The sequence below is a fragment of the Strongylocentrotus purpuratus genome, unplaced genomic scaffold, assembly GCF_000002235.5.
Source record: "Strongylocentrotus purpuratus isolate Spur 01 unplaced genomic scaffold, Spur_5.0 spur5_scaffold_17, whole genome shotgun sequence".
Classification (NCBI taxonomy): domain Eukaryota; kingdom Metazoa; phylum Echinodermata; class Echinoidea; order Camarodonta; family Strongylocentrotidae; genus Strongylocentrotus; species Strongylocentrotus purpuratus.
The window spans coordinates 21,917,340-21,989,428 of NW_022145602.1; the positions used below are offsets into that span (position 1 = coordinate 21,917,340).

The following is a 72,089-nucleotide window of genomic DNA, read 5'->3' on the forward strand; positions in this document are numbered from 1 at the left end:
ATCCCATATAAAAACCCACTTATAGCCCATATCGGGCCCATATAGAACCCACTTGACCCATATATAGAATGTGGTAGGTCCCACATAAAACCCACATATGGCCCATCTGGTGCCCAATAGGTAACCCTTGTGTATATTGATGGGCCAATTGTGGGGTACATCTGGGTTTCACGTGGGCCCATCTGGGCCAAGTGGGTACAATCTGGGCCGCCCATCTGGGGCCCTTCTATAACCCGGGTGCAGATTGCTGGGCCCCACATGGGGCCTATCTGGGACCCATCTGGGCCAAATGGGCCAAGTGGGCAAGAGATGGGCCAGCCCAGTTGTAACCAGATAAAACCCAGATGGGCCCCACAACATTTTGCTATCTGGGGAAGTATTATAATAAAGTCAGGGAAGATACTAAGTCAGGGCAGATATTACGATAGCAAAACAAAACAACGAAAAAACAACACGAAAGTATAACAAAAGTCTATATCAAATAACATGATTCGATGAAAACGCAGGTTATTATGCTAAACTTTGGTTTGCCTTAAAAAAAAAATCTGTACAAAATGGTTGTCTAGTCCAATTACCTTATTGACTTACATGTACATCTTTATCGCGATATAAGATTGAAGGACATATCGTTCCTATATATAAAATCTAGAGAATGCTTTATTAAAACGCATTGCTGTATAATAAAGGCCTATAGATAGTTTGGAAATTAAGTGAACTTATGATGAATATAGCTACTTCTACAAAAGAAGGTGATTGATAGACGGAAAGTATTGAGTGAAAAAGAACAAACATATACAAAATCAAACCAAAATAAACCACACCACCACCACGTACCCCCCCCCCCCCCAAAAAAAATGGAGAAAAAACAACAACAATAAAAAGGAAGAAAAAATCCTACCCCCAAAATGTAATGGAAATGCCAGAGAAATATCGCACACAAAATGGTCCATTTAAATTTGATTTCGTGGTGGGTAATGTTTATCATACTTGACCTCGCAATAACCCACGTACTTTGGCCAGTCATATTTGACGCGTTGGCAATATCCGAGCAGAAGTAGTTGAAAGTAGGCAACAAGTACTTTTGACAATTTACGACTACAATGTCATTGCTCATTGTAATATTTTTTTTTGCAATGTAATTGTTTAATAGATCTAATTTGATTTAATATTTATTTATAAATATCTCAGTTTGTACTTTTTTTGTTATAAATTTGTAAGATTAATGAATTTAAATCTTTTTTCTTCCACATATACTACAAGGATTTTTTTTCATTTTACACATTCTAATTTTGCGTTTAAATTGGCAATGCTATTGTTGTACACTACAGAAGTTTTTTTTTTTTATCTATCTTCTTCATCCAAGAACTGGCTAATGTACGCTTCGCAATACGGACGGAATTATGGACTTAAAATGCGGATTTTCATTATTCCAATGAAATAATTTTTTACTGTGGCAATAGAAATGTTACACTTCGAAATTAAATAGAATTGTGTTAGAAATTTACGTTCTAAAGATGGCGTGGTTCGGTGGAAATCTGAAGAATTTGACTGAGAATCTGACCGGCCAGTTATCGAATGTAGCCACATCAGCAGCATCATTCACACGGGATGTTATCGCGGAGGGCACCGAAGAAGTGGCCGGTGAGTTTGTTCTCTCTTCTCAGTGACAGTGAGTGATTTCAAGTACGATGTTCGGTGTTGGTGTTGGTGTTGAGAGCTTGGAAAGGCTGCTGAACCGAGCTCCAACACCGACGGTCAGTTTAGAAGGACGATACCGATCACGCGTGCGCGTTTTCGATGGCCCAACACCAGCTTTCAACACCGAACTTGAAATCACTCAGTGTAACTGCACTGCACTTCTGTCAGTTGTTCAGTGGTTTACTTTGGATGCGTCCAATCTAGTCTTGGGATAACCATATATATATAAAAGCTAACAGTTAATTAAGTGTAATATTATTATTATTAATAATAATAATTGGTAGCAATATACTTCTTTATTGCTTGCAATAAAGAAGTATTGGCTATTGCAAGCCTTGTTGGATAGTCCACATTTTCGTGGACGATTCTTAATCTTATTTCCGATCGTTGGCAATGCTAAAAACGGATTCCGCAATGATTTTCTTGATGCATTTCACATTGACTTTGTACAGAGACTTTGTACGGATGACCCGTAAAAGTAGACAGTGAACTGGGGGTATTTTATTACGCTGAATCCGTTTTTCGCATTGCCAGCTCGCGGATCGGGAAACCGAAACCCGCAGAGCACCGAAGAAAAAAAAACGTCTGCGTCAATTACGACTGGCCAAAGTGTGTAAGTTATTGCAAGGTCAAGTAAAGATAAACCCTTAATAAAATAAACTGTAAAAGACTTGCCTCTCTCTCTCATATGTAAATATTTTTACAGTTCAACATTTATGCCGAGATGAAAACATAATAAAACCATGGTTTGCATTGGACATGTATGTGAAAAAAGCTTACAAGTGATTTTTATTGTAATTTTCCCTTTTTTTAAATTATAGATCAGAGCACAGAGCTTCAGATCTCAGAAGACAAAGTGAGACGTTGTGAAACAGCCATCGTTGCACTGAGAGCTGAGGTAAATAATATTGAAGGGCAATGGCATTAATTGGCATTGCAACCTTTGTAATTACATGTACCTGTAGCTCATTCGTATGAAAGCAGACTAATCAGAGAAATAGAATGGTGAAAGTTTAGAATGACATGGACCAATAATATATAAGAGAGTTACGAATGTTTGAATTATGAGATCTCTAAATTGGCAGTATTGTCAGTGGATTGTGACGTACATGTACATGTATTCATGGACAACTCTCTTGTTGTTTACAAAAATTGGAATGATTTGTGTTTGCGTGAAGTTAGGAGAGACTTCTGTGCAAGCACCAATATTAACTGTAAGTGTTAATTTCACACATTTTATGACAGTTAACTTCATTTTCCCTAATTTAAAAGAGAAGTTTTCAGAATATGACCCTTGTTTCCCAAGTCTATGACTGCTTACTATATATAATCTGATTTTTTTTTGTTTTTTTTTGTTTTACAAACATATGTAGAATGAGAGGCTTGGGAGTATTAATGCAGAGCTGGAAGAGAAAGCCGAGGCCTCCGAGCTTCAGATCAACAGCATCTCATCACAGTATCGATCTGTCTTGGTGGAAAAAGAGGTAGGGGGCAAGACAGCAAAAGTGTCGTACCAGCATTCTTTTTCTTTTTGCAACAAGCTGCCAAGTGCCATTTGAAACGTTCAATGCTGAGAAACCTTTCAATTGTCGCAGGAGGAAGTGTCGTACAACCATTTTTTTCCTTTCTTTTGAACAGGACCAGGTGAATTCTTTGATCCAGAAGCAGAATGATCTGCAGACCCTTCACCACAGCATGTTATCCACCGCCGGGGACGGTGGGGGCATGACTGCGGCAACGTCCACATCGTCTCTGTCGGGTTCAGCCATCATGGCAGACAGTCACGACTTTGATGATGTGATCTGGTCTCAGCAGGAGATCAACCGTCTCTCCAATGAGGTGGGAAGGTTGAGAGCAGAGTGCAGTCATTGGAAAGAGATGGCTGCTGGCAAACAGAATGGAGAGAAGGTTTGATTTGATTTGATTTGATTTATTGGTTTCTGCATCTTTTTTTTCTTTTGTTCATGAACATAATATGGTTTGATACAATATTTTATTTTTGTATATAATGAGGTGGGAAGGTTGAGGGCAGAGTGCAGTCATTGGAAAGAGATGGCTGCTGGCAAACAGAATGGAGAGATCAGAGAAGGTATGGGTGTGGTTGTCGACAAAACCGTCACAAGTACAAGTTTGCCTACAGCCTATTGAAATAGTGGGTTGTCGGCGAACTTGTACTTATGACAGTTTTGTGAAACACTGCTGGTCTGGAGACATATTGAGACATTGTGCATTGGATTGCCTAAAATAATAGTGTGGGAAATTTTGAGTGTAGATGAGTGGCAAATATATTGCTGTGCATAGACATGAATAGATCATGAAATGAGTAATAAACAGTATTCCTAGAGTGCCATTTATATTATGTCATTTTGCTATATACCTGTACATTTACATTATACAGGCAATATCAAAGCCCCGTAACACAAAGCTAATACCAATTGATCTTAAGGATATTTGTTGGCGACTGATCGCACATTTCAATGGTATCAATCGCAAAAATCAATTGTATGATCATTTGCGTAGCTTTGAGTTACAGGTTGCAGGTTCCCAGTTCAAACAGATACCCTGGAGCTCACCTATTTTACACCAATACACATAAACCAAAATGTAAGCAGAGGCCTTGGATCTCTCTATTCCCCAAAATACCTTGCTCTGGACCAAAATATTATGGAACTCTTTTTATGACCCGTTTGTTTATTATGTAGATGAAGACAATAAACTTTCTAAACTTTTTTCTCTCTCGATTTCAGCCTGTGTTCCAGATTGGTGATGATTCTTCACAAGGGGAGATGGCAGAACTGAAAGCTAGGATAAAGGTACATTACATGATAACCCACTGTCATTAGGCCTAAAAAAAAAAATGTTGTGGCACCCTGTGCGACTGACCCCAAAATCTTGAAATCTATGGTCGGCTTTTTAATTAATTTATTTTTTACAGTTTTTTAGGAAAAAAATGTTTTAAGAATAAAAAAATATGTTTTAATGCATTCAAAACTGAGAAATATCAGCCCAAAGAGGGAGAGAATTAAAAAAATAAATAAAACAAGCTAAGAGAGTGTATTTATTGCTTTGAATATCATGATGTGAATTTTAGTGTAATGATTTGATTCTATATCGTTATACTTATCTATGCAATTTTAATTGTAAAAGAAGTGCCCTGAACAGTTCAATTATTTGTATTTTGTGCATAATATGTTAAGTTTTTAAAATCTGTATAGTCCTAACAATTACAATATTGATTGTCTTTTTAGCCTGTAATGGTATTTTTAATGATTATTTTTCATCATGATCAGAGCTTAGAAGAAAAGCTAAGACATAAAGAAGACGAGTCTCAGCACGAGTTATCGGCCATTCAAGACTCGCACTCTCACAAGCTCAAGACTTTGACCAAGAAACACAAGACTGATGTTGAGGATTATGAGAGGAAGATTGAAAGTCTGGAGAAGATGGTCGGGTACAGGCAGAGCTCTTCTGACGGTGTTACGGATGATGGCAATGATCTACAGAAGAGAGTCTTGGAACTAGAAGAGGTAAACAAAATATGTTTTTATTTATAAATATAATAATAATACATGTATATAGTGCAGAAACTATCCAACATTAAGTATATATTCTAGTGCGCTACAAGAGCTCCTGATATGCTTAGATTAACAGTTAATTGAAAAGATGTGCTTTCAGTTTTGATTTAAAGATATTCACAGATGGTCATTTCCTTCTGCTTTTGCAGGGAATGATTTCCGCTCATAGCAATGTATATATACTGTAATACTGGTAAACAATTGTCTAGCAAACTGTGTCTCACCAATTTAGAGAATGTCCTAAAATCATGAAAGTGTCATACTGCAAAATGATTGAAATAGGATTAGCTATAGATTTGTGCTGCTTTAATGGCCCATGTTAACACTTTGTGAAAGTACATAGTTTGAGAGTATATCGTCTAATTCTGTGTAAAATGATATTAGTTAAGGCCCTTCTGGCTAAAAACTGACTATATGTTTTCCAGATCGAGGACATGATTGTTACAGATATACAAACATAGAGGTTTGATTTGTTTTTTTATTAAATTGAATAGGTTTATTAAAAAATCAACATGAACTGCAGCTCAAGGCCAGTATTGTATGTTTTACCAAGTAATCAGAAATTTTTAATAAGACAATGTCAAAATATATAAGCAATACAACAAAATACCAATGGCAAATTCATAAAAGATTTAGAAAAATACATCAAAGATGTAGATAAGTAGTCACCAAAACAATCAATGCAATTTCATTAAATTTTAAGAACAAATTAAATTGAGCATATACATGTACATGTATGTTCAGGAACATAAGGCTTATTGCACGAAAATGTCAGTTAAGACAAACAATTTTAGTTCAGTATTAGAGAGGGGAATACATACACAGGTGTAGCACATAAATGTGGAGAACCATCGACAATGGATAATGAAATAAAATGACTTTCTGTTATAAACATCTTGTAAAATATGTTAGTCTTGTCACAAATATTTTGGCTATGATTGTTTTTCTTGATGTACGCTATCAGCTTCTGCATGAGACCCGTCAGCAGGTTGGACAGCTGGAAGAGTCCAACTACCAGCTAGAAAAGGAGAACACCCGCTTGACCGAATCAGATCGGGATAATACCAGGCTTGTCCAAACACTCAGACGTAAGGTGGACATCCTAGACAAAGACAGGTCAAGGCTTGAGAGAGAGGTCAAAGGGCACACGGGGTCGGCCGCTGGTGATGGGGACGTTGTTGCCAATTTGAAGAAAGATAATGAAGAGCTGAAGCTTGAAGTGGAGCACCTCATGAAAGTTGTAAACAGTGAGTCACAAAGACGATTGAAACATTCTATGAATTGATATGGTTTAACCTCCATTTATAAGACAATTGAAACTTTCTATGAATCAATATTGTTTAACTTCAATTTGTAAGACGATTGAAACTTTCTATGAATCAATATTGTTTGACTTCAATTTGTAAGATATTTAAACTTTCTATGAATAAATATTGCTTGACTCCAATTTGTAAAAAGATTGAAACTTTCTGTGAATCAATATGGTTTAACTTCAATTTGTGAGACGATTGAAACTTTCTATGAACCGATATTGTTTAATTTATATATGCAATTACTTCAAGCATTTATAACCTCATTTTGGCCTGAGATTCATACATTCTGAAGGCTCGGTCATGCATGATGTGATGATTTATCGAAGCTAGATTGAAACCAACAGTGGTGATAATGGTGATAACGATAATACTATGTATTATTGATACTTAATGTTCTGACATTTGTACATTAATGTTCTTTGCACATCATATTTTTCTTTATTCATTACATGTCTACCTTTTTGAGCAAAGCATGCTACTTGAAATTAATTCTTTGTAAGAATGTACATGTATCTTTGCTTCAGTATGGAACTATACAATTACAATTTCTATTGTCTTTATGACCAATAAAGGGGAACCTTATTGTTTGTTTGTTTTACCTGACTGCTAAGAAAGCATAATATGCTTGTAAGTAAATAACCAGGGGACTGACAGCTTCAAGTCCTCTTTGAGGGACTTGGTAATGAGGATTAATCCCTTACCAAAGGGGGCACAAGTGCATTGACTTAAAAGTTTTGAACCCGGAACCTCTCGGTTACAAGACCACTACTCTACCACTGAGCCACCGTGCCTCCTTAACATTTATAAAGCCTACATAATGTCCTTTTTTCAAGATATTAATCTACATTTGCCATACTCCACCCAGGTGAGGTAAATGGGTACCCAGTAGGAAGAAATTCCTTGAATGCTTGAGCACCATTTCTTGGTAGCTCGGTTAAAGCCGGGGTAATGATATGATTGCAGGGCCCTCAGGGAGAACAGTATGCATACTGATGAGGCTACCGTGGGTAAACAAGACATATTATTATTAACATTTCCTTCTTTTTTTCTCTGTTTGCAGGACAAGAGACGGAGCTGGAGGTCCTTCTAGGGTCGCACGAACAGGTCAGGGAAGATCTTTATGCCACTAAACAAAGACTGCTCACGGAACTGAATGCCTCTCATGTACATATCACCGTTCATTTATAATCCTAATCCTAATCCCTTATCCCTCCCCCTCTCTCAACTACTAATAAACGAACAAGCTTGCCTGCTCTCACCATCTATCTCATTTTATCTGTAAAGTTACATTCCAGTGAATTTTTGATAGAAAAGGAATTATGAAACAATAAACTGTACTACACAGTTGTTTTTCTGACAATATATTTTTTAGTTGATCTGAAATGAAAAAAGTATGATGTAGAGAATAGTTTTGAAAAATCATACTGACTGAAAAACAAAATGAAAAACAAAAAGAATGGAATGAAAACAAAACGAACACAGAAAAATCAAAAGCCTTTGCCTTGATGAAAGAAACAAGTTCAATATTATAAAACTACATGCAATTTCTGCTATCCTTGAGCTTATGTTGTTTAACTGTAGCATAAAGCTAATTTATAACAATCAAAATGATGGCCTAGTGGTTTCTTAAACACACAGTGTAAAATAATACATCGCATCCTGTGTTTGGTAGTTTATTTGTTTAATGGGCCTTGTAACTGCAGAATACATTTTTTAAAGAAATGCAGGCTGTAGATGCAGAAAATTAATTATATTTCGTCAGTGTTTGTGCATTAGGTAGACAAACCAAAATTTGTCTTCCAGCCTTTAGTTTGTATCAATTTTACAAGCTGAATAAAGTTTGCTAACACTAGAGGGCAGGCAGGCTTGAACATTTTTGTATTATTTCAAAAATTAAAAAATAAAGCTTAATGAATGCATGACCAAAGAGCTTCCTATGCATACTTATCAAAATGATTTAATAAATAATACTAAATACTGAAATAATGTGTCACTGCTATAAAACTGATTATTAATACAACCCCAACCCCGTAACGAAGCTCTAAGAGCCCTTTTATTCTTTCTCTTGCATGTTTATTCAAGCAATGGGCTATTATTGATATATTGTGATTTAACAGTGTTGAACTAATGTCTCCTTGAGATAGGGATCATATAAAAATGAACAAAAGGCTTTCATATCTGAATCTCAGAGTTAATTTGCTACAGGTTACAATGTGATGTCGGTGAACTTGTATGTATGACGATTTCGTGAGACAGGTCCCATGGTTTTAGATATCTCCACACGAATACTGACATGTTCCTCTCCACTGCATGTATCACATGGGACATGTCACTGAATAACTTGCATGCGTTCCTGTGTTTAAGGTATTCCAGATTGTTTTTCCAATATCCATGTACGTACCTGGTGTATGACTTTACTACAATCTATTTCTCACTTTGTTATGGGTTTGTTTTGGTATGTATCTTTTTTTACACCAGACAACTTTATGTTGGTTCTTTTGTATCTATGTATACACTGCTTAACCCCCCCTTTACCTACATATATCTTCAAATATCGAACAATACTCCTTATACTGCTCCTGATATTGAAATCCCCCTTGAAAATGTATTCAATTGTTATTATTGGGCAGTAACTGTATATGATTCAATACAATCCATTAACACTTCTTATACTGCTATGGATCTTTTTATGGCTTCCCAGATTTTTCTGTCGCCAAATCCTGTAAATAATTTTCTCTATCCTTATCATCAATGAAGATACCTGTCTATATTATGTACATGTAACTAACACATTACCTTTTATTACTGCATACATACCAAGATACAATATCCTATGATCATTACACTCTAAACAAATATAATTATTATCATATTAATTCTTACATGTATATACCCCTATTTGCCCTAAGCTGTACAGGCATATACTTGTCTGCACCATATTTTCTGCCTATCTTTAATCTCTTTGCATAACAATTCTAAAAGAGCTACCGGTAATAGCTGACAGTTTTTTTCATTAAGCACTATATAAATCTAGATTTATTATTATTATTTTTGTCCTTTTTAATGTTATTTTCAAGATGAAGAATAAGTCATATATATTTCAGTCAAAATACAATTCTTTTTTACTCCACAAATAAAAGTAATTTCTATGCTTGGTAATCAATAATAATGATAGTGATAAGAACTGTTCCTACAGCTCATTTTACATGGCTTAGTTTATTACTGTATTCTCTCTTTTCCCCTCTTTTCTGGCAAATTTAAAGAGATAAATATTGAATTTATAATGCAAGATCTATGAACCATTTGCATGACTAGTACACCATAGCATTTATTTTACCTTACTTTTTTTATATACAAAGTAGTATGATTTTATCAAATAATGCTTGGCTTATGGCTTAAACTAATTTAACCTCTTTTCAAAGACTTAATTAATCAGCATGATATTCAAATGATCAGTGCAACTCAAAATATTAAATAGTACATCTCTTTACAAACTGCTAAATTTAATGCACACTTACACCAGCATGTATACATCACCTGCATGAGCACTTGAGAAACATGTACCGGTATGTTGCATTGTGCACTGTAAGTGTTGACTACAACACTGTAGCTACATGTACACAGTGTAAGAATTTATTTTGAAACCATTACCAGCACTGATATGTTTTCTAGCCTTAGTTTGAATTTGGAACAGACTTGGTATGATAAAAAAGTTTCTATCAGACTATATCCTATAATAATACTTGATAAATTTTCTGTACTGTCTTTTTGAAGTACCTTGTATGGTAATAATAATGGTATACCATACTTAAATAGCGCATATCATAGATGTTCCAAAATGTATGCATTGTAATGGAGAGAAAGAAGAAGAAACAAAAAGAATAAAGAATAGCAGGATACACTCGGTATATTTTTGTAAGTCATCAGTTAAAATTGGAAATTTCAATTTCAATTGGAAAATTCAAGTACCTTGTATGGTAGTTGAGTTTAGCTCCACCTGTCTGCTTTTTATTCAGTCAGATTTATGTATCAAAACTCCTTGCCTGACCTTAAAGGTACTATGTCCCATTTGCAGGCCAAAAAAATGAAAAAGTTAAATTCCAACTGCATTTGAAAGATAATACTAATTTAGAACTTCCCTAAAAAAGGTAGGGCTTGAAAATGTCTTCAAGTGGGAAAATAACAACTATTAGTTGTCAAATCGACTTTAGGGCTATAGAGCCCAAAAGTAATAGTCTTGATTTTCAGACAATTGTATGTACCGAATGATCATATGTTTTATGCTGCGCAAAGATTCAATTAGTTTAATCTTGGCCATAACAAGAAGTGGGTTATTGATGTAGACAAATGCTCATGTACCCTTTACAACTCTTTTCATGTATGTTATTACCAAAGAAGAAAAAAGCCAGTCAGTCACTCAATAGTGTCTGACAGTGAAGTCTAGCAAGTAAATGTGTTTCCTTGCATAATTTGAATATGAGGACACTGCTAACTTTTAAATTTCACAGATAGGACATACATGACATATTCATAATTCCTGCAAAGTTCTACACAACTTGAGGTTTGCTGCAAAAGGGACATAGTACCTTTAATACCCATGTACCTGCATGAGAAATTGAAGAATGATAGAAAGCATTGTACCCTTTGATAATGCCTTGACTTTTCATACTCCCAGAATAATCTATCTGCATCAAGTATATCTCAAAACTTAATTGCCACCTTTAGATTGTCTTTAGCAGCCCCACTTAAAGATAGACTTGAGTTCTGGTAACAAAAGAAAATGAATTCTTACAGAATCAAACAAAACTTATACTGAATGTTCAAGATTACAAATAAATGTCATTTGCCAAACAATTTTGGTAGAAATGTATACTGGATGAGTAATGAGCATAGAAAGATTAGGAAATCAAGGTTATATTAGTAGCCCGACACCATGTGTGTAGTCCCATATACATCTTTGATGATGAACAGCATTTGTATAGCGCCATTTATCTGCAAAAGCATTCAAAGGCGCCTGGCTCCCTCAATATGTCACATATTATTCGCGTCTTTCTGTGTACCGTGCTTGTTACTTTACCAAGACTGGGCCAAATTTATCATGATTTTGATGACTCCAGAACTTTGCAGTACACACCAATACTTATATGCTAGATGATCAATATTTTCTGATCCATTCCACACTCTTCTTTCACAATGCAATCGCATGCCCAGAACTCAACTTTATCTTTAATCCCCACACCCAAAATTGATGACCACCCACAACTAAACCTCCAGTGTAAACTCACTTGTGGAGTTTTTAGGAGGACTACAATCCAAGATAAAAGCTTCCGTTTATACCGTCCTATTTATATTTTTGGGCAATTTACCCTGATAAGTGCAAGATGAACAGCTTCATTATCTCTTTGTCGCTTAAAATTAAAATTAAATCTGTGTCTAAACACACCTCAGTGCTCATAGTAGTTAAAATTAAAAAAAAATCTGTGTAGATACTTTAAATCCTGCTTGAAATGAATATGTTCAATGAAGATCTTTGGTTGTAACTCACAGGCAAGTACCAGTGCGATGCTAGGTATCTCTTTGTTACTTGAAATTGAATATTAAATCTGTGTCTGAACACACATCAGTGCTCATAGTCTATATAATGAAGAAAAATCTTTGTAGATACTTGAAATCCTGCTTGAAATGAATATGTTCAATGAAGAACGTTGATTGTAACTCACAGGCAAGCACCAGTGCAATGCTAGATGACATTCATAATGCTGGGAGGAAGTTCTCAACCGAGGAAGCTCTGAGAAGATCCAAGCTACTCAAAGAGAAACAACAGATTGTTGATAAGATGATAACAGCTGGACAAAAGGTAAGATCACATTTTATCCTGGTTTTTGTTCAAGTTCAGACTGCACCATAGATGTACACAGTGTGCCCTTGGCCCTGTCTTATAAAGAGTTGTGATTGATCCATATCACTCACAAGTCCTTCAATCAATCACAAGTTTGCAGTCTCCTATCTCTTATGTACATAGTTGCAATTGATATCAACTCTAAAGTAAAGATCATATCAACAGTAAAGCTGGTGATAACGCTTTCCAGGCCTCTGTACCATGACTGTGGAATGAACTGCCGTGATATGTCCGCCCATCTCACTCATCAGATGTTTTTTTTAAATCTTTGAATGATAGATATGAGTTGTAGTTGTAATTCTTGATATTATTACACTGTACTGTTATTTAAAAGATTCTTCCTTATATGTATACTTATTTATCATTCATCTTGTAGTTCTACACATTTCTATTCATGCCTTGATCTTTCCCTCCCACTCTCTTTTTGTCTCCCCTATTTTATTTTTTACCAGTCTGTTGATTTTCAAGTTCCAAGTTTTAAGTTTATTTTGTTTCACATTTCACAAAAAAGAATTCACATAATTGACAAAATTAGAACATAATATGAAATATACTGATAGTGTCACATATAATTAATTCTTTGAAAAGACATCAACATTAATTGTATTGAACAGAATTTTGTATACATATTGTAATCAAACTCTATATGCAATGTTGTTTAAATGATATAAAGTAATAAAATGCCTTGTATGAGGAAAAGGGGAAAAAAATGTTGTAGTTCTATGTTTTTAATAATTGTTATAATTCTTACCGATAGATGTCCGAGAGTAAGAATACAGTCGCTACCTTAGAAGCAGCCACATTGGATATCAGTGACCAGGCAGCCGAGATCGTATCCGAGATCGGATGCAGCCAACATCAGGAGATCACAGCTGACTTTGTTAGTAGTTTGGAGAAGGAGAATGATCTTCTAAAACATCATGTCTCTAGACTACAGAATGAGGTGTGTTTTATGATATCCGTAGTATTTTAGTTTGGAGATCACAGCAGACTTTGTAAGTAGTCTTGAGAAGGAGAATGATCTTCTAAAACATCACGTCTCTAGACTACAGAATGAGGTGTGTTTTATGATATCCGTGGTATTTTAGTTTGTATAGAATAGTTCAATCGTTGTAATAAGTTCATTGGTATGAAAGCAAAAAACGATTAATAGCAAAATAATGGCAAGGGTATGAAATAAATTGGACCAATGAAATAGAGTTATGAAAGTTCATGATTTATGAAATCACTAAACCTGTGCTAATCTCAAATTGGCAATTTGGTTGGTAGATTGTGATTTAATATGTCACATTGTAGTTTATTTGTTTATGGAGGCTAGGTCTCTTTATCTCTTACGTTCGGTATGAGATTTATGTGCACCGATATGACACTTGCTCTAGGTCTTGTAGCTTTGAATCATGTTTTGATATTCTTCTCCCTAGATTGATGAGTTGAACCAATCCTGTGAGACGCTAGCAGACGACAAACAGACATGTGAGGCTCTCATAACCAATCTCAATCAGAAGGTCAAAGAACTCTCAGGTCAGGACCCCCAGGGGTCGGAGCAACGACCTTCTGACCCCTCTCAGTCTGAATCTGAGCTGACCCTTGTGACTGGTGAAAGTGACCTTGACAGTCTGCCCCAGGGAGGTGCGGAGGATGGAGTTCAGGTCAGGAGACACATCTCGTACCGCAGGCCACAGTCTCCCACGGACTCGAGCGTCGCATCGGACCTGAGTTCATCGGTCAGGGAAGGCTGGACGTCGGAGACGGAGCTGAGCAGCGATGGAGGGTTCTTGACCGAGGGCAAGCAGTCATTGCTGGAGAACTCTGATGCTGTGAGCTTTGATGGGGAATACGATGACTCTATCATGTTTGCTGGTATCAAGGAGAAGTAAGTTTGACATTATACCTTAACTCGTTAAAGAATCCAAAGTCATAGTAGTCCAATGTGAATTCTTCAATACATACCACACCCACTAAAAGTCTCATCAAAGCCTTCTAATTTTTCCTAGTGCAAGTTTATTTGTAATAGTTTCAAGTTGTTTGATCATTTTAGTTTGCTTATTTTTTTATAATGCAAAGTATTGTTTATACAAAATAGTAGTAATTAGAAAAGATTGTGACCATTTAATGAATATACTCTGATTATTTGCAGGGAAGTTCAGCAATTACAGGAGTTCAGATTATAATTACACTCTATTCTCTTGGAATGGTATATTCCCTGAAGCAGTAGATGTTTAATACATACAAAAATGTGCAAAATATGTTGTCAATTTGAGAGACAGAGTAAAATATGAACAGGTTGAGAGGATTTCTGGTTAATGCAGTCCATCACATTTCTAATTGTTGATTCCCTGAAGCAGCTGATGCTATTTTATGATTTGCTATTCATAAATACATACAAAAATGTGCAAAAATATATTGTTGCCAATTTGAGAGAGATTACACTTCATACATGCAGAGAGGATTTCTGGTTAATGAACTCTGTCACGTTTCTACCTGTAGATTCCCTGAAGCAGCAGATGCATTCAAGCAGCAGTTGAACCAGTTTGAGATGGTGAGGGCTGACTGGGAGATGGAGAAACAGGCTCTGGAGGAGGTAGTCATTAGGATGAGAGATCAACTCAAAGAGAAAGATCGCATCCTTCAAGACATGACGGCTGAAAAGGTACAGTGCGTTCCTTGACTGTTATTATACAAATATACACTGTCTTGAGAGGTTCTGGTTAAAACTATACGCAAGAGATGACTCCGATAGTACTATTTTTATTTTTATTTTTTTGTTTTGTTTTGATTTGTTTTTTTCTTGTTTTTGTTGAAAATTTTTATTGAAATTTTAAGAAGTACAGTTTTTATTAAAAAAGAATAAAAAATATTTTGTTGTTATTAAACTAAGATTTAAAAAAACAAAAATCAAATTAAAAAAACAAAAATAAAACAAAACAAATGTCAATTCCCAAATAGTACTTTCTTTAAATAGTTGAAATATTTCTGGTCATGTGACGAGCTCTCAACCAATCAAAAGCCAATACATTTTGATGCAGGATATAAAGGAGATTATAGGACAGGTTCTAGAATATAGACAATCTAATTGGTCAAGTGACATCATGGAAAAAAGTTCCCATAAAAAAGTGATAACCCACAGCTAAAAGTCATAATGAACACCTGAGATGCGCATACAATATGAAAATGACAGACAAAGAAAGCGGACAAAATATACAGTTCCTCAGGTAGACAAAGGAACATCCCTTCACTGCTATTATGTAAAAAGGTGAATATGCATGTGACACCTGTTCTACACATTTTTACATAATAGCATTGAAGGGATGTTCCTTTGTCTACCTGAGGAACTGTATATTTTGTCCGCTTTCTTTGTCAGTCATGGTCATAGTGATAACAGAGCTGCCAACCCTCCTGTATTTGTCGGGAGACTCCCAGAAAATCCACCAATCTCCCAATATCCCGACACACATAACAAATCTTTTGGATTCTTACACTGTATATGCGTATCTCTGGCGCCTGTTAAATTGAAGGTGCAATGAAATGCACATGTTTTGTTTCCAATGGCAAGGACAATTGATATTTACACTGAGACGCGCACTGCACTATTGGGCTGCGTTTATTTACTGTAAAAACCTTACATGATTCCGACATGAGACATTACTTGCTGGATATATTTTTTTTTTTACTTGTTGTTAAATTTGTGATCAATGAGTGATTTGCAAAATTAAAAACCCTGCGAAAATACCTGTTCATAGAGTAAGGTCCAAATTCACAAAGGAGGTTTAACTTATAACCCATGGTTTAAACCCTCATTTACATAACTCATGGTTTAAAATTTAGCGCAAAATAAGCGTACCTTGCCTTGCGTGCTTCTAATATTGGAACTCTGACTGTGTCACGCTTATTTTGCGCCATTTTTAGACCATGGATTATGTAAATGAAGATTTAAACCATGGGCCTACCGGTAAGAGTTTATGTTTGTATGCTTTGTTCACAGGGTCTAATGGTGGTTCATAAAGAACATAGTGAAGACCTGGAAGAGAAGGTAAAAGCTTTGCAAGACAACAATGCTAGTTTACTGAGAGAGAAGGAAACCGGCAAAAGAGCAAATGTAAGCGAGACCATTTTTTGCTAACCCCATGTAACCCAAATTATTTTGACTTGCAGGCAATGTACGATTAAACCAAGAAGGTTTGCTTGGATGAACTTCCATGCTATAACAATTGTAATCACTTTTTGTGGTCCAGAAAGTTTCTTGACACAATTAAGGTCTCTATCAACAATCCCGTAATCTTCTGATTTTGTGGTGTTACGTTTTCTCATGGAGCTATCTGGGGAGTGTTTCACAAAGACTAAGATCGACTTTAAGTTGGACTTAACTATGGCAGGTCATTCATGCCACTGTTTGCTCTCACTATTTACTGGCAATGGTCTCTCAAGGAACGTACAAATCATGGAATTGAGCTTTTTTGATATTTCATTATTGAAGGAAAAAATGTTATCTGAAGACCATAATTGAGAGACCAATGGTGAGAGCAACCAGTAGCATGAATGGCCTGCCATATTTAAGTCGAACTTAAATTCGATCTTAGTCTTTGTGAAACACTTCCCTGTTCGGAATGTTGAGCCTCGCTCTTGCTCTTACTCCGCATTCATAACGTGGTTCACCAGTCTTTTTCAAGACTACACTCACACAAAAATAACCCTCTGACGTTTTTTCTACTTCCCTTCCAACAATATCAAGTAGCCAACCATAGGATGAAACTCAATGAGTTGTTTAATTATCTTGGAGATATCTGAATCAATGGTAGGGTGTTTACTCTAAAGTTCCCTTTATAGTAGAGGTTTTGGAGGTTGTGCTTTCTTTATTGAAGTTGGAACTATTGCACTCGAGGCTCGTTCAGACAATGAAGTGATAGACCACAGCATTTGTTTCACAGTTTGCAAATGAATTGCAACTGAAATATATATATATATTGATGGTCAATATACCATATATTTACCACTATAGATGAGTCAAACAGATACTTCTGTTGTTGAAATGTACATTGTTTTTAATGCCCTTTTTCCCCCTGCACACTTAATAAATGACCTGATTTCATTTTCCATATTGGTAGTCAATTATATTACTTAACATTTTATATTTATCAATTTGTTTTGTTATTGTTTGTTTATATACAGGAGGAGATGGCGGAGAAGCTCAAGAGGATAGAAGGAGAGAAGAACGACCTTGATGCTTCGATATCACAGATAACCAAAGCTAAAGATGGGCTTGAGAACAGACTTCATGAAGTAGAATCCAGATACAGTGCAATAGAAGAAGATATGGAGACTAGCAGAGGGGACATGGAGCAGGAACTTAACAGAACGAGAGAGGAGAAAGAACAGTTGGAGACGGATTTAAATCAGCTAGATGCCCAACACCAAACGGCTCTAGAACAGATTATCTCCTCCAGGGATAAGCTGATCCAGGAGATTAAGGAGAAGGAATCACAGATCATGGATGTGAATGACAAGCTTGCGAAGCAGAGTGCAGAGCTTGAGCAGTCAGCAGCGGATAAAGCAGCTCTCGAGTACGAGATGGAGGAGATGAGAGAGGACTTGAGTGCAAGCAGAGCTGACCTTTTAGACTCGGAGCAGATGAAACAAGAACAAGCCGTCGCCATGACAACTCTGCGGACAAAGCTGCAAGCCATGCAGGATGAGCACAATGAATCGTTGAAGGAGTTTGATGAGTTTAGGCGGGAATCCGAGCTAAACGTCAGCCGACGTGCGGCTTCAAAGCAAGAGGTAGAGAAGCAGAGGCAGGCAGATGAGACTGACCTTCCAAGCAGGGAGGATCTCCAGTCACAAATCTTGGGACTGACGGAAAAACTACAAAGCTTGCAATCAAAGGAACAAAGTGGTGTCTCTCCGACTGAGAGTGTTGCCTACCTCGAGCATGAGCTGTCAAGGACACACCATGAGATAGAGGAGCTGAACAAGAGCATCGATGAGCGCGATGCTAAACTCCAGGAGATGAACTCGAACCACTCTGAGCACTCCAAGCGTCTGGAGCAGAAGGCTGCCGAGGTGACTGCATTGGAGACGGAGAATGAAAGAATCCAGGAGGAGGTCAAGTCACGGGACGAGGTGTTGACCAGGTCACACAGTGAGCTCATGAAGCTTCAGGCTGACCTTGCAGCCATCAAGTCAGGTGCCGAGAGACGCGAGAACGCGCAGGAGCAGGAGAGGACCCAGGCAGAACAGCTCCAGAAGACCTGCGATGACTTGAATGCTGAATTAAACTCCAAGAAGGAACTGTTGGAATCTGTGATAGAGAGCAAGAAAGAGTTGGAAGACTTGATTGAACAGAAAGAAGAAGATGTTAGAGCGCTTGCTGATGAGAATTCTCATTATTTCAGGAATGTGGAAAAATCAAAAGACAAAATTGGAGAACTCACTGCTAAGGTCAAGGAACTGGAGAATGTAGATAGGCAGCTCCAAGAAACAAAGGAAAAGTTTGAAAAGTTGACTGGTGAATTAGAACAAACAAAATCAGAATTGAGCAAAATGTCTTCTTCTGGAGAAGAACATTTAGAAACCACACATACTTTGAAGGAAGAAGTGAATAATCTTAAGAAAAACCTTGCGCAACATCAGGAATCGACAGGAGTAGAGAAAGAAAATCTTCAAACAAAAGAAGATGAACTCACAGAAGAACTAAAGGAAAGCACACAGAAAATAAGTGAATTGAATGAGGAATTACATGCTGCAGAACTAGAGTTGTCTGGTGTCCAAGCAGAATTGGAATCTGTCCAAAAGACAATGGCAGCTCAAGAAACTCAATTGTCAGAATCCAATGAGAGAATAAATGTGAAAGAGGCAGAAATTAGTCAACTGAAAAGCCAGATTGAATCTTTGAGAGACCAGTCGAAGGTCGATGAAAGCAGCGCTGATGCTGTAGACCAGCTTCAGACGGACCTAATTGAGAAGAGTGCAATAATTAATGAACTCCAGAAAGAGTTAGAAGTGAGTCGTGCTGGGTTGGAAAGTCAGCTTCAAACATTCCAGGAAAGCATTCAGAATAAGGACAATGAAATCAGTCGATTAGATTCATCACTGACTCAGCTGAGAAATCAGAAAAAGTCACTTGATGAGTCTCTCGTTGAGTATGAGAGTCAGATCGAGGACTTACAAAGGACCAACCTGCAGAAGGACGAAGATGTAAACAGACTGCGTGAGGAAGTCGGAAACATTACCACGCAGCTTCAACAACCGGCTAAACAACCCCTGCAGAATGGTGAAATGAATATCAGTGTGTCTGAAAGGATAGAAGATGCATTGCCACCTTCAAGCCCTTTCAGTAAATCCCCAACGGGTGTCTTCCAAGGTCAAGATGGCTCCATCAGTGACAACGAAAAGCACTACGAGAAAATCATCCAGGAGAGGGAGAAGGAGATCAGTATGCTACAACATGAACGGCAAAGTCTCCTGACCAGTCTGAGTGAGAAGTCTACCTCAACTATGGGTAACAGTGTCCTTGTGGACCTCCACAAGAACCAGATGAAAGTGAAGACCCTGGAGTCTGAACGACATCAGATGATGACTGTCTTAAACGAGAAGACAAGGGAGGCAAGCAACCTCAAGAATGAAGTCCACAAGCTTGTGAAGGTTATATCAGCTCAGAAGTCTGCCCTGGAGAAAGCACAAGAGGATGTCAAGGAGCTGCACAATGCGTCCAGAGGACCAAGGGACGACATGCAGAAGGAGGCCTTACATAACCTCTCACGCATCATCCAGGATAAGGACCTTGAGATCGAAGCCTTGAAGCAGAAGAACACCTCTTTGCTGGAAGTTCTGCAGTCAGAGGCTCCAAGCAACAGTTCTCAGATCTCAGGTGTGCTCTCTGAGAGTGAAAAACTCCAGAAGGAAAATACCGTCCTGAAGGAGGAGAGAGATCAACTTGTGGTGAGCATTCACCAAAAACACCAAGAAAGCTTGGCTTATTATGAAGAGGTGCAGAGACTTGTGGGTATCGTCAACGGAGAGGTACAAAAACACAGCGACTTAGAGAAACACCATGGTGCCCTCCAAAGTAAAATGGATGAATTGACCGAATCTATGAATCAATCAAAAATGGAATTAAATGAGTCTTCCAGGGTGACGGGATCATTAGAGGAAGAACTAGAGATTCAGAAGCAATTAGTTGAAGAGTTGGAAAATCAGGTTCAGTTGCTGGATGACTCAGGAACAGAAATGACTAAGAGGATGGAGGAGTTGGAAAAACTGGAAGCAAGTAAAACCAATGAACTTGGTGAGAAAGAAAATGAACTAGCACATCTGCAGCATATGCTTGATGAATTGAAGACAAGACGAGCACCTATTATAGAGGAGACTGTTGTGAAGGCAGAGATGGCTCCTGTACAGCTAAGTGCTCCACCAGTGCAATATGAACAGAAGATGCAGGAGAAGGATGCAGAGATTGCCGACCTCCGGTCACGTCTGCAACCACAACAGGTCACTCCTCAGGTCTCTGAAGATATGGTGAGTTTGAAAGAACATGACGGAGAGCTTGCCAGTGTCAAGGACCAACTTGAATCTCAGGGTCATGCGTTACTGGAAATGGACGGACTTGTCAAAGACAGAAGCATGGAGCTGGAGCAGAAGAAACTGGAGATTGCCACACTGAGGCAACAGATTGACCAGCAAGATCAGGCCATCCTAGATCAGAATGCAACCCTTCAGAAGCACACCAGCGATCTGCAGCAATTGCACGTGGACCTGAAGGCGAAGACGGAAGAGGCGAACACGTTGCGCCATCACACCCAGCAGATCTCCATGCGTTTACAGGCCGTGGAGCAGGAACTGGCACGGGCACACCAGGAGATCACCAACCAACAGCACATGGTGCTCAATAAGGACGGTGAGCTCCGACAGCTCCAGGACCTCATGAGCAGGATGAGTGCCGAGGTGAGGGAGAAGGACTTTGAATTAACAGCATTGCGGGACAAATGTAAGACTCTTGCTAAGCTGGTGGATGATAAGGACACAGATGTTCAAGGAGAAGTCCGCAGGTTGCTTGGTGAAGCCGAGGCGATGCAGACACAAGCACAACGTTTCCAGCAGGAGAGGGACCAGGCAATGATGGCTTTAGAGAAATGTCAGAGAGACCTTCTACTACTGCAGGAAGAGGTAAGCTGTGGTGATTTATGTACATGTAAATCAGACACTAAATATTATGCATGGTCTTTCAAAGTATTAGCTAACTTTTCCCGAATGATTAATTTAGAATGTATTTTGAGTGCTGCCTGAAGGGAAAAGGCGTCTACGTGAAAGTTGTCCATAAATGTGTCACAATTGTCTGACCACTGACCAGATTGCTTATTTGATATTTACACAGACTTGATGATCACATATTTTACAACTTAGTATTTGTTGGATTTCTTTCAAAATTCCACCGTCTCGTTTTTCTTATTCTACTTTTACACAAATCCACCTATTGTAAAATTGACTGCACAGTTGCATCCACCACCAAAATCCTGATGGTTCATTTTTGACATTAGTTTCTAAACTTTCACATTTCTTCCTCTCCACCAATCAGTAATATTAATTATCATAATATTCCATTTCTATTTATAAGACCTAATGTTCATCACTGTTTATAATCCTCCACATTGGCATCACTTTTTTGTAGTATAATGCCATTCTGTATTTCTGCTTTTGTTCTTGTTTTTTATGTCATTGATATGTTGAATAATATGTATATTGTGTATATCGTGTATATTGTGTTGTTATTTGTTAATGCAAATGTGGAAATAAATCAATTCAATTGATTCAATAATGAATAATTAATTCTCATAAAAACATTGAGGGGAGATTCCTCCGGGCAAGCCTCAGATGTTGTCTAATTCATCTTTTGAATTCCTTCAATTCTTTGACTTTTGAAGAATGTACATTTATCAATCTTTTGTAAATTCAATTTGTTTCAGCCTCTCGCTGCTATTTGAATGTACGTTTTTAGGGTCAATAAACCATATCAAATCAAATCAAATCAAATCAAATATTTCTAGGAGCAACATATCCTCAGAATCAATTAAAAAAAAAAAACTTCTTGCCCAATGCAGGCTGCGATGCGCGGAGGAAACGAACAGAAGTTAATGCGTGAGCTGGAGAGATTGCGAAATCACTTGATTCAGATGGAAGATACCTACACACAGGAGGCACTTCAAGCAGAAGAGAGAGAGAAAGAGTTGAGAAACAGACTCAGTATGGCAGAAGAACATGCCCATAGCAGCTCCTCAGCTGTGCAGAGTGTTAGGTAAGCTCTCGTCAGTTATGAATAGAGTGGAGCTCGGTTATAACAAACTCAGGAATGACCCCTAGGAAATTAAATTGTTGAAATTTGTATATACGAGGGAAGTGTTTTTCAAACTTTTTCTTTGGTTATAACAAACTCGGGACTGACCCCTAGGAAATTAAATCGTTGAAATCTGTATCTATTAGGGCAGTGTTTTTCAAACTTTTTCTTTGGTTATAACAAACTCAGGATTGAGCCCTAGGAAATTAAATTGTTGAAATCTGTATCTATTAGGGCAGTGTTTTTCAAACTTTTTTTTTGGTTATAACAAACTCAGGATTGACCCCTAGGAAAGTAAATTGTCAAAATCTTTATATATTAGGGCAGTATTTAAAAAAAGATTTCTAAAAGTCATGGCACCTTTTAAAGAAATATACAGTTTTGCCTCATCCCAACTTTGAGGAATCATCCTTAAAGCCCCTCTAAAGTGTTAGGAGCCCCACAAATTTGATGGCAAAATTTCACTTAAATTGTATCACAATTTGAAAGAGGATGTGATTGATGACACTGCAGGGATTTTTAAAACAAATATGTTTAAGGTCGGATATTGATAAAAGAATACAAAACCTGATACAACAGAAACCCTGAATTATGTATTCTTTTATCAATATATGTCTCCAAAACACCATCATTTTAAGGGAAATCTTTGCAGAAGTGTGACTAAAATGACATCCTCTTTTACATAATGATACAATTCAAGTGAAATTTTTGGGGAATTTGGGGCTCCCAACTCGTTATAGAGGGGCGTTAAGATATTTAATAGGAAAATGCTGGGGCAACATTCTGCTACAATATTATTTATTCTAAATATTCATGACATGAAAGTTCCTGATGATGTTAGGGGGCTTTGTTCCTTTATACTGAACCAGTTTGGACATTTATGCTGACAATCTATGTTTACAGTGGTACCAGACACGATTAGCATTAAATGCTATTTTCTGGTCCCATTTATCCTTTCATTGTTAAACTTTCACATTTGATTGTTATATTGATGTACTTTTTGTTTGGATAATAAACTTCAAACTCAAACTCAAACTCAAACTCAAACTCACATAAAGCACATCTTTGTATCATGATATGACAGTAAGGAAGCAAGTGCGCAGATAGACAGTCTTCAGGACCAACTCGGTGCCATGAATGAACAGAAAGACCACGCCTTGATGCAGCTGTCTATGGTCCAGTCGGAATCAGAAGAATACATCCTGTCTCTTGGCAACCTCCAAATGGTTTTGGAACAGTTCCAACAAGGTACACTGACACGATGATGATATTGTAGAAGTGTCGTAGTTGAGTGGTTTAAGCACTTGACTTAAAATTGAAATTTAAAGGTCGTGATTTGATCCCCGATACGGCACTAATGTCCTTTGGCAAGGCGTTAATCTTCATTTGCCACATTCGACCCAGGCGAGGTAAATGGGTTCCTGGCAGGAATTAATTCCTTGAAATGCTGGAGCGCTGTCATGGCAGCTAGGTAAAGCCGGGGTAATAATTAATGTGCCTCAGAAAAGAATTTCTAGAAATGCCTATAATTATTATTATTATTGGTAGCCAGTTACAAGTATCTTGATAATAGTGATGATGGTGATGATGATGATGATGGCGGTGGTGGTAATGATGACGATGTTGAAGATGGTGGTGATGCACGATGATCAAAAGTCAAAAAATATTCCGTATTTTTGTAGGCCTATGTCACATTATATTCGCACACTGTAAATTACTGTAAAACCTTCTCTTTTTGATCATTTGAATCATATCTAAATTTCCTCCTCGTAGAAAAAGAAGCCTCCATAGCAGCCGAAGTAGAGGTATATGAACTAAAGGCCCGAGAGAAGCAACGTATTGCTGCAGATCTACTCAAACAGAATGTTGATCTACAGGTTGGTCATTTCATTTGATATCAAATAATCAGTTTTAAGCCAGAAGGATGTTAACTCATCAAGTCTTACCCATATTTAGCACCCTTTGGACCAGCAACAGACGAGATGACTTGTTTTATTTTGTATAATTAACTGCAGCCATTGGAGCCCAGCCTTTGAAAGGCCAACGGCCTCTGCTGGCTCCTCCATATTCATTGTATTTGTTATATATTTGCTTATATGTATTATGTTTTGTTTAATGTATTTTTTACGAGAATTGGAAATAAATGAAGGAGTGAATGCCTATTGTACCTGCCATATTCACTAGCAAATACATGCTCATATATGTTAATGAACATGTATGGTTGACACTGTCAGTGCTGTTTGCAGATTGAAATGTTCAAAAGAATTTATACTTCAATTTCTGATGGTAATCTCAAAACGGTGTCAAAAATTGAGAAGTTACTTATATAAAGCAATGTTAATGTCGAGATGATTACCGGTAAGTAAAAAAATGTATTAAGATTGGAAGCTTGTCTTGTATTATTTAGGTGATACTTGTATTTGTAACTTGAAAAGCACTGCCAGCAAGAAACTTGCATTACAGATATACGATTATAACTATTTCAGATATTTCAATGATTGTGTAAAGGTAGTTAATTAAGTGATTTCTGTGTTGTCAACATTCTTTAAAGCAGTTACTTAAACAATGCTTTAATACCCAGTGTGTTTTGAATGAAGATCGTTAATATTTTGTAATCATTTATGGAGGTACAATGGCACCTCATTATAAAGAGCTATGATATAACAAGGTATCTAATATAACATGATAATTTTGCTGGTCCCAGCTTTTTATATTCTTTTGTTTTTTTTACCCTGATATAACAATATTCCTAATACAGTCAAACCTGTCTACAGCGACCACCAAAGGGAAACACAAAAAGTGGCCTTTGTAGACAGGTGGTCTTTGTATACAGGTACCTTTAGTACCCCCCCCCCCCCCCGCGATGGCGCTGTTTGATGCTGACGCCTACAACGATTTGTTCCATAATTTTTATCACGTTTTACTACTTTAGCAGTCTAAATAGTTTCAGAAGTCACATTTCATGTTCTTGATTTTTCAATGGACATAATGACGTAAGTTTTTGCTGAGAACTTCGATTAAACTGACAAGTATTTTTAACTTATCGCTATGAGGTTTGTGTGCCTGTTTGTAACTGCTACTTTGTGCGGTGTGGTGAATAACTTTGTCGGGCTAGCAATGGGGAGTCCAGCCACTGAGTACCCTACCCAAATGCAGCCAGAAATCGATTCGGCAGCAGAAGGGTTAACTGCCGTCAAGAGGATATCTTATTCACGGACAGAGCTATTGTCATTACGCAGCCCACCGTTCAAACTATCTGATGAGACCCATTTAACAATACAAGACTGTGGAATTTCGAAGAAAAGAAGAGGCCGGAGAGCTGGTAGGCACATTAAGAGAAAGATTCCGGTTAGAATTATACCACATCGATCAACAGTTCAATGGACTGAGCGCAATCAAAGAACATGTGCAAATGTAAAAATTGAGCTCAACCACCAGAAAGTCACCTTGCCTTCAGTGTACATGACTAATACACAGTCACTAAACAACAAATTTGATGAGTTTACAACTGTTGTTACAGAAGGTGATTTTGACATCATCTCGGTGAGCGAGACTTGGTTCACTGATGAAATACCTAATCAAGTGTATAACATTCCCGGTTACTCTATGTTTTCTAAGAATCGGACTGGAAGGCGTGGAGGGGGCGTGGCACTGTACGTCAGAGATGAAATGCACCCAACACCAATGAGTCTCATTACGGTACCATCACATCATGAGATTGTATGGGTTCAATTGCGCCCTCACCGACTGCCGCGCTCAGTGTCCTCCATCTTCGTAGCAACGCTATACAGTCCCCCCAACAACCCTGACAGTGACTCGCTGATCCAGCACATATCACAGGCCATTGATGATATTCTTGCTAAATTCCAACAAGCAGGAATCATTATTCTTGGTGATGTAAATCGCCTAAATCTAAGTCAACTCACCAACGGACATGGTTTAAAACAAGTGGTTGACAAAGCCACACGAAAAGACGCAATCCTTGATAAGATACTTACTAACATGCAAAGCCTCTATTCCTCTATTGAATTAATGTCTCCAGTGGGCCGCAGCGATCATAGAGGGGTTAAGTGGCTGCCTAAAGTCTATCTGGTGAAACATGCTAACCGTACCACATCAAGAACCATTCAACCGATGAAGGAATCTGGCATAAGACGGTTCGGGAATTGGATTGTTCTTCACGATTGGTCTAGTGTCACAAATGCAGATGATGTCAGTACCAAGTGTGACAACTTCTACAATGACCTCAATTCTGCCATTGAGTTATTCTTCCCATCAAGAGAAGTAAAGGTCCACTGCAAGGACAAACCTTGGATCACACCAGTGGTAAAAGAACTTATCAAGCGCAGACAGGCTGCTTTCAGTAGCTGCAGTCCCGAGTGGTCCAGTTTGAAGAACAAAGTCATACGAGAAATCAAGAAAGCAAAAGTAGATTACTACAAAAATCGGATCCAAAGACTGAAAAACCAGAACCCAAGTGCATGGTTTAAATTTGTTAAAATTGCGACCAGTAACTCATCACCACTCAATGTTATCAGGGTTCCTGGAGTGGAAATAACTGATAGCCAAGCCATTGCTAATGCAATCAATCATCACTTTACTGACATCTCAGCAAACGTTCCCCCATTGGACTTACGACAACTACCAGCGTATCAGCCCATAAACCCTTCAAGTGTCATGGAGATTCATCCATGGAAAGTGTACTGCGAGCTGAAAAAGACACCAGTTGGTAAAAGCTGTGGACCAGATGGAGTGTCCGCAAAGCTGATTCGTGAGTTCGCAGCAGAGTTGAGTTCACCCATATGTGACATCATAAACACTTCATATCAGGAAGGTAAAGTCCCGTCACAGTGGAAAAGATCTATTGTCGTTCCGGTCCCAAAGAAATCTCCTCCCACAATAGATCAACTGAGACCAATCTCCCTGACTGACCACTTTGCAAAATTGGCTGAACTCTTCATCTATCGCCAACTACTAGCAGATATCGAACCTAACATTGACCCTCAACAGTATGGAAGTCGGAGAGGAAACTCCACTGCTCATTATCTCGTCAATCTTCTACATTTCCTCCACACCAATGCTGATCGGCTCCAAACTGTTTCCACCATTGTTGTAACTGATTTCTCAAAAGCTTTCGACTTAGTCAATCACAATATCGCAATAAATAAACTCTTCACAATGGGTGCTCGACCATCCCTGCTGCCATGGATCAGTAGCTTTCTTCATGGACGAGAACAGATGACAAGATACAACGGAGTACTTTCATCTTCCCTTACTCCAGTTGGAGGTGTACCCCAGGGTACTCGCCTTGGGCCAGCAATTTTCCTAGCGTTGATTAATGACGCATTGACAGACGCAGCAGGTATATCCAGATGGAAATACGTCGATGACATAACCTTCGCAGAAAGCCGCAGACGAGGGTCATGCAACATGATGCCCTCCACCTTAACGCTGTTCCATCAATGGTGTTCGGATAACGGTCTTCGCATCAACTCGTCAAAGTGCAAATCGATGAGAGTGTCCTTCTCACGGACCGAACTTCCACCTTTGCATCTTGAGCTAGATGATACAACTCTGCAGGAAGTGAAAGAGCTCAAGCTTTTGGGTGTCATACTGCAGCATAACCTACGTTGGGACAGCCACGTTCGTGATATCACAGGAAGGGCATCGCGAAAATTCTACATTATTCGGGCCCTAAAGCGTTATCGCGCCCCTGTGGAAGATCTCCTCACAATTTACACGTGCTACATTCGACCTGTGCTTGAGTACTGTGTTCCAGTTTGGAATTCATCCATTACATCTGAACAGGCCAATGATATCGAGAGAGTCCAGAGGAGAGCCCTCCGTATCATTTTTCATGATCGATACCACAGCTATGAACATGCCCTCCAGATTTCAGGTCTGCAATCCCTCTCTGACAGAAGGGAACATCTGTGCCTAAGGTTCGCAGAATCGCTCTACAAGCACTTTCGCGACTGGCTTCCAGAGATGCAGAGCACGAATCGACGATTGAGACACAGTGATAGATTGAGAGACTTTAAATGCCGAACAGAAAGACTAAGACACAGCACTCTTCCTTACTTGGTAAGGACTCTGAACGAACATTTTTTCTGATGCCAATTATTTTGTATGCCTGATATTCACTTTGCTGTAATATAAAATGTAATACACTCCTTGTGGGGAGTATTTGCCAGTAATTGTGCAATAGGTATTTAATCATTGAATTTTTATATCAATATTTTCAATTATTTCATATCTAATTGTGATTTAAAATGTATATTAATAGCATTGAATTTTAAAGAACGAGTAATACTTGAATATTAATGAATTAACACCGAACACCTAGTACTTAGCCAATAGGTATTTAATCATTGAATTTTTAAATCAATTTTTTCAATTATTTCATATTCAATTGTGATTTAAAATGTATAGTAATAGCATTGAATTTTAAAGAACGAGTAATACTTGAATATTAATGAATTCACACCGAACACCTAGTATTTAGCCAGTGCAATATGTTTATTTTAATCTTTTTATTATCAACAAATTTCAATATTCTTCGCGAATTTGCAATGTAATTCACTTTATTTCTTAATCCATCATGAAATCCAATTTCAAGATTTCCAATATGTTTTACCAATGACAAAAAAATCAACCCTTCGGCATGCCATATTCGTAATAGTAATGGTTTTAATGATTAATTTCAATAGTATATTTTTAGGATGTTTCAGTTAAGAATTTCATGCTTATTAATTGAAATTAATGATAGTTGCCATAATAATTGTCATTTGATCACTTTTATTTGTATTTCAATGTTGATTGCCTAGACTGTTTTAATATATTATTGTATAATTGCTTTTATCATGTATATACATTGTAAACTTTTGTTACCATTGCAATTCAGTCTTTGGACTGCGAGAATGGATAATTATCAATAAAATCCTTCAATCAAACATGTTTCAATGAGAAACCATTTTCAAGAGAAACAACAAATGTGGCCTTTGTAGACAGGTGGTCACTAAAGCATGTTTGACTGTATTTAGCAAAGTAATTTCCATGGTACCAAGGACCTTGTTACAATGAGTTTCCACTGTAATTGATTACAAAAGAAGATACTTTTGAAAAAGATTGAGTGACCAGTTATCTAATGAATAGGAAACAACAATTTTCATTTGATGTTTTGAATAAACGTGTTTTGTATTTTTCCAGGAGAGATTGTCATCTGCCCAGGAATCATTAGACATAGCATCACGTCTGAGTGAACAACTAGATAAGAAAGAAGAAGCTATGGAAAGACTCAGAGCTGAAAGTAAGTATAAGTATAATAATTTATTATGGTTTCCACTGGTTACAAAGTAATACAATACAAATATATAAATAAAATATAACAGGACAGTGATAAACATACACATATGATAAACATACATAATGAATGAGGTAATAAATGAGTAAGCCAATGTATATAGGGTAGTAATAGAGATAATATCAGATTCTATTTTACAAAATATGAAGCGAATTATTTGATATGATTATTCCATAGTAAATCTTAAAATGATAATAAATACATTAATTATTATTATTATTATCATCATCAATTACCCTTTTTAGTAGTATAATTATTACTGACATCATTATTATTATTCACAAACCAAAAGGCAATGTTTGCATTGTGCATCCACATATGCAATAGTTCAAGGCCTGTAGGCTCTATTGTAATGTAACTTTAGATCAAAGTTTAGGGTGGCAATTTACTGAGTTTCCTGTCCATTCAAGTTATTAACTCTTTATGCCAAATCATCTCCCTCTGCCACATTGAATTTATAATGGGATAGATAAACCAAACACTTCAAGATTTCCAGCCTTAAAAGGGTTGTCATGGAGCTAATAAAGACCAGAAATGGGTAATGTTGCAAGCCATTGTATTGCACAAAGCAATCCTTTTGTCACTAGGTGCCTATTATTTTGTGCAAAATTGCATGTGTGGGAAAGGAGTGACTAGCCACTAGGCAGAGAGGCAAACAAAGAAATGACAGTGATAAAAAGGTGGATTACAGCATTGATATGAACTTGGGTATGGCAAGCATTATGTAATTAACCACAGGAGCAATCTATTGTTGGGTAATGAACTCTATTACAATAGGGATTAGGTGCATATTAATCCCCTTATCTAACCAAAGCTCACACTTCCTTCTTTGTCCTATACCAAGTGCACTTTGCAGACTGTTGGTGCAAGTCTATGTAGATGTACATGTAAATACGAAAAGCTGGGTTCGGCAGGCTATTTTCTGTGGTGATTTATGGTATCCAAACATTTAGATCTTTGAAGATACAGTACGTGTATATTTGTTGAAATTATCACCTACATCGAGGCATTAGATATCTTGTGTAACTACATGTATCAATCTTTTTATTTTCATTTTCATTTTTTTTCGGGGGGGGGGGGGGGGGTTGAGTTTTGGAGACAGAGGAAAGGGGGAGTATGGGAGACAGAGGTAGGGTGGAAAAGAAATTATGTAAGAGCAAGAGAATACAGATAGGAGGTAAAATAATAGGCAGAGAGTTGGAGAAAGATTGCTCAAGCTTGGGAAATACTTGTTAGTTGCAAGGGCAGAAGCTCTTTGCAGAATTTCAGCAGGGATTTGATGGGATGTCTAGCCATAGCATGCAGTGAGACCATGGTTCTGAAATAATAAGATTATTGCCATTTTGCTAATTTCAGTGTACAAGAAGGAAGAAATATTGGAAGAGTTTTAGCGGAGATTTGATGAGGTGTAGAGCCATAGCAGCTATGAGACCATAGTTTTGAAATTAAAGATTATTCATATTTTTCCTAATTTCAGTGTACAAGAAGGAAGAAATATTGGAAGAGTTTCAGCGGAGATTTGATGAGGTGTCTAGCAGCAGCGAGACCAAGGTTGACCAGTAAGTCTAGTGAATAATAACATACATGTATACATGCATGCTTTGTACATGCCTCAATAAGGTTTCCAAAATAATACAGTTATATTTTATATCACAGTTTCATTGGACAGCTTCCAAGTTAAGAACATGAAACCATAATATTTCCCCTTTTCATTTTTATTCTTCTTCGTAAAGAGATAATATGCGATAGCATTTCATTTACCCGCTATTGTTAGTATACATACATGGAAATATAATTTCAATAAGACCACAATGACATAACTGCAGTCATCTATCTATTTTGATGAATAATGATTGCGCTGAAAATAATAATAACACTAGCAATAATGATCATAATCATTTGAAATCATAATTTGTTCTCATAAAGCTTAATACATCAATGATGATTATATTTAATAGCCCATTAAAAGCAGTAGAGAGATATTTTAATCATCTAATCAAATTTTGGATGTCTTGAAAATTATTTATGCGAAAGGACAAGATTTGTTCTGTTTCTACATTGTTTGTTAAATTGTTTGCATGTTTCATATAATTGTACTCTGTTTCTTGTATTATTGTAAAGCTGGTGGGAAGCACATTGTGGATGAAATTAATAAATATCTAAATAAGTTATATAATTCATTGCATTTTTCTTTCTCCTAGGCCTCTAGTGAAGAATCTATTCATGAACTACCTGTCAGCACCTCAGCCCAAGAAACAAGAGATGATGAAAGTGATTACTAATGTTCTCAACTTCTCACCAGAAGATATGCACAAGGTGGGTAGACAAATTAAATGGTGGTGGTGGTGGTGGTGATGATGATGGTGGTGGTTGTGATGGTGGTGGTGGTTGTTGTGGTGGTGGTGGTGGTTGTTGTGGTGGTGGTGGTGGTGGTGATGATGATGGTGGTGATGTTGATAATGGATGATAGTGGTGATGGTGATGATGATGGTGACAGTGGAGGTGATAATGATGATGATGATGGTGGTGGTGGCGGTGGTGGTGGTGGTGGTAGTAGTGGTACAGATAATAATGATGATGGTATGGTGGTAGTGATGATGATGGTGACAATGGAGGTGATGACGGTGGTGATGATGATGAAGTGAAGGTTGTCATTGAGATGATGATGATGATGATGATGGTGGTGGTGGTGGTGGTGGTGATGGTAGTGGTGGTGATGATGATGATAATGGTAGTGGTGGTGATGATAATGGTGATGATGAAGGGGGTGGTGATGTTGACGGTGATGATGATGATGGTGATGATGGTAATAATAATAATAAGAGTATTAGGCATTTCTATAGCGCCATCTATCTAGAAATTCTATTCCGAGGCGCATTTATTATTACTTCCGCTTTAGCCTAGCTGCCATTACAGCGCTCCAGTATTTCAAGGAATTAATTTGTGCCAGGTACCATGCCAAGTAGTGATGATAATGGTGGTGATGATGATGGTGATAATGATGATGATGATGATAATAATGATGATGATGATGATGATGATATAGGTAGTGATGATGATGATGATGATGGTTGTGGTGGTGGTGATGATGATAGAGATGGTGGTAGTGATGGTGATGATAATAGTGGTGGTGATGATGATGATAATGGTGGTGATGATGATGATGATGATGATGGTGGTGATGATGATGATGATGATGATGATGATGGTGGTTGTGGTGATGGTGATGATAATGGATGATGGTGGTGGTGATGGTGATGGTGGTGGTAGTGATGATGATCATAAAGTTGATGATTAAATGTTGCTGGGATGATATACATGTACATGTATCAGGCTGAGCTTTATCATTGATGAAATGATGTATTTGGTAATTTTTTTTCAGGCTGGTCTTAGTTCTGGAGCTGGTGGATGGTTAAGTGGTTTCTTCAATCGCTCTCCTCACCCCACTCCCCCTGCTACACCTACCAAAGCTAATGTAGTAAGTATCTTTTTATATCAGGCAGTTCACCTCCCCTACTCAAAGTTTTCTCTATCTCTTAACTCACTCTCTCTCTCTCTCTCTCTCTCTCTCTCTCTCTCTCTCACTTCTCTCTCCCTTTCTCACTCCTCTCTTCCTCTCTCTCATGTACTCAGTCTCTTTCTCATTGTCTCTATCCCTCGCTGTTTATCCCTTAGATACCGATACACTATCTATGCTTTTTCAAATTACCTAGCTATGTTAATAATTATTTGCCTTAGATATGATTATCAGAAAAGAAGAATTATCTTTTCAGAGATGAAGGCGCCAGATAATTTTCCTTGACAATATCCAATTCGTGCTATGAAATATTTCTGTGCAATTTCTGTGACTTTTCATGAACACTTTGTAAGATGATTTACTATTTTACTTTGCAATGGAATTAATATTATGTTTTCCTTTGTGTATTCTTCTTCCAGTCTTTCAGTCAGCAATTCGTTCAGTTTCTGGAGTCCGAGTCGACACCGAAGCGCAGCCCTCGTCTGCCAGTAGATGAGATGAGCCAGGACAGACACCATCATCCTGCTTTTAATCCATTCTCCGCTCCTGTACCTCAGCAATCCCCCTTCATCCAGCCAGGCTCCCCCGTGGGGAGTGGGGTAGGTACACCTAAAGGCCCAGGGGCCGCCCACCCCTTCCTCAAGGCTACCGGACAGCCAGCCACGCCCATTGGAGCATTACAGCCAGTGATAGCCTCGGCTGGGGTGTCAGCGGGAAATCCCCTAGGAGCCGCCGCCCATTCCTTCCCGAGCATGCCTGCATTCACTCCTGTACCGGTGAGAGAGGGCGCTACACCTGGTCGAGGGTCACCTAGAGGTCAGGCTGCCGTCCTAGGTGATATACTACAATAGACAAGGGACATGGACATTCACTTTCAACTCAAAGTTCATTGACATACAGGAATATACATGAAGATTGCTGTCATGAACGTGAAAATTGTGATCCCTCAGTCACACCTATGATACCGACATCAGAATGACAACAGACAAAACAAAACATTGCATGATCTCTTATTGTTAAACTATGTTGGTTTGGAGTCGGTGTGGAGTCACTTTGGCTGTGTGACCGACGTAGAATTTGTTGCTCTTCTGAAGCTACCGGATAATGGTCCCCCAAGTGAATTGTACAGTGGACGTTCAGGGTGCTACACTTGATACTACACAATTTAGCAACATTGCTCTGTTCAGTTGTTGAAAATGCCATGTTAGAATATAATTACTGTTTGTAACTTCTGTATTTATTTCCCCTTTTAAGTTTAATTAAATGTTCACATTTTAAAATTCTTTAAAGTACCTACTTGTATGTATCTTTTAAATCTAATACAGATTGCCACATATATGTACTTTCCAATAAATTTCTGTTTTAATTTTTTACCTTCCAATCGCTAAAATTTAATTTGCCTTTTACTTATGGTATTAATGGTTAAACAAGCAAAATATCTGTCTTGTTCTCATGTATAACCAAGTTACTTCAACAAACGTTCTTTGATTTTATAGACGCTGTAAAGGGTCGTTCAGATGTTTATGACATTGCAAAACCAGGGTGTTTTTTTTGTGATGATGTAAAAAGTGAAACAATTTCTCTATCTCAGTGATTACACACAAGTCTTTTGTTGTGCGCTGTAGCCGTTCATTTTACACGTTAACAAAAAAGTGGCTGCTTTTTTGCAACTTTTTACCGCGCCACATCTCAACGAACCTTTATAGAAGATGCTTTGCATCGTGTGGTCAACAAAGGGTCTGTATGATTTAAACCTGCATTTGAGTCAATTGTTTTGTCAATAGAAAGAGTCATTTTCATTAGCCATTTACTGCCAAACGAATATGAGATCTAATTTCATCAGGTAATTCAACATTGTGTGTGGCTTTTTAGGTTAACACTATTCAACAAGACATTTAATTGTTCACTGAGTATGTATTAAGAATATATATCACTTCTACAAAGTGATATTTGAAGCTCATTTGGTGAATATAATATAACCACATGGAATCCCTAACACCAAGAGCAAAACATGTTATGTAAACTGTATATGAGTTCAGGCTCCAAACTGATGATTTTCTCTTTGTTAAGTCTTTAAGGCTTTGATGCTCCAAATTTGAATGTCATTATGTTGTCTCAGCAAAGAGAAAGCAGGAGTTAGATTATATTTGCGTATTGTAAAGACTATCAAATTTCATTGTTTAGTGACTCCGTTTGAAGAGGCTAATTTTTCTAATTATTAGATAATTATTTCTTTATTGACCAAGAATTACTGGAAAAAGATTTAGCGTTGATGTAACTTGCCATTAAATTGAATTGTATATCTGGATATGGCTCCTACATATGATATGTTCATTTCATCTTCTTCTTTATCTTCATCTGAATTCTGTTGTGCAATTTTGAGAGCTTGAGGCATAGAATTATTACATTGTTTATTGTGAATATAAAAGACAAATAGTTTGATTATTTTGCTAAATGTAGTAAGTGGGAATGTTTTTTTGTTTGTAATTTTATATCCTGGGCCCTGTCTTTCAAAGAGTTGATATTAAATAATCATAACTTATTTCAGATTGATATCTATCCTAACTATGTACGTAAAAGATATTAGTTTGCAAACTTGGGTTTGATCCAAATCAATCGCAACTCTTCATTAGACGGGGCTCAGATATTTATTTTTGGCATTTTCATACTTGTTTGTAATGAGAATGGAATTGTGCTTCTTGAAATATACTGTAATTGTTTTATTTTATCAACATGTATTGTAAAAAAAGTGTTTACTTTAGCTCTTCTTCACTGTTTCAATGTTTCCAGTTATGATAGACCGGAAGAATCTCTATAACTGCATGATACTTTAAAAGGATTTCCTGTCACTGAATGTAATAAATCATGAATTTAATAGATATAAAGGTAATGAACCCATGAAAATAATTTCTAGCAACAGATTTACTTTATAAAATTGTCAAAGGCTGTTTCTAATTTGCTGCACGGTCTCTATTTACACAATGAAAACTTTCTTATCTTCATGGTTTTAAATATTATCCAAAATTCAAACACTGTAATCTTTTATGGCAATACCCATGATTTCTTTTCCTTCATTCAATTTGTGTATATTATTTGCTAGCGTTGTAGGTGAAATGCTGAATCAAAGTTCTACTTAGGTAATAAAATTCCTTTAATTAAATGATTTGAGCCAGTCTTGCTTATATTTAGGATTGTTGTATAACCCTTTACTTGGTACATTATACTGGTATATCCTTCGAAAATTAATTTTCATTTTCATGTCATGTTGACGATTAAGAAGAAGTATACTGATTATGAAAATTTGTATCCTTGTTTTAAATACTTAAAAAGAATTACACTGTGTATGTATTTTCTACCCACTTTTTCACATACTTAACTGATTATTTCAAACATGTTTTCATTTTTTAAAATTTGGATACAGAATTGGACATGCACTAAGAGCTCAATGTGCTACATGTATACTTTGATTTTGGGGTGAAAATTTGTTTATGTTGAACTAGAATGATGCCTTCCAATACCTAGGATAAAATTAATTTCTTATTTGTATGAATACTTAAAGATGTAATAAGTGGTATGAATGTCCATAGAGAAAAGATTTTCTTGTGTTTTCAGGGTTCTAAGATATTTCTAGCGCTGCTAGATTCTGGCTGACTTAGAAGAGTGTTTCTCATTGAAATGTGTACTAAAAGGACCTGCACATTAATACCACTTGCCTCTAAAGACCTTGTCTCCCTTGAGTGGTCTTATATATACAGGTTTCACTGCATCTTGGTAATTTTATGATATAGATTGTGCTCTGTTTCATCGATATTTCCTCGAGAAAAGTCTGGCCTGAAATCATATATCTCTTAGAGTATGTAGCTTAGGTTCATAATGTAATATGCATTTAAGACATTGTTGCTACATGTATGCAGAGAAACCTTTGGCAAGCTGTTTGGTCGTCCTGATCAACATTTTGTTAGTGAAGCTTACAAAGAACATTATGATGAAAAGAGTAGTTTAATTGTCGCTCAGTTGCAGATCATATGTAGCTCATGATTATACTTAAACAATTTATGATTCTTTAATTGTTATCAACATACAGTCTAAGTGAGTAAAATGTAGTACTAGCCATTATATTTGTTTGTATATTTAGCAGGGTTTTCCCAATTGATATTCTTAATTTGCAATGCTGATGCCAGTAGATGGTATTAGGCCTCGAATCAGAGCTGAGTGCCTATGATTTCTAGTAAAATATTTCCATCAAATGTTGGATATTTATACAACAAATTGATATTGTACAGAAATAGATGATACATTTTTAAAGAAATCTATATTAGCATACATTGGTTTCCTGTAGTTGCTCAATTGTGTCAAATATTTCTTTGTAAGAATCAAGGTTGCAATGATGGTAATGATGATCAAAGTCGAGATGGTTGTGGTGGTGGTGGTGGTAATTATGGTGATGGTAGTGATGGTGATGATAATGGTAGTGGTGATGATGGTATTGATGATGATGATGATGATGATGATGATGATGGTGGTGGTGGTAATGATGGTGATAATGATGGTGATGCCCAGGACCAAAATCCAATTGAAACCAGTTGAAATCTCCAACTGGTTTCAATTGGTTTCAACTGGTTTCAATTGGTTTCAATTGGTTTCAATTGGAATAGAAAATTTCCAGTTGAAACCAATTGCCGAACTGGAAAATATTGTTATGGGTACTCATTTCCAGTTCAAACCAATAAGAAGTGCAACTGGAACCAGTAAGGTAATTTTTCCAGTTACTCAATTGGTTCCAGTTAGAAGTCATTTCCAGTTACCCAACTGGTTCCAGTTAGAAGTTCAACTGGAAACAGTAAGATGATTTTCCTGTTACTCAATTGGTTCCATTAGAATTCATTTCCAGTTACCCAACTGCATGGTTCCAGTTAACATTCATTTCCAGTAAGAAGTCATTTCCAGTTACCCAACTGGTTCCAGTTAGAATTCATTTCCAATTACCCAATTGGTTCCAGTTAGAAGTCATTTCCAGTTACCCAACTGGTTCCAGTTAGCATTCATTTCCAGTTAGAAGTCATTTCCAGTTACCCAACTGGTTCCAGTTAGAATTCATTTCCAGTTACCCAACTGGTTCCAGTTAGAATTCATTTCCAGTAACCCAACTGGTTCCAGTTAGCACTCATTTTCAGTTACCCAACTGGTTCCAGTTAGAAGTCATTTCCAGTTTAATACCCAACTGGTTCCAGTTAGAATTTATTTCCAGTTACCCAACTGGTTCCAGTTAGAATTCATTTCCAGTTACCCAACTGGTTCCAGTTAGCATTCATTTCCAGTTAGAAATAATTTCCAGTTACCCAACTGGTTCCAGTTAGAATTCATTTCCAGTTACCCAATTGGTTCCAATTGGAAATATTTCCAGTTACCCAACTGGATCCAATTGAAACCAGTTAATTTGCATATTATATGCTTGTGTGCAGATCAATGTTTTATGTAATTTATTTTGATTTACAATGTACTTATTAATTAATTTTCATTTGCAAGTAATGCATTTGTTTTTAGATAAATATAAAGATTAATTAGCAATGATAAGCATGTTCATTAGTAACATATTTTTGTAATTACACAGATTAAAAGTTGATGAGTAAAACACTAACCATGTACAAAATACATCAATTACAAACATATATAATGGCAATTAATGCCTTCCTTGTTAAGTATATTATATGGTCTGCATATTATAATGCCCTTTACATTGTACTTAATGTAGACACATATAACAATGTTTCTGTGTTGACATGAGCAATAATTAGTGCAAGAGCTAATTAACTTATAACTAATTAAGTTTATGCCAATTACTGTAAGTTTCAATTGGATCCAATTGAAACCAATTGAAACCAGTTGAAACCAGTTGAAGCCAACTGGTTTCAATAGGGAAATTGGAACAACTGGTTCCAGTTGAAACCAAATAGGCAACTGGATCCAGTTGGCAATTGGTTTCAACTGGTTTCAATTGGAACCAGTTGGCAATTGGTTTCAACTGGTTTCAATTGGAACCAGTTGTTCCAATTTCCCTATTGAAACCAGTTGGCAACTGGTTTCAATTGGTTTTGCTCCAATTGGTTTCAACTGGATTTTGGTCCTGGGTGATTACGGGGAAGATGAGAATGATAATGTTGGTGATTATGATATTAGGGGTAATGTAATTGGGAACATTTACCAGTTAATTCCTGATCCAGAGGGAATATTTTGTTTAACTTATAATATATAAATATTTTCCCACATCCTTATTATATATTGTGTAATCTATTCTACTCATTTTGTATTTGTATTGTTTTCTGTTGTATTTCTTTGTGCTTCAAATTGCTTGGTATACATTGTAAATGCTGGTGGAAAACACATTTCCTCTAGTGGAGACAAGAATACATAATCCTTTACCCCCCCCCCCCCCTTTAAGGAACGATTTCAATCAGTATAGACTATGATAAGTTAGGGTCCAATTCCCCCCCAAATAAATAGTGATGATTTTGCTGGATAATTACTTTTTTTGGGGGGGGAGGGGGGGGGGATGGGGTTGAATTAACCCCCAAAAATATATCTGACAATTAAACAACAGACCCAGACCCGGCCCCGTGACTATACCGCTACCCTCCAGCCATGGGGAACCGCCCCTGAATTAAGCCGGTGACCACAGACCAAAATACCCGTCTCTTGCCCAAACTTTTGCCCGTTTCACAAAGCGCGCGCCTTTCAGTCTATTTATATTATACAACACCTGATTCATTGACTGCATGCACTGAGAAGAAAAGGTACACGTGATTGTCATCAAAGTAGTATTTCTTGACGTCACCTAATTTCAATACTACGCCACGCCTCTACCTTCATTCATAAGTTGTTTTGGTCTCAAGCTCTTCATTTTTGAAGATGCACAGCTACAAGAACGCCGTACATACGAATGTGTATCAAACAGGTGGTCTTGACGGGAAGCAGTGAAAAAGAGGCGGGCTCCGTTTGTGTTCATTATGCCGCGCCAAAATTGAACTGAAAAAAGTAGCGTTGCGATCGCGCCCCGATATCGAACGATAACGTAATGTAAAGCCGCCGCCGACGATGCGACGATTTGCAAAGCCATAGACAATCAGAAGAAGGGAGATAAAAATACCTTAGAATCACAGGTAAATAATGCTTGAGTGTATCTATAAAAAAATTGTATTTTGAAAGGAAATGTTGGAGACATTGTGAGACGATTTGTTGATTTGGAAATTTGGAGTTTTCATCAGAATCTGAATATAATGGAGTGAATGCAGTTTGAGTTTGTCGACGTGTCGTTTGCTGTGTGTGTGCATTGGGAAAAGGTCGAACTCGTTTGATTTTATTTTTGGTGCATTTTTAAGATTACAGCATGTGAGGAAATGTTTTTCATGTTATTTATGTATTGCTCCTTAAACCATATTAGAGATGAATGATTTTCAAAGATAACTGAAAAAATTGCAACATTGTTGATGTTTTAGATGACATTTTGCAGTAGTAAATTGACTTCCGTTCTGCCTAGACAAATGGGCGCGCCAATAAATTTTGCAGCGAATTTATTTATCGAGAGATTGTCGACTTAAAAATATTCTTTGATCTTAATTCTTTATATTTGTAAAAGATTTATTAACATTACAAAATGGATGGTCTCTTTATCGATGCCCAAAGGGAAGGCACACAACTGTTCTGTTATCAAATGAAAGCTTGTGCATGCAAAATTGCAATTAATGGGCGGTGATTGTTAATGTTGTGTCGCCGGTTATCGGGCGCGCGCTTTCTGAACGGCTGCTGGGTCGCATTGACGCCGGCTGCCGCGCCAGCCAGCCGCCAGACAGAAAGCTAGTTCTAGACCCTGACTCGTTCGAGCTCTCTGACTCGGCTACACAAGACTCTTTCTTTTTTCTTTTTCAATTTGGAATTAACAGTGTCATATAGATCTCTAGACCTCTAGTCTAGGTCTACTGCAAATTTGTTGACCATTCTTCTTGTGAAATAAGCCACCACAGCACCATTTTCATTCACTTTTTCAGACTTTTTTCCAGTGTTTTTTCAATTGTTTTTTCAATTTTCCTTTTTTGGATTATTTTTCACATCATCATGGTTGGATAATTGAAAAAAATCAACTACTCTACTCAGAAGAACACATTTAAAAGTTCAAGGCTCACTGAAAGTGTTGAGATACAGGCCCCCCCCCCCCAATCTAGGCATAGCCTATTCAAATATGGGTCTAGACTCTATCCAAATTTTGTCCAGAGACCAGAATGGACAAAAAAGTGGTAGATCTAGATCTAGTCTACTGTCTAGATCTAGCTACATGCCGAGTTATAATTTTTGCGTAAATGCTGCACAGCACGATATGCAAAGCGTGGATTAAGGAAGGGTATTTTCAAACTGTAGACCTAAATCTTAGTAAATGCTCATGATCCCTTGGGACTAGAGAGAAAATAAGCGCATGGATATATTCCTTACAGCTGGCCCAACTTATCCCTCAGGGGCTCACTTCGTGAAAATGGTAAATCTCCGAGTTACTATGGAAACCATGTTTAAATCGCTGTTTTGATCAAGATATTTTTTAGAATTTTTGGGGTAAGCCGGCCCCTTTGGGGAATATGGAGAAAAACCTGCTCTTTCATGACACCTCACTTATTGAGTATCACCTTCAGGATAATGAGCAGTATTGGTTTAAATCTCATTTTGGTACCGGTAATTCAACATGAGCGCACATTGCACATGGACTGCATATATGTGTGCAATCTCTATGGGATGGATTTTAGCACACAAAACTGAGAGCGCGATCAGACACCCATAACCTAAAAAAAATCCTAACAAACTTTAAAGATAAGGTTCCATCTATAAAATGAACCGAGTGATATTTCTAACACAATACCCTCAGGGTGTTCACTGTTCATGGTTCCATTTAGTAGGGACAGGGTTCTATAGAGTCTACTTTAAAAGTATTTACAATATTCTCTTTATTCTGTTTCATTCTCTTGCAGAAGTTTGATACCATTCTGAAGTAAATATGGCTGAGCTAGCTTCCACTATGACAGGCATGTTGTTGCCAAATCACTTCCAACCCCTGGACCATGACAGTGAGAGTGATGATGAATCTATGGAGTATGGGGGCAGCATACAAATTCCTTTCTCTTCCATGTTGGAGACAAGCGATAGCAGGGATGGACGAGAATCCAAATCAAGTAGCCCCAATGTCAGTGTCGAGTACCTACCCCATATGAATCTTAAACAGAGGACAGAAGGAAGCTGGAATCACATGGATTCCTCAAATCTTACAAACGACTCTGGTTTTACCCCAAATTCATCAGGGTTCAGTGCGGACCTCAGTTCAAGCGGGGGCTTCTCGTCGTGTGACCTTAGCTTTAACCTGAAGAACTCATCCATGAATCGTGGGGTATCTTTAAGAACTCAGCAGCTACATGTAGGTGGTCCTGCGCAACCTGTTACCCCAACAAAACTACAGGACACAAATCTGGTACGCAACGATGACCCCTTGACCCCTACGGCGAACCTCAAGATGCTGCTTAGTGCAATGAGTCCGGAGATCAGAAACATGGAGAACAAAAAGAAAAAAGCGAGATTGTTTGATGACATGGTCGAAGCAGCGTCACAAGGGACAGTATTACCTAGACCCCAAGGAACAGTGTCATCCTCCAACCTTGACACCTCCACTATGAACTCATCATCTGGAAATGAAACATCATTCCTTTTGTCACCTTCAGATGAAAACGGAGCAGAAGAAGGAGAGAAAAACAACAGAAAAGCCAAGTCACTCGGATTACTTTGTCAAAAGTAAGTGTGATTGTAGTGATCTCCAATTCCAAGTATATACTTTGTTTTATGATCAAAGTACATGTAGGGCATGAAAGTTATTTGCTTAGATGATAATCAAATATAAAGAGCTAGAAATTTATTAATTCAAATTTTTTTTTAAAATTTGTAAAGTGAATACAGTGTATCAGGCCATCTTGGATCATGTTTTTATCAAAGCATTCGTCAAAATGACAAATCTTTTATTAATTTGATGTAAAAAATATATTAATTTGATCTCAATTGACAGCTGTTGGTGTATTAAAACAGTATACTTCTTGCTCTCTATGTTTCTGGTTTTTGGACTCAATTAGTGCCTCATTGCACTCTGAATAGATATGATCGTGATGTATGATTTTGATGAAATTTCATGTCACGCTTGCTCAATTTTTCCTTTCAGATTCTTGACAAAATATCCTGATTACCCGAAAGATGGAAAGGCCATGGATATTTCCCTGGATCAGATCTCTAAAGATTTGAGTAAGTAATGAACCAGGGCATAGCCCTTTTCCTAAAGAAACCAGGGGGTCCCTGCATTCATATTAGAGAATTGAGTAGTCATTGGGTTGATATTAAAGCCTCTTATTTTTAATAATAATAATAATATAGAGTATTTGTAATGCGCCAACTCCACATGACTACCGGTAATGTGTTCGAGACGCAATGGAGAAGAAAAACTACAAGTACACGAAAATACACCAAAAAGTGAACATCAACAACGTGAAAGTAAATCTACTGGAAAGCCGCTTTGAACGAATGAGTTTTTTGTTTAAATGATGGGGGGGGGGGGGGGGGGGGTACCGTGTTGTTAGATCACAGTTTCTCTTAATATTACACTTTTGATAGCATTTGCAGTTCTAACAGTAATTGGAATACTTAAAGACTAAAGCTCTAAACTCTTTAATTGATAAGATATGATTGTGGATGTTCAGAAGCAGCATCCAAATTAATATGTGTAAGATATGTATTAAAGTAAAATCAGTTCTACTAGGCTAGATGATCTCAAATGTAGTCAGAGGTATTTGAAACCGCGAGGCCGTATGGGAAGTCAATCACAGTCAAGATAAATTTACATGTAGAACCCTGTTTCTTATAAATGCTTTACCATTATTGACCAGAGCTCACACAGTATTATTATTGCCGGGGCTTGCACCAATACTTTTGCATTTCCAGTCAAGTTATTAAATTGCATGGCTTTGCGACTATGTATGTATTCCAAATATGTTTCTTGGACAGCTTTTTGTTAAGATTCTTCTTTAAAGTTTTGTTAAAGATTCAGTCAAACATGATGAGTTGTTTTATTTTCTTCCAGACGTTGAGAGAAGAAGAATCTATGACATTGTGAACGTCCTTGAGAGTGTTGAGATGGTCAGCCGGAGAGCTAAGAACAGATACCTGTGGCATGGCAGGACACACCTCTACAGGACACTAGCAAAACTCAAGGTACGGATAGGAACAATGCTTGTTTAGTATACAGATAATACACAGCAGTGAGGGTATTAGTAAGAATTACCCACACGAGGTACCTTTGGAACAGTTTAACACGCCCGAGGCGATAGCCGAGGGTGTTTGGACTGTGTTTGAAGTGCAATTTTTTTAGGGCCTCAATATTACACCATATCACAAACACTGATAAAAAATAGTACCATGCATATCTGATTTGTAAATCCAGAAACATTGTTAATGACTTTAAGATGAGTGTGATTTTCTCACAGTTCTATTGAAGGATTTTATTGGTATATTATATATTACCATAGCTCTATGCTATTAACAAGCTTTCTAGTCTAGCTAAATGGCTCACCGTTCCTGTGTATTTTGTTTCTTTGGTACAGTGCCTAGGTCAGAGACAGAAGTTTGCTGAGCAGCTAGCTCTCCTTCACAGTCGATTAGAAGACGGGAGTTTATCGATGGATGAAAGCAAATCACCGGTATACGGACCGGACAGGACGATGGGAGACGTTGCTAAGCAACCACTCCAGGACGTTGCTAGGCAACCTCTTCAGGATATCAGCAACTTCTTGAAGTCTCCGGTGGAGACGGAGATGAGGAAAAATGGGAGAGAGAACTGGGAAGATGGTGAGATTTTGTTTATGAGTACAAAGTATAAAGTACAAGTCCATTGAAAAATATGCTTTAAGTACATTACTAAATAGTGGGTCCTCGTATAGTGCTCATTTACATGTACGTCACACTTGACACTCCTGGCACCCCATAAGACATAAGTATTACTCTGGCTTTAGCATGGCTGTCATAATGTCACTCCAGCATTACAAGGAATTAAATCCTGCCAGGTACCCATTTACCTTAACTGGTTTAAGTGACACAAATGACTCAAGAAATAGTAAACTCTGCTTAAGTTTGAATCTGTTCCACTTATTCAATATTTGATTTAAGAAGTGTTAATAACCCATGTTTTGCATATACTGTATTTTAGCAAAAAATTTGATTCAACTTGTGCGACTTTGAATTTATATGCAGAGTTAACTGTAGACATTTTTTAATGTGAGAAGAAACTATGATTACCGGTAGTGGTACTGTTTAATACAAGATGTCCTATAGAAAAGGACCTGACCTCCACATGTAACATTCTTTGTAAGATCTTCCTCCCAGAATATCATTTTTATTTATTAGTGTACCTTTCATTTTCTTTATTTCAGATACAAAGAGAGATAAGACGTTAGGAGTGATGAGCCAGAAGTTCATCATGCTCTTCTTAGTGTGTAAGGTATGTATCAACTCTTTCTTAGATTAACCTACACATGTAGTGTAGTACGGGATGTCCAACATGAAAAAATGAGAACACCATTGCTTAAAAACTCCAAGACAAACAGCTCCAAAATTGTGCCCCTTGTCTGCTTTTCGTACTAGATTTTGAGAATTGTGCAGGTGTCCTACTCAATACTCTTCCAGATTCTTTTGCATTTTGTTTTAGTGTATTTGTATGAGATATACCGATCCCTTCAATGGCATACTGATTTTCGCCCATTATTATCTGTGAAAATTTGCTACTTTGTACGAGAAAACATCCCTTTTACAAAAATCTGAGATATCGTTTGTGTCTTATCCCTCAGGATCGAATCATCTCATTGGACGTAGCTGCCAGGATCCTGAAAGGAGACCAGAATTATCAGATCGGAGAGAATGCAAAGTTTAAGAGTAAGTTATGTGAGATATATGGATCTTAGTTTGTCACTAAAAGATTTTAGGGTAGCATGATGTGTCTCGGGCACCTGTTAGTGTCAAGCCAAGTGTTAAGACTAAGAAATTGCAAAGATTTTATTTTCTTGAAACAAAAACAGGAACTTGGTGGAGTTATTGCTCTGGAAAGATATGCCATATTTTGACAAATTTGACAAAGTATAATTGTAATTCACAATGTATCTCTTGAAATGTTATTCATGACAATCATTAGAAAACTAAGGCCTTGTTTGGAAAAAACTCTGCAAAACTGCAGCTTTTTTTCCTTATGATGACGTAAGGTGTGATTGTACCTGTCACAATTTTGTATAAAAAATCAGAGCTCGGTGAATACGTGCATAATCATTGTCGCGCATAGTTGCCATTCATTAACATGTAAACAGGAAATGTGATTGTTTTACCTGAATTAGCCTGGGGTGTTTCTTGCAATGATCTGGTAACATTGCTTTATTATCTGTTTCTTGTACAGCTAAAGTAAGAAGGCTGTATGACATTGCAAACATCTTGACCAGTCTGAAGCTGATTGAGAAGATTCACCTGTCTGAGGGACGCAGTCGTAAGCCAGCGTTCAGGTGGATTGGACCTGATCCAGATACAAGTCATGTCGACTGGAGTAAGTTAGATTTAGGGTTATGTTTGGGGCATGATTGAAATTAGGAATTAAATTTGAATTGACTTTGGAGTACATTTAGTACCATCATCCCAAAGAACATTCTGAATGAATTTATACTGATTTTATTTTTTCTGATTTCTTTATATCAATCAGACTCTCACACGCAAACGTAAGAAACTCTAGAAAATAAGAAAAAAAATTACCTGCACCTATACCATGGTCGAGGTTTATTATCCATTCCACAAAACAGATTCCACCTCCAAACACATTAACATATACATGAATATGCATGAATGTATTTGTAACACCCATTTTTTTTTGTTGTTTTGAGTTTTTCTGTAATTTTCACTACATTATTTCACGATAGATTCTCTAATTCTCGCTACCCTAAATAGGTACGAAAATCTCGAAATTCGCGAGACGAGGTAATTTTCACTCTCTCGGGTCATCACTACAACTTCCGGTATAGAGTCCCATCCCGCTGGCGCTAGCGCCTGTGTTCGCTGTGCAGAGTTTTCACGCACGCTAAAATCAGGGTTCTTACGCTTGGAATCATGAGCCCAGCACTGTGCAGCCTCACAAAAGAAAACCATCGTCACTGATGTCAAAAGACGCAAAAAACAATGAATGAAATGTTCAAATAAACGTTGAAATATTTGCGAAAAAAAAAACAAGACCGAGCAGACGACATATTCGGTGCATACACGTTGTGTGGCGACGGCGTTTTACGTTTGCGCTATCGCGCCTAGTAATATAGCGCCTGCACAGGAAGCTGTAATGTCGAAAAGCTATCCCATAATGCAATGCGCGTTTTCAGGATTTTCCCCGGATCTCGGCAGAATCGCTATTTGGGGTAGCGAGAATTAAAAATAACATTTGTCTATGTTCTTTAATACAAGAGAGAGAAAAAAAGACATGTTTCAATGAGTGAATCACTTAAGAATTGTGACCTCTTTTAGTCAACTATTCTCATATATTTTTTCTGTTCTTTTGCACTTCTTTACTTCACGTTAGATTCCTTGGAGAATCATTACACTTTTCTTTGTTCTTTACAAGAGAAACAGATGTTTGGATGAGTGAATCACTTAAAATTGTGACTCCTTTTATTCAATTATTCTTATAATCTATTTCTTATTTTGTACAGGTGAACTTCCAACAGGCACTAAACCAACTCAGAAGCATTCCTACTTCCCTCTCCCTCCTGGTATGTATCAATGATAATAGTAATACAGTGAAACCTGTCTATAAAGATCACCAAAGGGAGACAAGAAAAGTGGTCTTTATAGGCAGGTGGTCTTTGTAGACAGGTTCCTTTAGTACATGTTTCAATGAGAAATCATTTTCAAGGGAAACAACAAATGTGGTCATTGTAGACAGGTGGTCACTAAACCAAGTTTGACTGTGGTTGGTTCTTGTATAGCACTCATGTCTGTCAGACTTGAAACTGCTGCAGTTATTTCCTGTCATGTGCTAATATGGCAACTATCAATTGATATAAACATTTGAACTTTGAACTTTTCATATAATGGCAAGTGTGTTGCCTAACCTAGCAGTGTATCGATATATAAAATGATGGCAATATACCTATTTTATGAGTCTATTTGTGTTTGTTCTCACATTCTTCACATTCTGTAATTTTGTAAGCATTATGGTACTTCTCGTTTTAAGCACTCCTAAACGTTATTATGTTCTTTTTATACAATGCATGCAAAACAAATAATCACACTGTGCCACATTGTATGTACCATGGCACCATGAAGTTGTGTGATCTAATGTAAGTTAACATTTAATATTTCTTTAATCTTACAGTAAGTAGGTTGAATATCAATTTCAATTATTTGTTTGTGCCTTGAGCATCTCTAGAGATGGATATGTTGCTCTTCATAAATATTGTTATTATTATTATTATCGTTGTTGTAATTATCAATTCCATCTTGCCATTTTTTTCTCCTCATGCAGTGAGTTCTGATTCCTGGTCTTCCAACCCCACCCACAAACAAACCCCAGCGATGGTCAAGCTACCCCTCGGCAAGACCACGCCCCTCAAGTCCCGCCTCACCTGGAGTCGGACTGCATCCTTTAGCGCCATCTGTGAGGTGGCAGAGCAGGAGTGCCGCAAGTATTCCTCAGCCCCAAGCAGTCCCGTCAAGGACGAGGAGGAGGATGAGGATGAGAATGAAGAGAATAGCTCTTCTTCGACCCTTAGCAACGGCACCAAAAAAGGTGATTTCATCATATAGCTATAGGTGCCTGTGCATGTGTCATTGTGAATATGTAATGGGAGGCCGGCTAAAAGTGTTTTTGAGGTTATTTTTTTTTGTGGCATACAGATCGAAGGGTGTAGCCTTCCATTCCTTTTATTGATCCATTGATCTACCTATTCTACATTCTGTATTATTTTATTTTGCTAAAATTTTATTTATTCCTTGATTAGACCCAGCATTCTCTGCAAAATATTTTATATTAATATATTACAGTTGTAATATGTTTTGAGTATTGTAGTTTGAGCATTTGGATGCAAAAGCTAATAAACTTCCCTATTTCTCAATATTTTGTTTCTTCTTTCCATTAACAGAGGAAGATTTCATTCAGGAGTTTCAAGCCCTGCGAAACAAGTACCCTGCCTGCGTGTCCAGACTGTTGTTCTCTGGCCCAGCTGTGACCCCATCTGACCCTTCACCCCTGACCCCTGACCCAGCACCATTGACCCCTGAGTCCTTGCAGTATCAGCTAAGCCCAAGAGAGACCTCTCAGATGACCACGATGGGGGTAGCCAGCCCCAGAGGCCAGGGAGGAGAATGTAGTAGTGCTTCCAAGAGTAAAGCACAGAAAGTGGTCTATGTCCAGAGGTGAGTGCCATTTCCTCAATGGCTTTAGGTGATCCAGTCAAACCTGTCAATAGCAACCGCCCAAGGGAAACCCCCCAAAGTGGCCTTTGTAGACAGGTGGCCTTTGTAGATGCGTTCCTTTAGTACATGTTTCAATGAGAAACCATTTTCAAAATGTGGTCTTTGTAGTCAGGTGGTCACTAAAGCAGGTTTGACTGTATATCTTCAGTTGCCTCTTCTCAACTGATCCAATTGTATGTACTAGATACACTTCGTGTAAAGCCAGAAACATTTGTGATTTGTGAACGACTCCCATTTTCACGCCATAAGAACTTTTCTTGCTGGGTCAGTTATGTTACAGCTATTTTGTGGCATAAATTAATTTTGCATTTCTGAACCACCCGCAAATATCCTGAACTTTTCATGTACGTGAGTTTTGGTTGTAAAATTTGTAAAGTAGTTGGGAGGAAATCTGTAAGAGCAGCCTAGCTGAAGCAAGGGTGGTATTAAACTACTAAAAAATACTATAAATCCAATATTCCATTTCTTTGTATAATTTTATTGATTTACATAGCACTTTTTCACACAATGTCTTCATCATCATTAAATTAAACGTAGACTTGGATTTTCTTTTCTTTTTAGATTTGTCCCTTTGCTGAATGCCAATACCATGGCGGCCGTGCAAGCAAGCTCCTCCCACCAAACGGATCCCAGCAACCCTACCATCGTGACTGGAAACCGAACCATCGTCGCACCAAACAGCGCCCTCGTAGGTGGGCCACACCCTGCTGTGATATCACCCACCCCAGGCTCCGTCATCCGTCTACTCCCGATGAGACAAGAGAATTGGGTTCAGCTTCCTCATGGCAATGATATCGGCTCTAGGAATGCCGCCAATGGTACTCATCATGAGACTGCAAGGTAAGGGCTGGTTCAGCAGGACATGGGGGTGTTTCACAAAGATCCTACGTCAAACTTAACTCTAGTTGGACTTAAATATTATGGAGAGCCATTTGTAACCTTGAAATAAAATATATTCAAAAGCAAAAATTCAAGTATTTTAGTCTTTTCTTCAATTCCACATAAACATGAAATCTCCTGGATAATAGAAAATATGAATGATTTTAATAAACATTTTATGCCTTTTCAAATAACTTTTACAAAATATTTTCAATGATGCTAACGGTTTTCCATAATTGTCAAGTCCAACTTAGGATCTTTGTGAAACACCCCCCTGATGACACAGATGTTATGGACAGGGACAGAGAGTGAAAGTTGAGTGAAGTCAAAATGTGTCCAGACAACGATTTGATCAAGTCTGAAGACCAATCATTTCCATCATTTGGGTGCACAGATAGTGTAAGAGAAAGAGAGAGAGAGAGAGAGAGAGAGAGATACAGGGAAGTAGGAACTTGTTAATAAACAAATTTGATTTAAGTTTGACAACCAGCATCTCTTGATTCTTTGTCTACAGCTCAGTAACTCAGGCAGAGTCGGGAGGACCACTAATCAAGTGTGCTGGAGTTCCTAACTCCAACCAATTAGTGACCATCATACGACGCAGCAAGCGAGCGGTCAAGCTTGCGCTGGACAAGGAGTTTGAATACCATCCTATAATCAAGAAGGTCAAGTCAGAAACAAATGTTGAGGTAAATTTCCTTAGAATTCTAGAGCTGGGCATCATTTCATGAAGTCGTCATAAATGCAAGTTTACTGACATCCCATTGAAGCCCTTGTTAAGTTTTATACAGCCGTTTCAATAGGATGTTGGCGAACTTAGACCTTAGGATGGTTTTGTGAAACAATGCCCTGGGAGTGTTTCACAAAGACTAAGATCGACTTAGTCTTTGTTAACTATGGCAGGCCTTTCATGCCACTAGTTCCTCTAACCATTCCTGGCATTGGTTTCTCTCGGGACGTACAAATTGTGGTCACAAATCTACAGAATTTACTTTTTTTTTTATAGTTCTTTATTGAAGGAAAAATTATTATCTAAAGATCATAATTGAGAGACCAATGGTGAGAGCAACCAGTGGCATGAATTGCCTGCCATAGTTAAGTCCAACCTAAAGTCGATCTTAGTCTTTGTGAAACACTCCCCTGGTGTTTTGCATCTGTATGCTAGCTTTGTTAATTGATCTGCCTTGATAATACAGATATTCATGAATGCATTTGCATGATAGCTGGCATGTATGTCAGTTTTAAAATATTTTCATACATAGTTTTATTGTTTTAGTAACATGTCGGGATTGTGAATGAGATCTTATATTAAGTGAATGTAAGCTGATATTTGGCCTAAATCATGGAATCACAAAAAAGGAACTTGCAATTGTTAATTTTACAGTGTACGGTAATGCAGTTGGAGAGCAAAATAATTATTCTGTTTTTATTTACTAATGTAAAGCACTTTGAGCATGTTTATGTAAAGGCGCTATATAAATATCAATATGTATGTATTGAAGAACACACTTCAGTCTGTGAATCATCAGCAAATGCTGAAGCTTAGCGTGTATCATACTTTGAATGTTTAGAATATCCTTTTCATTTGAAGCTTTTCTTCTTTCCCTCTATTTAGAATCCCCCTGTCAAGGTAGCGGTCTCTGAGCCTGCCAAGAATCCCAAGAATCCCACCGTGATCATCACCCACCCCACCCCTCTTGTCTCCATGCCTGAAGGACCCCACCCCCAAGCACACACCCCAGCACCCCACCCACAACACCATGCTGCCCAAGTAGAAACAGGTAAGATACAGTGCACACAAAAGTACCATTTGGATGCCTCTCTCCATCCAGGTGTATAGTACCATTTGAATGCCTCTCTCCTCCCTTGTGTAGTAAATGGGTACCTGGTATGTATTCATTCATTGAAATGCTTGTTGCAGCCAAGGTAATAATAGTAAAGAAAAGCCTGTATATAAAGATTGATCAAGAAAGCCAAGAAAAATGGGTCTTAATAGGCATTTGGGCTTTATGTACAGGTTCCTTTCCTAATACAATTCAATGAGAAAGCAGTTTTAAGGGAAACAGTTTTTCTATACAGGTGGTCACTAAAGCAAGTCTGACTGCATTGTGAAAGAAACGTTGTGGAATCACTCAGAAAAGGTTGATCATCTAGCATATGAGTATTGGTGTGTACTTCAAGGTTCTGGAATCATCAAAATGATAAGAAATTTGGCCCTATAAGCTTGAGACTATTTTTTCGAATACTCCAGATTTACACAGCAAATCTTTAAAATATATTAAAAGGGACTTGGTAACATTGTTTAGATGAGAGTAAATGGTGCTAAGGCAGTGACTTCAATGCTAGATGTACAATTAAAGATAATCTGAAAGTTTGATAGAAAACGGACCATTATTAATGAAACAAATTGGGAAAAACTGATCTGATCAATTCCTTAATTTTCCCACTTATATTATTACATTTTAAGTGAATGAAAATTGTCACAAAGCAATGAATTGGATCTTTATACCATTCCATACATTTAAGTGTTGAATTTTTTTTTTTAACGCCGGTTTATGTCTTATTTTCATGAAAAATTGGTAAGAAAATTCAAAATTGATTGGGAAAATTTAATGTAAGAGGATGTCGCAGAGTGATGCCTTCAAAGGAAACCATAAATATCTTTGTGGTTTGAGAATATTTTCAGGATTTGTTTGCATGTTGGAGGGTTAGCACAGTAGGAGGAATATAATAAGTAACATATCATACAAAAATTAGGCAGTTTTTGTATCAACCTTCAAAAATGTTACCGAGACCCTTTAAAGAGTAAGACTCTATAGTTTCCACTCAACCTTCATTCTCTCTATGACAGGACAAGATGAAAAGAGTAGGATTGTGGACAGGTCTCTGATTCAGGTACTTTGTCAAGTGGAGGAGTTCAACGTTCTGTTCCAGATTTTCTTGGGAACTTCTCGTTTCTTGTTATTTAATTGTTCATTGTTTCAAGTTTTGTTTGTATTGTTTTATCATTTTTTCCCCACCAAATGAAAAGAGTAGGATTGTGGACAGAATCAGATCCAGGTACTTGGTCCAACGGAGATGTTCGGTGTTCTGTTCCAGATTTTCTTGGGAACTTTTAGTTTCTTGTTCATTCTTTCAAGTTTTGTTTGCATTTTGTTTTAACTTTTTTCCACCAAATGAAAAGAGTAGGATTGTGAACAGGTCTCAGATTCAGGTACTTGGTCCAACAGAGAAGATCAATGTTCTGTTCCAGATTTTCTTTGGAACTTCTAGTTTCTTGTTCATTGTTTCAAGTTTTGTTCGCAATTTGTTATCATTTTTTCCCCACCGAATAAAAAGAGTAGGATTGTGAACAGGTCTCCGATCCAGGTACTTGGTCCAATGGAGAAGATCAGTGTTCTGTTCCAGATTTTCTTGGGAACTTCTAGTTTCTTGTTATTTCATTCTTGTTCATTGTTTCAAATTTAGTTCGCATTATGTTTTATTATTTTTTTCCAACCAACTGCATGCATTATTGATCCTTGAGTTTGATAATTGTTACAGCACTATTGTCGTTTTTTCCAGCTTTGTTACTAATTATGAATCAGCTTAGTAAAAGGTTTTAGAGAACTTATTTTCAAAAGGTGGAATTTGTTGATTCATCTGTAATATAACTGAATTTCTCTGAGTTTCTCTATGGATCCAAGTTCAGTTTCAATGCACCAACGCCACCAACCAAGGGATTATTTTGGATTACCAGACACTAATATGTTTTGTTCATCTGTTTAGTGATGTTAGTGTTTATTTTTACTTTCAGTGGTGTTGCTATATGAGCTGGGGGTGTTTCACAAAGATCCTAAGTCAAACTTAACTCCAAGTTGGACTAAAAAATTATGGAGAGCCATTTGTAGCCTTAAATATATTCAAAGGCAAAAATTCAAGTATTTTAGACTTTTTATAAATTCCACATCAAGAACATGAAATCTCCTTGATAATAGAAAATATGAAAGATTTAAAACAACATTTTATGCCTTTTAAAAATATTTTTTATTACAAATTATTTTCATAGATGCTAACGGCTTTCCATAATTGCAAAGTCCAACTTAGAGATAAATACCCTCCAGAAATACATATTTTTTAACACACCCTGTACTTTGGTCTAATTAGAGAAGTGATAATTCATGGCCTGTGGGATTACAAACTGTGATCTCCACCTCTCTCAACTAAGCCATTAACCTTTCCTCCACTTCACAAACGCAAGAAATTGAAGAGTAACATGAAATTATAATTATTTGATAGAAATATTGATGACTTATTGATTTCATGTATATTTTCTTATATTTGACAGGAAACCCCACATGTTAGAAATGATTCCAAACTGAGACGAGCGGCCCTCAAGCACGTCAAACGACGTCTCACAATAGACCTTGATAAAGAACCATCGGAGACAACCGATCAAGACTCGAGGCCTACAGGCGATAATCCCAAGAACGCAAGCAAGAAAATGCCTAGATGTCACTCTCTCTCAGAACTAGACCAAAGAAAAGGCAACAGTTTTCCAGATAATGGACTTATAGTCCCATACCTAGAAACAAACAATGAATTACTTGGAAAAGAAAGAGAGCAGTTTGATGTATCATTGGATGAAGCCAAAAGAAGAACAAGCGTAGTGAGCGTATCAAGGGAACACAATTACAGCTCTCACTGTGTGAAAATGAAATTTGGAGGAAAGTTCGGAAGCCTGAAGAAAAATCCAGAGGATGCTAAGTCAGACAATCCTAGCAGTGTGAAAACTTCAAGAGATGAGGTGAAGAGCATTGATAGCAAGGATACAGATAGGTCTTCAAGTTCTGGAGAGAAGTGCAAAGGAACTTTGAAGGAAGCTCAAGGAATGAAATCTCATTTTGAGAGAACAGAGCAGAGGCTCTCGGATATGGGTGGGAAAGAAAATTGGGAGGATTGTTGGCTTTCTGCTAGCTTTCCTCCCCCATCGCTGTCGGGTTTCTCTACCTTCCTTCAAGGGCGTACCAGCCGAGGCACTCCTCGCCCAGGTTCCAGTCGACCCAGCTCCGTCGTAAGCATTGGTGAGCTTGATCGATGGCTGTTTCCAGGTGACAACGCCTCCCCGACGGTCACAAGCGGTCAAGTTGTTAAGACGGTCAGCACACCATGGGTGTTATCACCGACAGTCACCTCAACTCACTCATCCCCTCCAAAGCTGACTACCCTAGCCAGCCCAGGTGGCCATGGTGTTGCTCTGGCATCCCCTAGGCCAGTACTGCCACAGACCAATCACCACATGTATCTGTCGCCACATCGCTCCATCGTTGATGCCCGTGCAGGAATGTCCCCTGAACCTCTGTTCACGAGCACACCAAAGCCTTCCACTGCTTCAATCAAGTACTTCAATTCAGATTTTATTAGTAGCCAGAGGGGTATGGAATCCGTTAGTTACTCTGGAGACGATACCACAATCCCCGGTCCTCAAGACTGCCATGAAGATCTTGGCAGGTTGAAGCCTTTGGAAGGGATTCCTTTAGAGCAACAGAGTGCACCTGCAACGATGTCACAAAGTACTTTTCAAAAGCTACCTGAGACTGAACATGTTTGTCCCAAAGTAAGGTCAGGAGGAAAATGCACTCATCCGCCAGCTTTTGGAGATGAACCTTCGCCTACGATTATGTCTACGTCTAGTTCACAGTCTTCAACTCTGCCGCCATATCTGATGCGTTCAAAAGCAGCAGCAGCATCATCCAAGTTGCTTTGTAAGCCAATGGTACATCCTGCAGATATCTGTAGTCCTGGTCAAGGGTTGGTAAATATGGAACAGGTAGGCCCTACATCAGTGCAAAGACTATCTGATCTGCAGAGTGGTGATTCAACCAACGACAGTTCTACGAATCCTTCTGCATCTCTTACTCACCATGTGCCCTTACACCAACTGCAGACAATTCCTTCTTCAGGAGAAGGGATTCAGGCTTGTCTTGCACCGTCAAAACCAAACTCTTCTTTTCAGGGCCTACCTCAGTCTCCGCACGGTATCCCTGTTGTCGGCTCAGGACTTAGTACAGGGCCGTCCAAGAGCCTACCTCGGTCTCTGCAAAGTATCCCTGCTGTCAGCTCAGGACTCGGTACAGGGCCGTCCAAGCTCTGGAAGTCACCTTTAGTACAACAGATCCAGCAAAGGATGCAGCAAAGACTTCCCCCGTCAGGGATTGCATACACACTCAACGGCACGACATATACGATACACGTCAGGCCCCGTACCGGAAACCCCACTCCATCAGGGACTTCCAGTGCAGGCTACATACCACCCTTGAACATCAATCCTACAACCCCAGTGGGCTCCTGGAATAGGTGTCACCAAGAGGCAGTTTGTCGTATGAGAAGTCCTCTAGGTGGGCCGCATCCTCTGCAGGTGGCTCATGGACCTGCTCCAGGATGTACTCCAAGGTTCGCCACCCAGAACAATCCCAATCCTGACACCAAGGCGGCAAGTCTTGGCAGTGTTTCCTCGAGCGGTCGTGTGAATGGTGTCATTGCCCGAGAGGCTTGTGGTAGTTCCAATGCTGAGGTCCCGAGCACAGTTCCTCAGCACCGCCCTTGGATCTTTCCATGTCCCGTTGTGCAAGGATTATCAGTCAGTGGTGACACTCTCCCTCCTAGGCAGACGAATTGCAATGATTTCATCACATCAGGCTAGCAGTGTGGATAAAATGTGATGCGCATTAGAAGACATACTTTGTCAAAGAAAATGATCTTTGTTCCCATCCTTGTACATGTATATCGAGGGGCGAGTGACACAAAGACGTTTTGGCCATTTTTGGCCATTTTTAGAAAAAGGCTTGAGGAGTTAAGTCTATGTTTCACTAGCCCACATGTTTCTGAACATTTTGATATCAAATACTTATTTTGGCAAAATATGGAGCTACGTCTTTGTGTCACTGAACCCTCGATATACAAGCCAGGAAACTTGAGATAGCATTTGCTGAACTTTTATGCTTGTTATGAGATGGTACATATGCCTTGATGAATTATTTCTTTGAATAATGACTAGTTATTTGTCAGAAGTGCCTAAATTCAGATTCATGTCTATGCAATTTGCAAGCTGTCTAATATTTTAATCTCCTTTATAAAATGTGTATTAAAGAGAAGGTTGAGTTCTGGTAAGAGGTGAAAAATAATTTTTGAGCATTACTCATTCTTATTATGCAAGTGTGGAAGAACATCAGTTAAGACATGTTCCCTGAAAAGCATGGCTCTTCAAATGCCTTCATATTCTAAATATGCATGTAACATCGTAAAAATCGGTGGGGGGGGGGGGGGGGGGGGGGGGGCTTTTTACGCCACGTGTTCGTGTAGTCCCATATACATCTTTCTGTGCAAGTGTTTATAACTTTACCAAGACTTGGCCACATTTCTTATCATTTTGATGATTCCAGAAACTTGCAATACACACAAATTCTTATATGCTAGATGATCAACCTTTTCTGGTCGGTTCCACACCGTTTCTTTCACAATGCAATCGCATGACCATAACTCAGCTTCATCTTTAAGCAAGACTGATACTTGATACTTGATGGAGTAATCCCTCTGGCAGCTATACTGGGATGGTAGGTGAGGCGAGTAACTGCAAGGAGTGCCATGAAGTCCAGAAATGGTGTGTGGACAAAGCACTCGTCAATTTATAGTTAAATATACTAGGTTCAGTGCAAGTAAACATTGATGTGTATGCTCTTGAAATCATGAATATCTGTATATATTTTATCTTGATTTTTATTTAATTTATTACCTCCAAGAGACTAAGACAAATATCCAGTATTGATTTTGAAGTCTTTTTCCATGATTTTTTACAGCAGCATTACATCATGTTTACATGCATAGCAGGATTTTTTATTTAAACAAAATTATTTTAAGCCTGTTGACTGCATTATGAGGACAGTATTGCCATTACAGGAACTTGAAAGGGTTGAATGCCATGCAAATGCTGCAAACATTTAGAGGCAAAGGTATTATTTTGTCTTTTTCGCAGGGAATTTTGTAATGCTCCCACCTACTTGAACTTGAATGATGAAATGCCATATAAACATGCAAATAAAGTACATATACAGTTAAGAACTAAATTATACATACCCTTACCAAGTTTTGTAATTGTTCAAGTTAGTGAAAAATTAGTTGGTCCCAATATGTGTGTCTTGAGAACCTGACATATTAACGTTTATATCTTAAAATGTGCAACAAAGGCTCTAATTCATCCAGTCAACCTTTTATTCTTCACTTATGAAAAATGCAAAAAATATCAAACTTACATAGGGTATGGATAGTTTAGTTGTTAACTGTACATGTACATGGAGTTATGCTAATTGATTTTATATACTATTCCAGAAATGATTGTGTGTGGTTGAGGTTTCCTCTGGTTTATCCTGCTTTCTTATGCATTAAATTCTATGCTGCTCATATTACGGTCAAATCTGTCTATAGCAACCGCCCAAGGGAAACACAAAAAAGGGTCTCTGTAGACGGGTGGTCTTTGTAGATAGGTTCCTTTAGTACATGTTTCAATGAGAAACCATTTTCAAGGGAAACAAAAATGTGGTCTTTGTAGACAGGGGGTCACTTAAGCAGGTTTGACTGTACATGTTCTTGTGCTGCCTTTGCCATTTTTCAGTTTTTTTTATTACAATAGACGACATACAAGTTGTCCATAGACAGGAAGATATCGTTTGTTGAGAGCAAGAGGTGCTTTAACTTTGTATCAAAGTATACGTATATGACTTGATGCCATTCTGGCCCCAAAACAGAGTGAAATTGTTATGAAACAATATTGAGAATTTTTTATCCCGCATCAGACATTAGTCCTATTGACATTTTACACTCTATTATCTAAACAATATTTTTAAATGATTTTTATTTGTAAATGTCATGTGTATTGCAAAGTTGTTTGATTCTACAAGTATAACCATGTATTGATATTCCTATCTATAGAAAAAGCCAAAGTTTTGTTTCGGTCGAAGTCTTGATGATTATTTCTTTTCTCCTTTTCTTCCTTGTAATCTGCTTCTTTTTCAACACAAACATTTATAAATATTTTTAAAACAAAACATATGTCTAGGTCTGATTTAAACAAAAAATATCTCAAATCAAGATACTATATTATATATTTTCTGTAGATTTAAGATTTCATGGGTAAATTAATACATTTTTTATTGTAATAGAAAAATTTTCATGAAAGTTTTTAAAAAGGTTAAATAGAAATTTATTTTAAAATGCAAACTGTTGATATTCTTTAGACTACAATGATAAGGTACTTTTTTTAAATGAATAATGTTTTAACTTTTGTTTTACCATGTTAACTTAGTGTACAAGAAAAAAACATATACATTATACCGGTAGTTGGACAAAACAAATGTATGTTTAAAGATTTTATTTTTGTTTGTTTTTGTTTTTAGGTTTTTTAAAGTAAAGAACAAATTTCACAATTCATTGATAACTATTTTACATCTAGAAACAATGTTCTCTGTCATTTATCACAGTACATAAAACTGAAATTAGAGATCATAAATTAAGTAATCATAAAATATAAAGATAGGCATGTACTTCTGTAGAACACAGGGGTGAATTATGGAGATTTACAGAGAGTACTCTGTATTTATTATCACTAAATTTATATACATTAACTATTCAAGTTTTTACGAACACATTTTAATCAGGAGTCTACTGTTGCAATTAAGCATATTCTAAGTATTTTAATTTGGGATGTATAAAAGGAGTTTCTAATTTGCTTTGGAAAGAGCCGGAGAGTAGAGGCCGCCCACTTCCGAATGCTTCTCCGATTGTTATTAAAGCAAACATTATGAACCCTTTAATCTGGCAACTTTTTAAAAGCATTCAAAGTACAGTTTAGTCTAGACCGAAAGCTTCAGTCTCTGATGTCGACGGTTGTTCCGCTGAGATTGCATCTGCCTGGGAAATGTCAATAAATGGCAGTTTTATTAAAGAAATGAAACATATCGGACAGTTATTTCTGTCTAAGTTTAGTCCAAATTTTGCCTCGAGAGATTTCTATGTTATTTTTTTCACGAGGAAGGTCGGCAGGTATGGACATTTTTTGAAAAACTTTATCCCATGCAGAAATCTGTATGGGATTTATTAATGTGCATTTAATGGGTATGTACCAATTTTTCTGTACATTCCTTTTGAGTGAGTGCATGGACTATGTATATGTAAATTTACATGTGTATTTTTAATGGTGTGCTTCCTCTATACATGCATGATATACTGTATGCCTACTGCTTTTAATTATTCCTGTATAAAATCTGATTCTCATTTGTTATATGTAATGGGAAAGTACTATATTGTAGATAACTTGATTGTACAGGTAAAATAAATCTGTGATTTGCCAAGTTTAAAACATTTTAATGTCTTTGCCTTTTGTGATGTATATACCGGTAGTGTATGCTCTCATATTACAAAAATGGGCGTAAACAGATTTCTTAAAGGTTATGCAAAGCTTTGGGAAATTTTGAAAATTCAGTGGATGGATGTTTATTTAAAATGTTGATATATTTGGATGCCCCTATGGATGTATTGTAAGCACTAGAAAATTTAGCCCCTAAAACACTCGAGAACTTAAATAATAAAAATTTACCGGTGCTCCCGGTTAATTTCAAATATTTCAAATGGCGCCTAAGGCCATTCCATGGTAGCTGCGACCATGAAAATCTCTGAATGAGCAGTACTAAAGTAATATCGGTCTTGAGAGGGAGCTATACAACAATATTTTGTATTTACAATTTCATCTCTTTAGACTCGGATTTCAACCGCGACAATGATCACTGAATATTGTAAAATCGCATATGCTTCCAATATCTTTATTTGAACCAAATTCATGGCCCCATACCAAAACTTGTATTACCTTTAATATAATTTTATTTTGTAGATTGTTGACAAGAAGGTGAACAAGAAGAATTTTTAAGAGTCTTTAGAGCTACAGAAAACTACATCAATTTCATAAATGGAGGCCTTTTTCCCGCTCTGGATTAGTACCATTAGTTCAAAAGAGAGTGTGATAGAGGGAGAATGTGATTTGCTAAATGGAAAAGCAATTTGTGATATTTTTCTTCCTGTATGTGTCTTGTCTGTTAACCATGAGAGGTTAAAACGATTATAAAATGGGTTCAAGAACTATGATAGGCCACTGACCAACAGGCTCGACTCCATGTGTAGTCTCAATATTATGAAAACATTCTTAAATTTATTATTGGTCAACATATTTTTCTGTTGCCATTATTCAATCGTTTCTCTAATTTATCTTGTTTTGTATTTCATATCTTTTGAAAAAAGTGTATTACAGTTGAAACTCATTATAAAGGGCTCTGATATAGCGAGATGTCTGTTTTAACAAGGTAATTTTGCTGGTCCCAACGCTCAATATATATATTTTACCCTTAAAGGGAACCAAAACCTTCATACTAAGTTACTTTTATTGTAAAGTTTAAGATATTTGAAAAATATCTGTGAAAATTTGAACAAAATCGGGCAAGGAATAAGGAAGTTAGAGCCTTTTGAAATGACTAGTCACTAGAGGGCGGTATTCAATTTGATGACATCATCTGTGGACAACTCTCCATGCCTTTTGTACATCAAATTTCATGTTTTTCCTTCTTTCTTGTGATTGAGATAATCTACTCCCCTGAAAGCAAGATATAGAATGCAAAATTATATTTTACTTCACCGTTATGAAGTCGGATCAAGAACACAAATAAATACAAAGAAAACGAAAAAATTGTGAAATTTTATGTAAAAAAGGCATGGAGAGTTGTCCACAGATGTCATCAAATTGAATACCGCCCTCTAGTGACTAGTCATTTCAAAAAGCTCTAACTTCCTTATTCCTTGCCTGATTTTGTTCAAATTTTCACTGATTTTATTCAAATCTTTTAAACTTTATAATGAAAGTAACTTAGTATGAAGGTGTAGGTTCCCTTTCATATATCAAGGTAATTTCCACATTCCCCAGGATCTTGTTATAATGAGTTTCCACTGTATGTAATTATTAGGACAAGAGATAGAGGAAAATAATAACAAGACAAAAAGAATGGTTAAGAATGCAAGAAAGCACATTTACATTTATTTTTACATGGCATAAATGATAATGCATATGAATCACTTCATACTTAAAAAGAGTACTTTAACAAACCAATACAATTATGATAGTAAACACTATTTTGGTTGGTTTGTGCAGAGTATCTTGGCATGTGTCACACAAATAATCTCACATGCCACATTATATATATATCGTGGGATATATACCAAAGCCTTATTTAACTGTTTCCAGTGAAAATGTTATCTGTACCAAAGCCTTATTTAACTGTTTCCAGTGAATTTTTTTTTTATACCCGTGTTAAAAGTGTCGTCATTGAGCTTAAATCAAGTCGTTAAATGGGTAGTTTTTAAAAGCTACTGTGTTGCACAAAGCAATCCTTCTATCAATTGTTGCCCCGTGCTTGAGCAAACCTGCAGGTGTGGCAAACAAGCAACTGTGCAGACATGCAAAGACAGCAATCAAAGGGTTAACAGTTATTCAATTATTTCTTTTATTTCTTTTACTTTCTTATTAAAGTGAATCATAAAGGACCAATCGCTCTCAAAGAGTTTAATAATAATAATTATAATATTCTGCTTTTATATAGCACCCAATACAACGATGAGCCCAAGTGCTTTACAGATATATTATTACACCGATGATCGGATTCAGGCTTACCGCACACAATGTATGCACATTTTCCACTCCCTGGGGAGTTTTTAGGCTGGTATATTAGTAGATGACCTAAAATCATTCACAAAAAACTTCTGAGACATTCCAAGGAAAACAAAGCCTCACAGGAAGAACTCAATATCTCACCTATTTGAGAATGCTTTTGAGAGTAATTCTGCCAATTTGCAGATTAATGTGGAAGTTAACGCTTAAGATTGTCAGGATACTTTTAATTTGATATGCATCTTTGAATGAAAGAACTATAAAAACCATAAATGCTCTAATTAGAACACTATTAATATATTTCCTGTCTATTTCAAAACCTATCTCTGTTTTTTCAAAAGTGATGTGTTTTTAATACTATCACATTTATATACATGTAATTGCATAAAAAGAGAACTTGCTTTTTGTATTTTATCAGCTACAATGTACAGAATAGAAGTGCATAAAACATTATTGAAAAATAGAGTTTATAAACATAGATACATGTAGTACAAAGACTGTAGTGGTTAAAAATGTATGATACATTTATACAATACACACCAAGGCCTCCTCCAGATATGATATGCTGACAAACCGTTGCGTTAAAAGGAAAATGATGATTTAAAGTGTGACGCGAGTCATATTTCTGTATCTTATAACACACAGAGCTCAGTGAATATGCGCAGAATGCAAAAAAGGTGTTTTACCATGTCATATCTGAACGAGCCTTAAGGTGGGGTGTGTCCCCCCCCCCCCCCACCCCTTCCTTGACAAAGTAGTAATGCTAATGTAGAAAACAGGATAAAGATGGCACATAATTAAGGGTTATAAGATCATGTAAATTTCTCAAGGAATTGTTTCATCTCCAAGTCTGTAGTTCTAAAATTCTGTAGTTTTACAAAAATCCCCTAGTGTCTATTATGATTACTTTAACAGTGTTAAGATTCTACATTTCTTCAAACTCTTAAAGGTAAAGACCAGTATTGGAAACGCCCCAATTTCAAAAAATGAAATGGAAGCTCTTATTACCAATCATGTGAAAGAATATGTTTTGACTATACATGATGATAACATTTTTGCCTGGAAACTGCCTACTAATTGATATATTTGGTAAATTAGTTTATCTACATGGTCTGTGAGAGATACGCACGTGTCCCGCACGTGTGCGTATAGTCCCATATACATCTTTCTGTGTTCAGTCCTTGTAACTTTACGAAGACTGAGCCATAGTTCTTATCATTTTGATGATTCCAGAACCTTGCAGTACACACCAATACTTATATGCTAGATGATCAACCTTTTCTGATCGATTCCACAACGTTTCTTTCACAATGCAATCGCATGACCTTAACTGGTCTTTACCTTTAATTATGTTACCGGTTATCCAAAATGATATTTTGTTAACATTTTCATGGTGCTTGTAGTTAATTTGCCTCAGTTTATAAATATTTTTTTGCTTTAGTATTGAAGAAAACACCCAACTTCAAATAGACACCTGTTATTGTAAAAAAAGTTATTTTAACAAAATTTATGAACTCATTGTTAAAATTATGTATGAAACAAGGATCTTTAATGATCTTCTTACTCAAGACAAAAACCACTTAAAAACATGTACTACTAATTGGCACTTTGCAATTAAATGCAGCAGATTTCTCAATACCTGGTCAACATAACAAGATCACTAACTTGTTTTTGCTAGGGCATATGGATAAAACACACATTCTTCACATTATATCATCTTTCCAAAATGGAACTGAATTAACCAATTTCTTATCAGTAAACGGTATGCTATATTAAGTGTTGTATTATCTTACAATAAAAAAACAACACAACTTTAAAGACTATAGGTATGTACACAAATGGCAAGTGTCACAGTGTGTAGGAGAAGTGCCTTTTGCATCTGTTGCATCGAAATTGTAGAACTTGCTCCCTTCTACTGTGATTTAGCTCATGCTGCAATGATAATTATAAACATTTAGGTCAGTCAGGACCCCAATGACTTTTACAAGCCGATCGCCTGTCTGATTATCAAGATATTTATGATTGAAAATTGAAATCAAATTTTGCGTTTGCCAAACGGTTTTCATAACACTACAGTCTATTGGCGAAAACGTGTATGGTAAAACCGGTCACTCAAAGATTTTTACTTTTTTGAGGCACTTCTTGATCATTTTGAAGTGCAATTTTTGTAGGGCTTGAATGTAACACCATATCACAGACACTGATAACACGTCATAACATCTCAGATTTAAAATTGTTAAACGATCCCTTTAAGCTAGTGGCCCAATTGTGTGGAGCATTGATGTGTGCAGCGCTAAGTAACTGCAAGGAAAAAGGGCTATATTAAATACCTCTTAGATTGGAATGACTAAAAAACATGTTCACTTCCTGGACATTGAAAACCACTTGGCAAAAAGCCATGATTTTCTTTAATATCTAATGTGCAGATTGAGGACTCGCAAAAATAACAGAAATGCTATAATAAAAGAAAAACATTGAAGCTACGTGTCTTCTACACAGTGGTTAATTTTTATCAGGTATTATTCCACCATGATGAGCTCATTTCTAAAAAGGAAATTTTCTCAAAAAAACAATTTAGAAATGTAAGTACATCTACTGCACCTTGCTATTTAAGTGACATCCTGAAACTAAATTAATTTTGCAAGGTGAAGCATAAAATGTGCCAAATTCCCTTGATGAAACTTCTTACAATATCATTTCAATGTAAGAGCTACCCATGTGCAAGAGAAATGTTTTTCCATACATTTTCATATGGTAGTTGGTGTATCACCCAACCCTTCAATAAGTAGGCCTACACCAATCAGTTAGAATATAAAACCAATCCATGCCATGAGATCAAGATAGCAAAGATTTGCTATATCGAGGGTTCTGTGACACAAAGACGTAACTCCATATTTTGCCAAAATGAGTATTTGATATAAAAATATTCAGAAAAATGTGGGCTTTCCAGGAAACACAAAGACTTAACTCCAACCAACACCCCATTGAAGTCTATGGCTAGTGAAACATAGACTTAACTCCTTAAGGCCCAAGTGCTCAGTGTAACATAAACCACTTTTTCTCAAAATGGGCATCATGGAGTTACGTCTTTGTGTCACTGACCCCTCAATATGTGATTCCAATATGGCTCTTATAGAATTACCCGTCTCTGTCATTTTTTGTGTGTGAAAATGTCTCTCATTATAAAAAGGATGTTTCAGATATAGAGTCATCAGCAGGGACCTCTATCTTAGGCCTCAACCACTTTTTCTCAAAATGGGCATCATGGAGTTACGTCATTGTGTCACTGATCCCTCGATATGTGATTCCAATACTGCTGTTATGGAATAACCTGTCTCTGTCATTTTTTTTTTTTTGGGGGGGGGGGGGGTGTGAAAATGTCTCTCATTATAAAAAAGATGTATCAGAGTCATCAGCAGGGACCTCTATCTTCAAATCACTTTTTCTCAAAATGGAGTTATGTCTTTGTGTCACTGACCCCTCATTATGTGATTCCAATATGGCTGTTATGGGATTACCCGTCTCTGTCATTTTTTTTGGTGAAAATGTCTCTCACTATAAAAAGGATGTTTCAGAGTCATCCGGCAGGGACTTCTATCTTTAAACTTTTTCTCAAAATGGCCAAAATGGAGTTGCCTCTTTGTGTCACTGACCCCTCGATATATCATTCCAATATGGCTGTTATCATTTCAATATGGCATTCCAATATGGCTGTTATGGAATTACCCGTCTCTGTCATTTTTTGAGTGTGAAAATCAAAATGTCTCTCGTTATAAAAAGGATGTTCCTCAGTCATCAGCAGGGATTGGCTGAGCAGGCACGCATCTCCTTCAACGGATCACAGGGGGCGCCGTCACCCCTCGCTCTCCTCGCGACGTCTCTCATCCTGAACTCAATCCCCATCTCACCGCCGCATGATACAGAGCAGTCGGACCACGGCCCCCATTCACTCATCCGACAGTCTCGATCTACCGATGCTGTAATAATAATAATAATAATAATAATAATGCACAACATTTATTATGGGCATAATACTGTTGTTTCTAAGAGCACCATTGTTTTTCTACAAATTACCAACCAAAACTTATAATAAACACACAAATTATAAAGAGAAAGATGATGGTTGACAATCACTGGCTTAGAAAATCAATTGTTTACATCATTTATGTTCACAAATATAAAAACTTTAAAGCCTATAGCCAATCATCACAACTCTCCCCAAAGAAAAGAAATTACATTATAAAGGGGGTCCTGTTTATTCTATGTTGTTGTACATATAAATACTTTTTTCTATGTTTCACAAAAATGTAGCTCAATACTGTAAATCTCCGTGTATAAGGCGCACTTTTTTGCCGCCGAAAAAATCTGAAAGTCGGGGGTGCGCCTTATACACAGGTACAGAAAAAAAAGTTTTTTTTTTTTAGTTTCGATTTATGGCGCTATGCCTGGCAATGTCACCCAGCTCAGTAATCAGTGTGTTGACCAACCACTCAGAAACTACAACACTCAAATTTGTCTGTCATCTTGGTTTGAAAGTGATCTTTCTAATAGATCTCAATATGTAGTTTATAATAATAATTCCTCAAATATTTTTTTCTATAACAATTGGTGTACCACAAGGTGCACCACTGGTACCATATGTACTCTTTTGTTTTTAATTTACATTAATGATCTTACACATTCTTCTAAAAACGACATTGTTACTATTATTTGTGACAAGTTCACAAGCACAAATCAGCGCCTTCAACTGCACCTCGATGTATAATGAAGGTCCTTCCCCGCGTGGGTTTTCGGCAACAAAACAACAACAAAACAAAAAAAAAACGATTTTTTTTTTTTTTTTTTTTTCCTTCCCCCAAATAGGGGTGCGCCTTATACACAGGTGCGCCTTATACACGGAGATTTACGGGGTAGTCACCACTCGAAATTCAGGGTGGTGCCCCCCCCCCCCCATCGCCTCCTGAAAATATGACTGGCATATGCAGGAGAAATTTCACTGTTACCAGTAGATGGGGGAATCTTTTTAGAAAACAAAGATCTACCGTATACTTTTATTATTATTTCTTTATTGCATCCAAAACTTGGGGTTGGATTTCAAAATACAAATAAAAATACAAACAAATAGATAATGAAGGTAAAAATAATGTACACAGAGTCAAATAAACTATTGGGTCTGGTACATAAATATATGAATATCAATATGCTACATTCAAATTATTACACATAAAATCAATTAAAAGCACTACTTATAGCTACTTGCTATTTTTCTATATAGAAAATATAAAAAACAATGCCTAATCGGTGCCTTTTGGTCCCCCATGATCCTCTTTTTTGTAGTTTAATTGAGAGCTGATTTCAGGAGATAACCACTTGTCAGTGACCTTGCAGGGAGGTAAAATCCCACCTGGCCAAACTAGTACAGACAGGCTTCAAAGTAAGCTCATGAGTACAATATTTAAAAATGATTGAACATATAACATTATAATTAATTAGGGTATACTTACTACATCTGGCCACGTTGCATGATTGTCTCTCCTTGGTTTGCCCGCATTCCTCTCCTCCGTTGCGAGGTCTCTGCTTGATCATCCTCTGCCGTAGCATCTTACCCTTCCCACAAGACTTGGAACACTCTGACCACTCACCCCAGGCCGTCATCATACAGTCTACTACTTTACCTATAGAAAAAAAGAATAAGGAAAGTCATGAAGAGAAGGCTGAATGTCATGGACTAATAACAAGTTGATGAACATGTGCTACTATATTTATCATTATAATTTGTGTATTATCCCCAAAGTTATCTATTATCAAACATATATCAAGTATCAAAATATCTGCTGGTATTGTGTATTATTATTTATATAAGGCTTCTAAGAGGTACAATAAACCAGTGTATTCAATATCTTTAGCGCAGTACCCGGATGACTGACCAATATTGTTTTCGTATTGCTCAGTCATCTGGGAACTTCAACTATCGATAGCGATATCATGGCGAAATCACACACAAATAAAGCCATATTTACTGAGCTTAGTAACATTTTGATATTTCGCTAGTCAAACTAATAAAGATAATAATAATAATATTGTATATGGCTTTGTTTTCGTATGATACAAGAATATATTGCTCTATTAAGACAATATTAGACTCATCTTTGACTCGTCCAATATTGTCATAGCTCGAGCAATATATTCTTGTATCACACTCAAACCATCCAATATTATATAAATATCCAAACTGCCTTTAATATAACAAGGAAAAGATTGTGTTACATGTAATAAATGCCTCAACAAATCCATTAAAAAAGAAGTTTCATAATGATCTCTTTTATGTAAAAAAGTTGACAGCAATTTCCAAATCGATTGAGTATTTTTGGAATCTTGTGAAAACAAATTTATGCTTCTATCTACTTTGACTGATGCCCATAATTTCGGAAACAACAAAAAATACCCTATAGCATTGTATATGCATATTAACCCTCTACTCATTTTACCCTTACAAGAAATTAATTTCTGCTGCAGAAAATATGTTTTCAATCATATCACAAGAAATTGCCTTGAGTTATCCACATGGGCTCCAATATTAAATTTAAATTGCATCTTAAACCTATTAATTCAGCTTGGATTTATCTGCCTACAGTAGTTGCCATGGAAACCAGTCATTTTTACCAAGGTAACCAAGAATTGGATTGAGCCTCCCGCTTGGCCTGCTAATTGTATCCTGATTGAAAAACTGAAAATTGTGCATTTTCAACCTACTTTATACAGCTTACTTTCAAGGAGAAAGCTATTTGGATGGACTGGGGTAAAATACGGCTGATTATGCAGTAGCAATGCATAACATTTTCAAGATGATCATTCCACATTTTGTGGTATGGATCAATAACTTTAACTTATGGATACTCATGGGAAAGAGAGTGTTGTCAAAATGTTGAGAAAAATTGCATTTTTTTCTAGAAAAAAAAAACTGGGACTTTTTTATTTTGATGACTGCTTTGTCTGGAGGACTAAGCATATAGGTAGATACATATGATTTATTGTGGTAAATAAAAGAAATTTTTAATCTCAAAACATGCTGCGTATTTTAAAGCTTATTTTTCTGTTTAAAGTTCCCTGCATCCAGTGCAATATAGTCATTCAACAAATATGGATGCAGTGTGCGCAGAATTTGTTGCCCTTTCTACTTATGCATCTGGCAAATTTCTTAGGGCTCTATTATGAGGAAGGAATTTGGAACTGAATATAGAGGCCATCTTTTCAACTTTTCGACAGCACTCTTCCATGTAATACTTTCAGAGACATTAAATGCCTTTTTAATAATGTAGTAATAAAAGAGAAATATTATTGTTGCCAATTTGAAAAATAAAATGTGATCAATCAAGCTTTACAAATAAATCCTGTCCTGATAGTGGGAAATGCACAATTGTCAATATTTATTTCATATTTTTTTGGTAAACAATGGATCTCACTGTAATTAATGTTTTAGAGACGCAAAACTAAATTTAATTCTGACTATTGAAATACATTTATTCACAATAAGTGAATGGTACATATTTCTCAATGAGGCACAGCACACAAAGATATAAAGAGAGAGAAAGATACAAATAAAAATATTAAATATCCCTAAAAGGTGAAACTAAAATACCATGGGTTAATATACTATTCCTAGCCTACGGAGTAACATGCACACAGAAAACCAAATCAATAATTCTAGACTCACCTCTCCTTTTAGGAGGCATGGTTTGAATATCACCTGAGGAAAATAAGAAAAGATAAATCATTAGACATTTAATCACTTTTCACTGTTTCATGCATTCAATGATTCAAAAGTATAAGACCAAAAACATATGCCACAAAATCATTGTATACTTTTTCATAGAGACACACATGGAGTTAACCGAATCGATGTACTGTAAATACTTTTATTTTTTTAAAGCATCCTGTAATTGATCATATCTGCATAATAAAGGAGATATACATGAATTTAATTCAGAACAATTTTTTTTTCCAGCAGATGCAGAGCGTAAAGGTACACAACGAACATGCATACATTAAATAGATGAAAATAGTGAACACTACAGGTAACAATCTAGGCATTTCAAACCCAAACGAAGTTTGATACTGCGGCAACTGTTTTAGGACAAAGGTAATGCAAGCTGTCTTTGCATTTAAAATAGGGGTTTGAAACTATTTATAATAGGACATAAATCAATGAAAACAAAGTAGTGATT

The 72,089-nt window shown here is 37.1% G+C and overlaps 4 protein-coding genes across 6 annotated transcripts in view; 3 read left to right on the forward strand and 1 right to left on the reverse strand.

Annotated features, from left to right (window-relative positions):
* The first annotated feature begins 1,349 nt into the window (after positions 1-1,349).
* LOC105438487 (thyroid receptor-interacting protein 11-like) lies at positions 1,350-38,012 on the forward strand. Of its 3 annotated transcripts, none has more exons than XM_030987921.1 (22): positions 1,350-1,641; positions 2,520-2,596; positions 3,072-3,182; positions 3,337-3,606; positions 4,446-4,511; positions 4,989-5,225; positions 6,238-6,520; positions 7,647-7,750; positions 12,309-12,443; positions 13,243-13,428; positions 13,907-14,358; positions 14,973-15,135; positions 16,468-16,581; positions 17,652-21,644; positions 22,577-22,770; positions 23,894-24,057; positions 24,583-24,686; positions 30,019-30,118; positions 31,650-31,731; positions 32,374-32,488; positions 33,555-33,650; positions 34,109-38,012. In XM_030987921.1, exons 1-22 carry the CDS (start codon positions 1,515-1,517, stop codon positions 34,538-34,540), a joined length of 7,605 nt encoding a protein of 2,534 aa, XP_030843781.1. In that variant the 5' UTR covers positions 1,350-1,514; the 3' UTR covers positions 34,541-38,012. The 3 variants fall into 3 exon arrangements, with proteins under 3 accessions (XP_030843781.1, XP_030843782.1, XP_030843783.1); XM_030987922.1 differs by having other exon boundaries at positions 7,647-7,690; XM_030987923.1 differs by lacking the exons at positions 33,555-33,650; positions 34,109-38,012 and adding an exon at positions 31,529-31,578 and having other exon boundaries at positions 31,700-31,731; positions 32,374-32,444.
* A 2,583-nt stretch (positions 38,013-40,595) lies between these two features.
* Positions 40,596-54,871, forward strand: LOC100891325 (transcription factor E2F8). The gene is made up of 16 exons (XM_030988308.1): positions 40,596-40,846; positions 42,698-43,508; positions 43,927-44,006; positions 44,839-44,969; positions 45,359-45,602; positions 46,184-46,251; positions 46,598-46,682; positions 47,194-47,337; positions 48,482-48,541; positions 49,297-49,560; positions 49,913-50,186; positions 50,808-51,086; positions 51,640-51,814; positions 52,741-52,906; positions 53,977-54,020; positions 54,812-54,871. Exons 2-16 carry the CDS (start codon positions 42,724-42,726, stop codon positions 54,869-54,871), a joined length of 2,859 nt encoding a protein of 952 aa, XP_030844168.1. The 5' UTR covers positions 40,596-40,846; positions 42,698-42,723.
* On the forward strand, positions 52,784-57,929 carry LOC100890807. Its single transcript, XM_011666321.2, has 2 exons — positions 52,784-52,906; positions 55,453-57,929. The coding sequence occupies exon 2, from the start codon at positions 55,609-55,611 to the stop codon at positions 57,805-57,807; it is 2,199 nt and encodes a 732-aa protein (XP_011664623.2). The 5' UTR covers positions 52,784-52,906; positions 55,453-55,608; the 3' UTR covers positions 57,808-57,929.
* Positions 57,930-67,221: 9,292 nt separating this feature from the next.
* LOC764938 (spondin-1) overlaps positions 67,222-72,089 on the reverse strand; it is a 74,636-nt gene continuing 69,768 nt past the window's right edge. The window contains exons 11-13 of the mRNA XM_030988309.1: positions 71,579-71,611; positions 69,369-69,539; positions 67,222-67,841 (exon numbers count right to left, since the gene is read on the reverse strand). Coding sequence (XP_030844169.1) covers positions 67,660-67,841; positions 69,369-69,539; positions 71,579-71,611 — 386 coding nt within the window. The 3' untranslated portion in view covers positions 67,222-67,659. The remainder of the gene's footprint in view (positions 67,842-69,368; positions 69,540-71,578; positions 71,612-72,089) is intronic.

What these genes read in the sequence shown, in the direction of transcription:
- LOC105438487 (XM_030987921.1), top strand. Translation starts at nt 1,515, where the DNA reads ATGGCGTGGTTCGGTGGAAATCTGAAGAATTTGACTGAGAATCTGACC. An exon ending in CGGAACTGAATGCCTCTCAT is followed by an intron (nt 7,751 to 12,308) that starts GTACATATCACC and finishes TGTAACTCACAG; the next exon opens with GCAAGCACCAGTGCAATGCT. An exon ending in GGAAAGACTCAGAGCTGAAA is followed by an intron (nt 30,119 to 31,649) that starts GTAAGTATAAGT and finishes TCCTAATTTCAG; the next exon opens with TGTACAAGAAGGAAGAAATA.
- LOC100890807 (XM_011666321.2), top strand. Translation starts at nt 55,609, where the DNA reads ATGCCTAGATGTCACTCTCTCTCAGAACTAGACCAAAGAAAAGGCAAC.
- LOC100891325 (XM_030988308.1), top strand. Translation starts at nt 42,724, where the DNA reads ATGGCTGAGCTAGCTTCCACTATGACAGGCATGTTGTTGCCAAATCAC. An exon ending in TCAGATCTCTAAAGATTTGA is followed by an intron (nt 44,007 to 44,838) that starts GTAAGTAATGAA and finishes ATTTTCTTCCAG; the next exon opens with ACGTTGAGAGAAGAAGAATC. An exon ending in AGTCAGAAACAAATGTTGAG is followed by an intron (nt 51,815 to 52,740) that starts GTAAATTTCCTT and finishes CCCTCTATTTAG; the next exon opens with AATCCCCCTGTCAAGGTAGC.